At 47.4% G+C, this 65,113-nt stretch overlaps 3 protein-coding genes across 4 annotated transcripts; 2 read left to right on the forward strand and 1 right to left on the reverse strand.

The window, feature by feature from the left end:
• Positions 1-6,547: 6,547 nt before the first annotated feature.
• On the forward strand, positions 6,548-17,046 carry ERCC2 (ERCC excision repair 2, TFIIH core complex helicase subunit). The gene is made up of 23 exons (XM_075258940.1): positions 6,548-6,631; positions 7,529-7,628; positions 7,713-7,790; positions 8,187-8,249; positions 8,323-8,436; positions 8,510-8,626; positions 8,714-8,830; positions 8,905-9,028; positions 9,099-9,195; positions 9,384-9,517; positions 9,686-9,854; positions 10,651-10,769; positions 10,844-10,913; positions 11,517-11,586; positions 11,663-11,764; positions 11,848-11,911; positions 11,982-12,103; positions 12,222-12,314; positions 12,383-12,455; positions 12,536-12,606; positions 12,692-12,835; positions 13,890-14,033; positions 16,650-17,046. Exons 1-23 carry the CDS (start codon positions 6,627-6,629, stop codon positions 16,740-16,742), a joined length of 2,283 nt encoding a protein of 760 aa, XP_075115041.1. The 5' UTR covers positions 6,548-6,626; the 3' UTR covers positions 16,743-17,046.
• A 17,689-nt stretch (positions 17,047-34,735) lies between these two features.
• CKM (creatine kinase, M-type) lies at positions 34,736-40,240 on the forward strand. Its single transcript, XM_075259528.1, has 8 exons — positions 34,736-34,873; positions 36,702-36,914; positions 37,519-37,673; positions 38,228-38,360; positions 38,467-38,638; positions 39,017-39,140; positions 39,224-39,413; positions 39,795-40,240. The coding sequence occupies exons 2-8, from the start codon at positions 36,722-36,724 to the stop codon at positions 39,971-39,973; spliced, it is 1,146 nt and encodes a 381-aa protein (XP_075115629.1). The 5' UTR covers positions 34,736-34,873; positions 36,702-36,721; the 3' UTR covers positions 39,974-40,240.
• A 1,202-nt stretch (positions 40,241-41,442) lies between these two features.
• MARK4 (microtubule affinity regulating kinase 4) lies at positions 41,443-60,323 on the reverse strand. 2 transcript variants are annotated; one of them, XM_075259259.1, is made up of 18 exons: positions 59,956-60,323; positions 59,179-59,376; positions 59,037-59,090; positions 53,182-53,230; positions 53,037-53,102; positions 52,847-52,917; positions 52,519-52,575; positions 52,184-52,420; positions 49,935-50,054; positions 49,741-49,840; positions 49,364-49,473; positions 49,130-49,280; positions 48,449-48,663; positions 48,162-48,265; positions 47,851-48,087; positions 46,737-46,816; positions 44,913-44,957; positions 43,290-43,496 (listed from the first exon to the last, which is right to left on the reverse strand). In XM_075259259.1, the coding sequence occupies exons 1-18, from the start codon at positions 59,995-59,997 to the stop codon at positions 43,432-43,434; spliced, it is 2,001 nt and encodes a 666-aa protein (XP_075115360.1). In that variant the 5' UTR covers positions 59,998-60,323; the 3' UTR covers positions 43,290-43,431. The 2 variants fall into 2 exon arrangements, with proteins under 2 accessions (XP_075115359.1, XP_075115360.1); XM_075259258.1 differs by lacking the exon at positions 46,737-46,816 and having other exon boundaries at positions 41,443-43,496.
• Positions 60,324-65,113: the final 4,790 nt, after the last annotated feature.

Consider the following 65,113-nt stretch of genomic DNA (forward strand, 5'->3'; position numbering starts at 1 on the left):
CCCGTGTATAATGGAGCTGTCTCAGGCACTAGGACACCCCCTCTATCACCCTCACTAGTGACCCGTGTATAATGGAGCTGTCTCTGGCACTAGGACACCCCCTCTATCACCCTCACTAGTGACCCGTGTATAATGGAGCTGTCTCTGGCACTAGGACACCCGCTCTATCACCCTCACTAGTGACCCGTGTATAATGGCGCTGTCTCTGGCACTAGGACACCCCCTCTATCACCCTCACTAGTGACCGATCTATAATGGAGGTGTTCCAGGCACTAGGACACCCCCTCTATCACCCTCACTAGTGACCCGTGTATAATGGAGCTGTCTCTGGCACTAGGACACCCGCTCTATCACCCTCACTAGTGACCCGTGTATAATGGAGCTGTCTCTGGCACTAGGACACCCGCTCTATCACCCTCACTAGTGACACGTGTATAATGGAGCTGTCTCTGGCACTAGGACACCCCCTCTATCACCCTCACTAGTGACCCGTGTATAATGGAGCTGTCTCTGGCACTAGGACACCCCCTCTATCACCCTCACTAGTGACCGGTCTATAATGGAGCTGTCTCTGGCACTAGGACAACCGCTCTATCACCCTCACTAGTGACCCGTGTATAATGGAGCTGTCTCTGGCACTAGGACACCCCCTCTATCACCCTCACTAGTGACCCGTGTATAATGGAGCTGTCTCTGGCACTAGGACACCCGCTCTATCACCCTCACTAGTGACCCGTGTATAATGGAGCTGTCTCTGGCACTAGGACACCCGCTCTATCACCCTCACTAGTGACCCGTGTATAATATAGTGTCTCTGGCACTAGGACACCCCCTCTGTCACCCTCACTAGTGACCCGTGTATAATGGAGCTGTCTCTGGCACTAGGACACCCCCTTTATCACCCTCACTAGTGACCGGTCTATAATGGAGCTGTCTCTGGCACTAGGACACCCCCTCTATCACCCTCACTAGTGACCCGTGTATAATGGCGCTGTCTCTGGCACTAGGACACCCGCTCTATCACCCTCACTAGTGACCCGTGTATAATGGCGCTGTCTCTGGCACTAGGACACCCCCTCTATCACCCTCACTAGTGACCGATCTATAATGGAGGTGTTCCAGGCACTAGGACACCCCCTCTATCACCCTCACTAGTGACCCGTGTATAATGGAGCTGTCTCTGGCACTAGGACACCCGCTCTATCACCCTCACTAGTGACCCGTGTATAATGGAGCTGTCTCTGGCACTAGGACACCCGCTTTATCACCCTCACTAGTGACCCGTGTATAATGGAGCTGTCTCTGGCACTAGGACACCCCCTCTATCACCCTCACTAGTGACCCGTGTATAATGGAGCTGTCTCTGGCACTAGGACACCCCCTCTATCACCCTCACTAGTGACCCGTGTATAATGGAGCTGTCTCAGGCACTAGGACACCCCCTCTATCACCCTCACTAGTGACCCGTGTATAATGGAGCTGTCTCTGGCACTAGGACACCCCCTCTGTCACCCTCACTAGTAACCCGTGTATAATGGAGCTGTCTCTGGCACTAGGACACCCCCTCTATCACCCTCACTAGTGACCCGTGTATAATGGAGCTGTCTCTGGCACTAGGACACCCGCTCTATCACCCTCACTAGTGACCCGTGTATAATGGAGCTGTCTCTGGCACTAGGACACCCCCTCTATCACCCTCACTAGTGACCGATCTATAATGGAGGTGTTCCAGGCACTAGGACACCCCCTCTATCACCCTCACTAGTGACCTGTGTATAATGGAGCTGTCTCTGGCACTAGGACACCCCCTCTATCACCCTCACTAGTGACCCGTGTATAATGGAGCTGTCTCTGGCACTAGGACACCCGCTCTATCACCCTCACTAGTGACCCGTGTATAATGGAGCTGTCTCTGGCACTAGGACACCCCCTCTATCACCCTTACTAGTGACCCGTGTATAATGGAGCTGTCTCTGGCACTAGGACACCCCCTCTATCACCCTCACTAGTGACCCGTGTATAATGGAGCTGTCTCTGGCACTAGGACACCCCCTCTATCACCCTCACTAGTGACCCGTGTATAATGGAGCTGTCTCAGGCACTAGGACACCCCCTCTATCACCCTCACTAGTGACCCGTGTATAATGGAGCTGTCTCTGGCACTAGGACACCCCCTCTGTCACCCTCACTAGTAACCCGTGTATAATGGAGCTGTCTCTGGCACTAGGACACCCCCTCTATCACCCTCACTAGTGACCCGTGTATAATGGAGCTGTCTCTGGCACTAGGACACCCGCTCTATCACCCTCACTAGTGACCCGTGTATAATGGAGCTGTCTCTGGCACTAGGACACCCCCTCTATCACCCTCACTAGTGACCGATCTATAATGGAGGTGTTCCAGGCACTAGGACACCCCCTCTATCACCCTCACTAGTGACCTGTGTATAATGGAGCTGTCTCTGGCACTAGGACACCCCCTCTATCACCCTCACTAGTGACCCGTGTATAATGGAGCTGTCTCTGGCACTAGGACACCCGCTCTATCACCCTCACTAGTGACCCGTGTATAATGGAGCTGTCTCTGGCACTAGGACACCCCCTCTATCACCCTTACTAGTGACCCGTGTATAATGGAGCTGTCTCTGGCACTAGGACACCCCCTCTATCACCCTCACTAGTGACCCGTGTATAATGGAGCTGTCTCTGGCACTAGGACACCCCCTCTATCACCCTCACTAGTGACCCGTGTATAATGGAGCTGTCTCTGGCACTAGGACACCCCCTCTATCACCCTCACTAGTGACCCGTGTATAATGGAGCTGTCTCTGGCACTAGGACACCCGCTCTATCACCCTCACTAGTGACCCGTGTATAATGGAGCTGTCTCAGGCACTAGGACACCCCCTCTATCACCCTCACTAGTGACCCGTGTATAATGGAGCTGTCTCTGGCGCTAGGACACCCCCTCTGTCACCCTCACTAGTGACCCGTGTATAATGGAGCTGTCTCTGGCACTAGGACACCCCCTCTATCACCCTCACTAGTGACCGGTCTATAATGGAGCTGTCTCTGGCACTAGGACACCCCCTCTATCACCCTCACTAGTGACCCGTGTATAATGGCGCTGTCTCTGGCACTAGGACACCCCCTCTATCACCCTCACTAGTGATCGATCTATAATGGAGGTGTTCCAGGCACTAGGACACCCCCTCTATCACCCTCACTAGTGACCCGTGTATAATGGAGCTGTCTCTGGCACTAGGACACCCGCTCTATCACCCTCACTAGTGACCCGTGTATAATGGAGCTGTCTCTGGCACTAGGACACCCGCTCTATCACCCTCACTAGTGACCCGTGTATAATGGAGCTGTCTCTGGCACTAGGACACCCGCTCTATCACCCTCACTAGTGACCCGTGTATAATGGAGCTGTCTCTGGCACTAGGACACCCCCTCTATCACCCTCACTAGTGACCCGTGTATAATGGAGCTGTCTCTGGCACTAGGACACCCCCTCTATCACCCTCACTAGTGACCCGTGTATAATGGAGCTGTCTCTGGCACTAGGACACCCCCTCTATCACCCTCACTAGTGACCCGTGTATAATGGAGCTGTCTCTGGCACTAGGACACCCCCTCTATCACCCTCACTAGTGACCCGTGTATAATGGAGCTGTCTCTGGCACTAGGACACCCGCTCTATCACCCTCACTAGTGACCCGTGTATAATGGAGCTGTCTCAGGTACTAGGACACCCCCTCTATCACCCTCACTAGTGACCCGTGTATAATGGAGCTGTCTCTGGCACTAGGACACCCCCTCTGTCACCCTCACTAGTGACCCGTGTATAATGGAGCTGTCTCTGGCACTAGGACACCCCCTCTATCACCCTCACTAGTGACCCGTGTATAATATAGTGTCTCAGGCACTAGGACACCCCCTCTATCACCCTCACTAGTGACCCGTGTATAATGGAGCTGTCTCTGGCACTAGGACACCCGCTCTATCACCCTCACTAGTGACCTGTGTATAATGGAGCTGTCTCTGGCACTAGGACACCCCCTCTATCAGCCTCACTAGTGACCCGTGTATAATGGAGCTGTCTCTGGCACTAGGACACCCCCTCTATCAACCTCACTAGTGACCCGTGTATAATGGAGCTGTCTCTGGCACTAGGACACCCCCTCTATCACCCTCACTAGTGACCCGTGTATAATGGAGCTGTCTCTGGCACTAGGACACCCCCTCTATCAACCTCACTAGTGACCCGTGTATAATGGAGCTGTCTCTGGCACTAGGACACCCCCTCTATCACCCTCACTAGTGACCCGTGTATAATGGAGCTGTCTCTGGCACTAGGACACCCCCTCTATCACCCTCACTAGTGACCCGTGTATAATGGAGCTGTCTCTGGCACTAGGACACCCCCTCTATCACCCTCACTAGTGACCCGTGTATAATGGAGCTGTCTCTGGCACTAGGACACCCCCTCTATCAACCTCACTAGTGACCCGTGTATAATGGAGCTGTCTCTGGCACTAGGACACCCCCTCTGTCACCCTCACTAGTGACCCGTGTATAATGGAGCTGTCTCTGACACTAGGACACCCCCTCTATCACCCTCACTAGTGACCCGTGTATAATGGAGCTGTTTCTGGCACTAGGACACCCCCTCTATCACCCTCACTAGTGACCCGTGTATAATGGAGCTGTCTCTGGCACTAGGACACCCCCTCTATCACCCTCACTAGTGACCCGTGTATAATGGAGCTGTCTCTGGCACTAGGACACCCCCTCTATCAACCTCACTAGTGACCCGTGTATAATGGAGCTGTCTCTGGCACTAGGACACCCCCTCTATCACCCTCACTAGTGACCCGTGTATAATGGAGCTGTCTCTGGCACTAGGACACCCCCTCTATCACCCTCACTAGTGACCCGTGTATAATGGAGCTGTCTCTGGCACTAGGACACCCCCTCTATCACCCTCACTAGTGACCCGTGTATAATGGAGCTGTCTCTGGCACTAGGACACCCCCTCTATCACCCTCACTAGTGACCCGTGTATAATGGAGCTGTCTCTGACACTAGGACACCCCCTCTATCACCCTCACTAGTGACCCGTGTATAATGGAGCCGTCTCTGACACTAGGACACCCCCTCTATCACCCTCACTAGTGACCCGTGTATAATGGAGCTGTCTCTGACACTAGGACACCCCCTCTATCACTCTCACTAGTGACCCGTGTATAATGGAGCTGTCTCTGACACTAGGACACCCCCTCTATCACCCTCACTAGTGACCCGTGTATAATGGAGCTGTCTCTGACACTAGGACACCCCTTCTATCACCCTCACTAGTGACCCGTGTATAATGGAGCTGTCTCAGGCACTAGGACACCCCCTCTATCACCCTCACTAGTGACCCGTGTATAATGGAGCTGTCTCTGACACTAGGACACCCCCTCTATCACCCTCACTAGTGACCCGTGTATAATGGAGCTGTCTCTGGCACTAGGACACCCCTTCTATCACCCTCACTAGTGACCTGTGTATAATGGAGCTGTCTCTGGCACTAGGACACCCCCTCTATCACCCTCACTAGTGACCCGTGTATAATGGAGCTGTCTCTGGCACTAGGACACCCCCTCTATCACCCTCACTAGTGACCGGTCTATAATGGAGCTGTCTCTGGCACTAGGACACCCCCTCTATCACCCTCACTAGTGACCCGTGTATAATGGAGCTGTCTCTGGCACTAGGACACCCCCTCTATCACCCTCACTAGTGACCGGTCTATAATGGAGCTGTCTCTGGCACTAGGACACCCCCTCTATCACCCTCACTAGTGACCCGTGTATAATGGAGCTGTCTCTGGCACTAGGACACCCCCTCTATCACCCTCACTAGTGACCGGTCTATAATGGAGCTGTCTCTGGCACTAGGACACCCCCTCTATCACCCTCACTAGTGACCCGTGTATAATGGAGCTGTCTCTGACACTAGGACACCCCCTCTATCACCCTCACTAGTGACCCGTGTATAATGGAGCTGTCTCTGGCACTAGGACACCCCCTCTATCACCCTCACTAGTGACCCGTGTATAATGGAGCTGTCTCTGACACTAGGACACCCGCTCTATCACCCTCACTAGTGACCCGTGTATAATGGAGCTGTCTCAGGCACTAGGACACCCCCTCTATCACCCTCACTAGTGACCCGTGTATAATGGAGCTGTCTCAGGCACTAGGACACCCCCTCTATCACCCTCACTAGTGACCGTTCTATCATGGTGCCGCTAGACAGTGCAGTTGCTAGGAGACGCCTCAGACGCCACACCCCTCGGAGCGGGCGGGGCCGCTCACCATTCTATTTCCCATCATACTCCGCAGTAAAACTTCCGCCAGTCTCTCGATAAAACTTCATTCGTTTTCCACACCCGGGTCAGAGGTTGCTAGTCACATGACTGCATTCTCTTCTCCTACTGGTGCGTTTTATGTCATCAATGATGGCGACTCTTCTATGCAGCAAAGTCAACGTGAGGGAAAAGCCTGAGCAGCCAATCAGCGGCGTGAATTGTTCTAGGGCGTGGCCTGTCCGGTGGAGGCGGAGTCAGCGGCAGAAATGAAGTAAGCCATGTCTGATCATACATGTGTATATAGATATATATCTGTATCTACCTGCTGTATACAGCCTGTACATTATATACACACCTCCTGTATACAGCCTGTACATTATATACACACCTTCTGTGTACTGCCTCTATATTATATACACATTCCTGCTGTATACTGCCTGTATATTATATACACACACCACCTGTATACTGCCTGTATATTGTATATACACCTTCTGTGTACTGCCTCTATATTATATACACACAGCTCCTGTATACTGCCTCTATATTGTATATACACCTTCTGTGTACAGTCTCTATATTATATACACACCTCCTGTAGACATCCTCTATATACACACCACCTGTATACTGCCTGTATATTATATACACACACCTCCTGCATTCATCCTCTATATTATATACACACATTCTGTATACAGCGTCTATATTATATACACACCTCCTGTAGACATCCTCTATATACACACCTCCTGTAGACATCCTCTATATACACACCACCTGTATACTGCCTGTATATTATATACACACACCTCCTGCATTCTTCCTCTATATTATATACACATTTTCTGTACATAGCCTATGTTATACACAAACTTGTATACAGCATCTAAGTTATATACAAATATGTTATATACCTCTGTATACATCCTGTATATTATATATGCAGCTTCTGTATCTCTTTGATATATCCATACACCTCTTTCTCTGTATACAGCCTGTATATTATGTATGCACACCTCCTATATACAGCCTCTATAATAAATATATATATATATATATATATATATATATACACACACACACACCTTCTGTATACAGCCTCTATATTATATATACACCTTTTGTATACAGCTTTCTCTCTTTATTGCCATGTGATCTTTTCTAGGCTGAATATTGATGGGTTACTGGTCTATTTCCCCTATGAATACATCTATCCGGAGCAGTACTCCTATATGCTGGAGCTGAAGAGGACTCTGGATGCCAAGGTGGTGGAGATGATGGTGGTGTTTATGTGGGTATTGATGTCTGTGCTGGTGGTCTTTCGTCATGTGTTCTGTGTTTTCCTGCAGGGTCATGGAGTCTTGGAGATGCCATCAGGGACTGGAAAGACGGTGTCGTTGCTGTCACTGATTGTGGCCTATCAGAGGGTGAGTGTGGGTCCCTTCTACTGAGTGGCTTCCGGGCCCTTCTTTATCCCTCTGTGTATACCATAGGCTGTATTCAGACATCCAAGCTGAGGCTCGGCAGAGTAGTTCACACAGACACACAGCTGTAGTGACCTGGACACTGAGGGGAGTGATGCAACCGGGAAGCAGGAATATGGACCCTCCTGCCTGATGACACTGCTGGCAAGTCGGCCATTATTGCTTCTTCTTGTACACTGTAAACCACTATTACCACGAGCCAGTCCACACTCTAGACCCCGCACCACTTTGAAAAGCTGCTTGGCCGGCGGTCCTGGTCTCTGGGTAGTCAGTCACAGGGAATTGTCTGCATCCCCCCCCCCCTGCTCTACTTTTAATATCTATTATTGTCATTTTTAGACGTATCCTTTGGAAGTGACCAAGCTCATCTATTGCTCCCGGACTGTCCCGGAGATAGAGAAGGTAAGACTCATCAGCAGCCGCCATGGCAGGATAGTAGTGAGCGTTTCACTCTTCTCATGTTTACTGTTTGCAGGTGGTGGAGGAGCTCCGGAAGTTGACAGAGTACATTCAGACCCAAACCGGGGAGAAACTCAACTTCTTAGCATTGGCTTTGAGTTCCAGACGTAATTTGTGTGTGAACCCGGAGGTAGGTACATGCTCTTGGTGCCTCCGTCTTCTTTGCTTGCTTGTTATTTCAGGTTCTTGTCTTGTCTTATTAGGTCAGCGCACTCCGCTTTGGGAAGGAGATTGATGGGAAATGTCACAGTCTCACTGCCTCCTTTGTGAGGGCACAAAGGAATAGGGACCCCAGTGTCCCCTCCTGCCGTTTCTATGAGGTAAGATGGAGGCGGGTTAAGGCTGAAATTCAGATTGGTTGAAGAATTCATTCATGTGCACAATATTTTACCTGTCTCTTCCTGCAGGAGTTTGATGCAATCGGGAGGGAAACTCCTCTTCCGCCCGGGATTTACAATCTTGATGACCTCCGTACCTTGGGAAGGCAGCGCGGCTGGTGCCCGTACTTCTTGGCCCGCCATGCTGTGAGTATCTGTGGTTCCTGGCCGCTTATGCAGTTCCTTCATGATCTCCGCTCATTCTTTCTCTCTTCCTTTAGTTGTCTCAATGTAACGTCATCGTGTACAGTTATCATTATCTGCTGGACCCGAAGATTGCAGACCAGGTGTCTCGGGAGATGTCCAAGAAATCTGTAGTCGTTTTTGATGAGGCTCATAACATTGGTGAGTGTGAAAGAATCTCCTCCATCTGTCCTGTTAGGTCCTTCATTAAACCTTCCTGTCTCCTCTGTAGATAACGTCTGTATCGACTCCATGAGCGTGACCATAACACGCCGAACTCTGGAGCGCTGCCAGAACAACATCGACACTCTCAACACTGCCATCCAGAAGTAAGGAAGAGAGGTGGAGTGGGGGTGGCATGGTATTGGGGAAGGGGGAACAGCAGATCATTGGTGAGGTGAGGGAGACACATCAGAAAACGGGAGAGATGAGGGAATCAGAAAGTAAGTGGAGGGGGGTTTGGGAAACGTTACGGGGAATGTTAAGGGTTTTTTCTGAGTCATTGCATTATTTTCAGGATTAAGGACAGTGATGAACAGAAACTAAAACAAGAATACGCTCGATTGGTGGAAGGTCTGCGCGAGGCCACAGTCGCCCGTGAGACAGATGTTTACCTAGCAAATCCTGTGTTACCTGATGAGATCCTGAAAGGTAAGGCAGGTGGGGGAGGGGTGACTCCATATATGAGGTGACATATATAGCAGACTGAAGTTTCACTCCCTGCTGAAATATATTCATGGTGTAGCATTAGACCAGGTGGAGTCATGTAAACCTCAGGTTGTCCCAGGCCACCCTCAAATTACCTTTGTTTTCTGACAGAGGCTGTCCCTGGCTGTATCCGCAATGCTCTGCACTTCCTGGGCTTCTTGCGGCGCCTGGTTGGCTATGTCAAGTCTCGTCTGCGTTCTGGACATGTGACCCAAGAGGGTCCTGCTGCCTTTCTGCGTGACCTTTATGAGAAAGTCTGCATTGAGCGGAAGCCATTGAGGTGAGCAGGTTCCTGGCATCATGTGACCTCTGAGCAATGTCTTGGGTCACCCTTTGAGACAAGCGGAGAATTCTGCTTATGTTGACTTTCCAGCACTCATCTCTCCCCGACCATCAGGCTGTTCCTCCTGGATGGGACTTCCACTCCCATATAATGTAAAATGGTTTCTTCTGGTTGTAATCCAATTCCCAAACTCTTGTCTTCCGCTTTTCTTCCCACTTCCCATATGACACCAAATTGTTCCTTCTAGATGTGACCTCCTCCCTTGACCCTCTTCTGCTCCTTATTCTATCCTCCATATAACTTTCAACTTTGACTTCTGGACATGACCTCTTCCACAAACCCTAAATTGCCCCTTTTAATCTAACATATAACATCAGGCTGCCTCTTATGGACTTGACTTTCTTCCCTGGACCTGATCTGACCCTTATCATTTTCCAAATAACACCAGGCTGTTCCTTATGGGCCTGATCCCCCTCCTTCCCTGATTACTGTCTTCCTTAGCTGTCCTCCAAATAACATCTTCTGTACATGACCTACTCATAGGCACATACTCCCCCCGCCACATATTAAATTAGGCTGTGTCTTCTGGACTTGACCTTCTACCCTGACCCTCGCATGCTGTTATTCTTCCCCTTAAATGTGTCTTCTGGACATGATTACCCTTAGTGCCCCTTATCCTTTCCCTTAAAACATCAGGCTGTGTCTTCTGGACATGTCCTCCTCTCCTGCCTTTCACCATGTTTTTGAGGCCTCTGTCTTGTTGTCAGCTCTAACTCTGCTGCATATGCTTTAGGTTTTGTGCCGAACGGTTGCGCTCTTTGACACGGACACTGGAGATTGCAGACATCACGGACCTGTCTCCGCTCATCCTCATCACTAACTTTGCCACACTTGTCAGCACATATACCAAAGGTGAGAGTCTGGTGACTGCCCAACCCATGTCCTACCTTGTCTGTGTCACTTATGCTCTTTCTCTTTCCGCACAGGTTTCATGATCATCATTGAACCATTTGAAGATAGGACACCAACCATTAGTAACCCGGTGTTACACTTCAGGTGACCCCAAGAACTATGGTGTGAGGAGGGGGAATGCAGATACTGAAATTGTAGTGAGGATGCCAGGGCAGTTGTGGGGGAAGGGGGGGGGGCTGCAAGTACTTAAAGAGGATGTTTCATGTACTCATCAATATGCGGTATTACACACTGCTGAAAAGCTGATAGTGTGCTGAATTCAGCACACTCTCATCTTTCCCAATATGCATCTCAGTGCTTGAGATATCTGCGCCTTTAGTTTTGGTACCGATATCTCTCCACTGTCAAAAATGCGGGCTTTACAGACTAGCATCATCGCTGGGACACTTAAAAAGATTGTAGCCAGGACTAGAGGTGGTAGGGGTGATTGTAGTGAGAACTGGAGGTAGTGGGGGGACTGTAGGTACTTATAGCTTGTAATCAAGACGCCAGGGCATGGGGGCTGTGGGTTCTTGCATTGATTCTGGTCAGAACCCTGGGGCTGTAGGGGTTCAGGGGTTATGTACCTATCATTGCTACAATTCTCTTCTGACTGCCTCCATCTTCCAGACAGAAGACCTCATAGCCTTGGCAGGCATAGGGTGAACCCTGCAGATTATGTGACATTTTGCCTCTTCTCGTCCTTAGCTGCCTGGATGCGTCTCTCGCCATTAAGCCGGTGTTTCAGAGGTTTCAGTCTGTCGTCATCACATCAGGGGTATGAATCGCAAATGTTCTCATTTTGCTCGTCACCCACCATACGTATCCTCACCTATAATGTATGTTGTCCACAGACTCTCTCCCCATTGGACATCTACCCAAAAATCCTGGACTTCCGACCTGTAACAATGGCAACATTCACTATGACATTGTCGCGGGTGTGTCTGTGTCCGATGGTAAGAGGAATCTATTATGTGACACAGGGGGCCGCTTGGCATGAAAAGCTTCCAGCCCACATTCACTGTGTGTTTGACCACAGGTTGTTGCCCGAGGAAATGACCAAGTAGCAATGAGCTCCAAGTTTGAAACAAGGGAAGATCTGGGTAAGAGATTGTGTCTTGTGTGTCTTTCCATGATTTCGCTATATCATGTCACTGACCTCTGACCCCACAGCTGTCATGCGGAACTATGGGAACCTCCTCCTAGAGATGTCTGCCATTGTCCCTGACGGGATAGTGGGGTTCTTCACAAGTTACCAGTATATGGAGAACATTGTGGCTTCATGGTATGAGCAGGTAGGTGCCTCATAATATGTTGGACCTGGAGGTGTCCAAATCATGTACATTGCCCCTCTTCCTGCTGGGGTCAGTTTGAGGCCCCGAGCCATTAATACCTTTTTGTGTTTTCTCTCAGGGAATTTTGGAGAATATCCAGAGGAACAAGCTAATCTTCATAGAAACCCAGGACGGGGCGGAGACCAGTGTGGCCCTAGAGAAGTATCAGGAGGTGAGCCTGGACTGGTGGGACCGAGACTTCTATTGGGACATCTTTCTAACTATGAGCTGTCATTTCAGGCCTGTGAGAACGGACGAGGCGCCATTTTACTTTCTGTCGCTCGTGGAAAAGTGTCTGAGGGAATTGATTTTGGTGAGTGGGGGTTGGGTGTCATGTGCCAGGTGCCCCTCATTTGATATCATAGTAACCCTACATTTCCTCTTCCCCACCAGTCCACCATTATGGCCGCGCTGTCATCATGTTCGGAGTCCCCTATGTCTACACCCAGAGCCGTATACTGAAGGTACGTCCATCGGTCTTGCAGCTGGTTGCCTCTCTCCTCTCCCACTATGTAGAAAACTTTTCTCATTCTGTCTTTCGTCCGGCAGGCTCGTCTCCAGTTCCTGCGCGATCAGTTCCACTTGCGGGAGAATGATTTCCTTACTTTTGATGCAATGAGACATGCAGCACAGTGCGTTGGCCGAGCCATCCGAGGGAAGACGGACTATGGGATCATGCTGTTTGCTGACAAGGTAACCTATCTGCACCCCATAGCGCCATCTAATAGGATCTCATCTGTATGTATACACAAAGCTTGGGGCATGAGCAGTTTGACTGCTGTATCCTTGGCTAACACATCGTTACAGCGTTCTACGTATTTTCCGTTCTGTGCCTTCACACAAGACATCATTATATGTATTAGAACCCCCTCCTGTTTGTTTGTTTTTTACATATCAGTAATATCGATATGTAAACTAACCTCTCCAGGCCATTGTGCACCCCCTGTGTCATACCTTGGTAATGCCCCCTCCTTTGCTTGTGTCCATGATTGCCCTCCTCCTCTGTTGTTGTTACCGCCTCCATTCCTGCAGCCTGGATCCCTGCGCTTTGAAATCTCGGGCATGCACAGTAACGCTCCCTTCTGAGCACTACTGCACATGCCCGGGCACCATTTTCTTGTGCGCTTTCTTCCATTGTCCACAAGAAAATTGCGTCCAGGCATGTGCAGTAGTACTCAGAAGGGAGTATTGTTGTGCATGCCCGAGATTTCAAAGCGCAGGGATCGAGGCTGCAAGAATGGAGGCGGTTACAACAATGGAGGAGAACAATCATGGAGCACAAGCAAAAGAGAGGGCGTTACCAAGGTATGACACACGGGGTGCACGATGGCTTGGGGAATGCCCAGGGTGCACGGAGAGGTTCATTTACATGTTAAAAAAACCCAAAACGGTGGGTCTTTTCGAAGTCTACTAGCAGCACCTGAATAGCCTTTTTAAAGCTTATTCAGGCATATCACTATGTAAAAACACGATTTTCAAATGATAGAGCCCCTTTAATGAGCTAGCTTTGGGATAGATGAGTAATATCAGATTCACAGGGGTCGGCTCATAGACACTAAAGTATGGGCAGTATACAGCCGCTTTACAGAGTTCCCAGTTATCTGCTTCTGGCTCTGCTCTCTGTCAGTCAGTAGCTTAGATCAGCTGGGTGCTGGACCCCCAATGAGCTGATATTAGCAACATATCTTAAAGGGGGGGAGACAGTAGATGCAGTGGATATGTTTGATGATCTGAGTTTCTTTTACAGAGATACGCGCGGTCCGACAAGAAGGGAAAGTTACCACTGTGGATTCAGGAACACCTGACAGACGCTAATCTCAATCTGACAGTGGATGAATGCATTCACTTATCCCGACACTTCCTGAGGGAAATGGCGCAACCATTCCGTAGGGTGAGTTAACCTTCCGCAACACCTCCTCTTCTGTAGTCCACATTAATAGAGGTCGGTACCATACATTCTTTTAAAGAAACATCCACCAGTTTATTTGTGCTTCAGGTAAGCTTATTAGACAATCCAGAGAAAAAACCGGGACATTTCGGTCACCAATAGACCTTTTTGAAAAAAATCTGAGACTAAAGGTATAAGATATACGTATAGGCGTAGATAAAAATGTGACAAACAAATCCAGTCAATATTATGATGCAGCTACCATTACAAACTAGCAATGAGATGGCTGTAATATATGGAGAGTGATGTGACTAGATCTAAGGATAAGCAATCCCGAAATAATGACTGATGTTCAGACCCAAAATACCAATGTACAATTAGCATAGAAATAACATGTTTGAGGCTTATCCCAATTAAAACTATAGGGTTACGGGGGCCTAAAGCAGGAGGCAAAGGGATTATAAACTGTTGGATAATCACTCAAGAGAATGGACCAATGGCGTCTTATGGGGTTGCTACATCGGGCCCTAATATGGTGCCCTGTATCTATACATAGTAAGTGTCCGGAGTAAGATGTTGTTCTCCATAAGGACTATTTATAGAAGATCCATATAGTATTGTATTTCTGACAATGTATGTTCTGATGCTTGAAGCAGTTCCCGGCTGCACTAAGGCATTCCCCACAATGAAGTTAATAGGTCATGTAAGGCACTCACATAGTATCCAAGTGTCATCAAAGTGCCTTGTGTTAAAAGAAAAAACCTGAACTATCTTGGCCTGTTTACTTGGTAGTGTGCATGAGGCCTACGTCATGTAAGTTTTGCTGCAGTTATAGCTTGCAAGTGGGATTCGGTGTTTGCCATTTAATCCAGGGGCGATGTGATCCCTTATGCAGGTAATCCACTGTTAATGCCATCATGTCCAGTGTGCACTTGCTCGGGATTTACTTTTATAGGGCACAGTGTTCTCCTTCTATATACTCACCTTGTACCCGGAGATGTTTACTGAAAGTTGCACTGTGTAACTCCAGGCCCACCAGATGTCTGGATTCATCTTCAGGTTCATATGACCTGAAGGAAATCACTTGAGAGTGCGTATTCTCTTCTAGATCGTAGGAGAAGGTCTCTGTAGACTTTATCTCCCGGAGTGCACATGAAAAAAGTCATACAGCAAAGTATTATATGGCGCACTCCAGATTATTGGAGGTAGGAGCCGGGATAGGATCACATTCCATAAAGTGTTAGAAAGAATAACCGGCACCCATTGCTTCAAGTAAGTTTATTAGGCAATCCAGAGTAATAGGCCTGACTTTTTGGTCACTTTTCTTAAAGGTATATCTATAAGAGTCACTTAAAGGGTTTGTCCGGGCCTAAATCAATTCATAGAGAAGGCCTATCCACAGGAATAGGAGCAGAGCTGCACATGCTTCCCATCCACTTACAGTTGCCTAAATGGATCTGTGCAAGGTCCAGGCATCCTTGCAAGATTAGCCTGGTCCACAAAATCGTGCAGCTTTAGGAACGGGATGTCGACTGTTACTACGACCGGGACATATCATAGGGAAGGCCAGGACAGTTTATTACTATCCCTGTTATCCCGATCGCTGTGTGCACAGTTGTGGGAGCCGCCATGATTCAGCAGTCACACGATCATCTGGGAACTCCGTAAGTTGCTGGGTCCTACCCAGATCAGTATTGGAGAACACTATAAGAGGTTGTATATATCAGACTCAGTTACTGGAGAAAACCTCAAAAAGAAAGGACTCCCTGATGGTCTGTTATGACTTATGGGGGGCACAGGGTGTAAGGAAAAAAAAAAAAGAATGTACCACCCCCGCCACAAGCTCTAGCCTACCCCCAGTGACACAACAGTAAGTATCGCCACAGTAAGAATGACCATAACAGATAGTGAAAACTGCTTCGTGCTATTACCGTAAATTTAAAAAAACATGAAAAATGTGAAAAACTAGCTATTTCTCCTCCTTTTTTGTTTACATTTATTGGATATTAAAATAAATAAACTACATAAAGATAAAGCCATATTTATCACCGAAAAAAGCCGCAAAAATTAATTGAATAATCCAAAGGAAATAAATGTTATGGCCCTTAAAATCACATGTATGAAAAAAATAAAAATGTGTCCAGGTCTGAACTAGGAAAAATAGTGTCCTCTGTACTAGGACCACCAGAACTGTCTCTGCTCTTATTCTATATCTCCTCTGTACTACGGTAAGACCACCAGAACTGTCTCTGCTCCTATTCTATGTCTCCTCTGTACTAAGACCATCTGAACTCTCTCTGCTCATTTTCTCTGTCTCCTCTGTGCTAGTGCTATCTGGACTGTCTCTGCTCCTGTTCTCTGTACTAGGACCATCTGGACTGTCTCTGCTCATGTTCTCTGCCTCTTCTGTACTAGGAATACCTGGACTGTCTCTGCTCCTGTTCTCTGTACTAGGACCACTTGAACTGTCTACTCCGTTCTCTGTACTAGGACCATCTGGACTGTCTCTGTTCATGTTCTCTGTCTCCTCTGTGCTAGGGCTATCTGGACTGTGTACTCCGTTCTCTGTACTAGGACCATCTGGACTGTCTCTGCTCATGTTCTCTGTATCTTTTGTAGGAGGATCAGCTTGGCTTGTCTCTCTTGACGTTGGAGCAGCTGCAGTCTGAGGATATGCTGCAGAAGATACAAGAGATCGCTCATCAGGTCTGACGGACATTTTCAGGAGAATTGCAGAGATTGTAGCTTCCAGATAAGAGCTCAGGTTGTCCTCCTCCAGTCCTGACTTGTGTCCAGGATGTTAACCTGTGGAGTGAGGTCTCTGTGTCGGTGCCTAAGGACCTGTGGACTATGTGTTTTTATATAATAAATACATTCTTAAATTTGTTCTTTATGTGTGGCCTGAGGGTTTTGTCCGTGTACCAGCACATGAATGAAGATGTCTCCAGAGACCCATCTTGGCAGTCCGGTTTGCTGTCAGAGAGTGAGACATTGTGTAGACAAGATAGAGATGCATCAGGTAGAGTTGCAAATGACGTCTTGGCTGTTCCGCTCCCTGATCCTGCTTTGTAACTGTACTGCCCTCTGGCCATCACCTGGCTGTAGTGCGCTCTGGTACAGGTGCAGTATGTCACGTTGTATATTGCATTGTCTCATACACACGTGGACAAAATTGTTGTTCCCCCTCGTTTAATGAAAGAAAAACCCACAATGGTCCCAGAAATAACAGGAATCTGACAAAAGTAATAATGAATAAAAATTCTATGAAAATGAACAAATGAAAGTCAGACATTGCTTTTCGCTTCAACAGAATTTTAAAAAAATAAAATAAACCTCATGACAGGCCCGGACAGAAATGATGGTTCCCGTAACATAATATTTTGTTGCATAACCTTTTGAGGCAATCGCTGCAATCCGACGTCAATGAGACTTCTGTCTCAGCAGGGATAATAATAATAATAATACATTTTATTTATATAGCGCCAACATATTCCGCAGCGCTGTACAATTTATAGGGTTCAGATACAGACATACATAACAAAGAACGTCATTTCACACAATGGGACTGAGGGCCCTGCTCAAAAGAGCTTACAATCTATGAGGTAGAGAGGGTGACACAAGAGGTAGCAGGGGCGGCATTGCTTATACAGTGTTCAGACAATTTTGTGCATTAGGAATTGTGATAGGCTTGTCTGAAAAGATGCGTCTTTAGTTTGCGTTTGAAACTGTAGAAGTTGGGAGTTAATCTGATTGTCCGGGGTAGAGCATTCCAGAGAAGTGGTGCAGCTCGGGAGAAGTCTTGTATACGAGCATGGGAGGTTCTGATAATAGAGGATGTAAGTGTTAGGTCATTGAGTGAGCGGAGAACACGGGTTGGGCGGTAGACAGAGATGAGGGAAGAAATGTAGGGAGGTGCGACATTATGGAGAGCCTTGTGGATGAGAGTAATAACTTTATATTTTATTCTATAATGAATAAGCAGCCAATGTAGCGACTGGCACAGACCGGAGGCATCGCTGTAGCGTCTAGCCTGATAGATGAGCCTGGCCGCTGCATTCAGAATAGATTGTAGAGGAGAGAGTTTAGTGAGGGGAAGACCGATTAGTAAGGAATTACAGTAGTCAAGGCGAGAATGAATCAGAGAGACAATAAGTGTCTTTAGTGTATCTCTGGTAAGGAAAGGGCGTATTCTGGAGATGTTTTTGAGGTGGAGGTGACATGAACGTGCGAGTGATTCAATATGAGGGGTGAAGGAAAGGTCTGCGTCAAATATGACCCCAAGGCAGCGGGCATGCTGCCTAGGAGTTATAGGAAGGCCTGAGACTGCAATGGATATATCAGGGACAGATCTGTTAGATGGTGGAAACAGTAGTAGTTCAGTCTTAGAGAGATTTAGTTTCCGATAGAGCGAGGACATGATATTAGAGACAGCAGAGAGACAGTCACTGGTGTTCTGTATGAGTGCAGGGGTGATGTCACGGGAAGATGTGTATAATTGGGTGTCATCAGCATAAAGATGGTACCTGAAGCCAAATCTGGCGATGGTTTGTCCAATGGGGGCTGTGTAGAGAGAAAAGAGCAGGGGGCCAAGGACCGAGCCCTGAGGAACCCCAACAGCAAGGGAAAGAGGAGAGGAAACAGAGCCCGCAAATGATACACTGAAAGTGCGGCCTGAGAGATAAGAGGAGAACCAGGAGAGCGCAGTGTCATTGAGGCCAACTGAGCGGAGCATAGTGAGGAGAAGTTGATGGTCAACAGTGTCAAAAGCTGCAGAGAGGTCCAGAAGAATAAGAAGAGAGAAGTCACCATTGGATTTAGCCTTTAGTAGATCATTAGAGACTTTTGTGAGAGCTGTTTCAGTAGAGTGCAGAGCGCGGAAACCAGATTGTAAGGAGTCAAGCAGAGAGTTAGCAGAGAGATAACGGATTAACCGAGAATAAACCAGGCGTTCCAAAAGTTTAGAGATGAAGGGGAGGTTAGAGACGGGTCGATAGTTAGCAGCACAGGATGGGTCCAGGGAGGGTTTTTTCAGTAGCGGGATTATAACAGCATGCTTGAAGAAGGATGGGAAGATTCCAGAAGAGAGAGAGAGGTTAAATATTTTAGTAAGGTAAGTAGTGACAGCAGGGGACAGAGATTGGAGAAGGTGTGAGGGGAAGGGGTCACTACTGCAGGTTGTGGGGCGAGATGAAGAAAGTAGCTGGGAAACTTCCTCTTCTGTGACAGGTTCAAAAGATGAGAATGGACAGTCTAAAGTGCGGCTGGTGAGGGGATCAGTACTATCGTAGGTGTGGGAGTCAATGCCACCTGGGGCTTGGGCAGTAATTTCCTGACGGATCTTATCAATTTTATCATGGAAATACATGGCCAGGTCATCAGCACTAAGGTCTGTGAATGGCGTCTGCACCTTGGGTGTGAGTAAGGAGTGAAAGGTTTCAAAAAGCCTTTTAGGGTTGCTGGAGAGAGAAGAGATGAGGGCGGTGAAATAGTCTTGTTTGACAAGGTAAAGGGCAGAGCTATATGTTTTAAGCATAAACTTGAAGTGGAGGAAATCTGCAGGTGAGCGTGATTTTCTCCATAGACGTTCGGCACACCTAGAGCAGCGCTGAAGAAATCGTGCCTGTGGCGTGTGCCAGGGTTGCTGCCTCCTATGTGGGACTTTACGAGTGTAGGGGGGAGCAACCTCATCCAATGCATTTTTGAGGGTATCATTATAGTGACTGGTGGCCAGATTGGGACAGGAGATTGAAGAGATGGGGGACAGGGAGGACTGTAGAGTATCTGAGAGGTGCTGGGTGTCAATAGCACGCAAGTTCCTATATGTGTGATGGGTAGGGGCGTCTTGTGAAGGGGTTTTGGGCCACTCTTCATGAGCAAACTGCTTCAGTTGTCTCGGGTGTGAAGGGGGCCTTCTCCAGACGGCATGTTTCAGCTCCTTCCAAAGATGCTCAGTAGGATTTAGGTCAGGGCTCATAGAAGGCCACTTCAGAATAGCCCAATGTTTTCCTCTTAGCCATTCTTGGGTGTTTTTAGCTGTGTTTTGGGTCATTATCCTGTTATAAGACCCATGACCTGTGACTGAGTCCAAGCTTTCTGACACTGGGCAGCACATTTCTCTATAGAATCCCTTGATAGTCTTGAGATTTCATTGTACCCTGCACAGATTCAAGACACCCTGTGCCAGATGCAGCAAAGCAGCCCCAGAACATAACAGAGCCTCCTCCATGTTTCACAGTAGGGACAGTGTTCTTTTCAAGATATGCTTCATTTTTTCGTCTGTGGACATAGAGCTGATGTGCCTTGCCAAAAGTTCCATTTTTGTCTCATCTGTTCATCATGTGGCTTGTCAACATGTAGTTTGGCAAATTCCAGTCTGGCTTTTTTATGATTTGTTTTCAACGATGGTGTCCTCCTTGGTTGTCTCCCATGAAGTCCACTTTGGCTCAAACGACGACGGATGGTGCGATATGACAATGATGTTCCTTGAGCTTTAATCTGTTTAGGAGTTTTTCTGGGCTCCTTGGTTACCATTTACATTATCCATCTCTTTGATTTGTGATCAATTTTCCTCCTGCGGTCACATCCAGGGAGGTTGGCTACAGTCCCATGGATCTTAAATTACTGAATAATATGTGCAACTGTAGTCACAGGAACATCAAGCTGCTTGGAGATGTCTTATAACCTTTAACATACTTGTCTATAATTTTCTTTCTAAGCTCCTGAGACAACCCTTTCCTTCGCTTCCACTGGTCCATGTTGAGTGTGGGACACACCTAGTCACCGAACAGCACAGTGAGTATCCGTACCCTATATACAGGCCACTAAACAGCACAGTGAGTATCTGTAGCCCTATATACAGGCCACCAAACAGCACAGTGAGTATCTGTACCCTATATACAGGCCACCAAACAGCACAGTGAGTATCTGTACACTATATACAGGCCACCAAACAGCACAGTGAGTATCTGTACACTATATACAGGCCACCAAACAGCACAGTGAGTATCTGTACACTATATACAGGCCACCAAACAGCACAGTGAGTATCTGTACACTATATACAGGCCACCAAACAGCACAGTGAGTATCTGTACCCTATATACAGGCCACCAAACAGCACAGTGAGTATCTGTACACTATATACAGGCCACCAAACAGCACAGGGAGTATCTGTACCCTATATACAGGCCACCAAACAGCACAGTGAGTATCTGTAGCCCTATATACAGGCCACTAAACAGTATAGTATCTGTAGCCCTATATACAGGCCACCACACAGCACAGGGAGTATCTGTACCCTATATACAGGTCACCACACAGCACAGTCAGTATCTGTACCCTATATACAGGTCACCAAACAGCCAGTGAGTATCTTTACCCTATATACAGGTCACCAAACAGCACAGGGAGTATCTGTAGCCCTATATACAGGCCAATAACAGCACAGTGAGTATCTGTACCCTATATACAGGCCACCAAACAGCACAGTTAGTATCTGTACCCTATATACAGGCCACCAAACAGCACAGTGAGTATCTGTAGCCCTATATACAGGCCACCAAACAGCACAGTGAGTATCTGTACCCTATATACAGTTCACCAAACAGCACAGTGAGTATCTGTACCCTATATACAGGCCACCAAACAGCACAGGGAGTATCTGTAGCCCTATATACAGGCCAATAACAGCACAGTGAGTATCTGTACCCTATATACAGGCCGCCAAACAGCACAGTGAGTATCTGTAGCCCTATATACAGGCCACTAAACAGCACATTGAGTATCTGTACCCTATATACAGGCCACCAAACAGCACAGTGAGTATCTGTACCCTATATACAGGCCAATAACAGCACAGTGAGTATCTGTACCCTATATACAGTTCACCAAACAGCACAGTGAGTATCTGTAGCCCTATATACAGGCCACTAAACAGCACAGTGAGTATCTGTACCCTATATACAGGCCACCAAACAGCACAGTGAGTATCTGTACCCTATATACAGGCCACCAAACAGCACAGTGAGTATCTGTACCCTATATACAGGCCACTAAGCAGCACAGTGAGTATCTGTACCCTATATACAGGCCACCAAACAGCACAGTGAGTATCTGTACCCTATATACAGGCCAATAACAGCACAGTGAGTATCTGTACCCTATATACAGTTCACCAAACAGCACAGTGAGTATCTGTACCCTATATACAGGCCACCAAACAGCACAGTGAGTATCTGTACCCTATATACAGGCCACCAAACAGCACAGTGAGTAACTGTACCCTATATACAGGCCACTAAACAGCACAGTGAGTATCTGTACCCTATATACAGGCCACTAAGCAGCACAGTGAGTATCTGTACCCTATATACAGGCCACTAAACAGCACAGTGAGTATCTGTAGCCCTATATACAGGCCACCACACAGCACAGGGAGTATATGTACCCTATATACAGTTCACTAAACAGCACAGTGAGTATCTGTACCCTATATACAGGCCACCAAACAGCACAGTGAGTATCTGTACCCTATATACAGGCCACCACACAGCACAGGGAGTATCTGTACCCTATATACAGGCCACCAAACAGCACAGTGAGTATCTGTACCCTATATACAGGCCACCAAACAGCACAGTGAGTATCTGTACCCTATATACAGGCCACCACACAGCACAGGGAGTATCTGTACCCTATATACAGGCCAATAACAGCACAGTGAGTATCTGTACCCTATATACAGGCCACTAAACAGCACAGTGAGTATATGTAGCCCCATATACAGGCCACCACACAGCACAGTGAGTATCTGTACCCTATATACAGGCCACCAAACAGCACAGTGAGTATCTGTAGCCCTATATACAGGCCACTAAACAGCACAGTGAGTATCTGTACCCTATATACAGGCCACCAAACAGCACAGTGAGTATCTGTACCCTATATACAGGCCACCAAACAGCACAGTGAGTATCTGTACCCTATATACAGGCCACCAAACAGCACAGTGAGTATCTGTACCCTATATACAGGTCACCAAACAGCACAGTGAGTATCTGTAGCCCTATATACAGGCCACTAAACAGTATAGTATCTGTAGCCCTATATACAGGCCACCACACAGCACAGGGAGTATCTGTACCCTATATACAGTTCACCAAACAGCACAGTGAGTATCTTTACCCTATATACAGGCCACCAAACAGCACAGGGAGTATCTGTAGCCCTATATACAGGCCAATAACAGCACAGTAAGTATCTGTACCCTATATACAGTTCACCAAAGAGCACAGTGAGTATCTGTAGCCCTATATACAGGCCACTAAACAGCACAGTGAGTATCTGTACCCTATATACAGGCCACCAAACAGCACAGTGAGTATCTGTACCCTATATACAGGCCACCAAACAGCACAGTGAGTATCTGTACCCTATATACAGGCCACCAAACAGCACAGTGAGTATCTGTACCCTATATACAGGCCACTAAACAGCACAGTGAGTATCTGTACCCTATATACAGGCCACTAAACAGCACAGGGAGTATCTATACCCTATATACAGTTCACCAAACAGCACAGTGAGTATCTTTACCCTATATACAGGCCACGAAACAGCACAGGGAGTATCTGTAGCCCTATATACAGGCCAATAACAGCACAGTAAGTATCTGTACCCTATATACAGTTCACCAAACAGCACAGTGAGTATCTGTAGCCCTATATACAGGCCACTAAACAGCACAGTGAGTATCTGTACCCTATATACAGGCCACCAAACAGCACAGTGAGTATCTGTACCCTATATACAGGCCACCAAACAGCACAGTGAGTATCTGTACCCTATATACAGGCCACCAAACAGCACAGTGAGTATCTGTACCCTATATACAGGCCACTAAACAGCACAGTGAGTATCTGTACCCTATATACAGGCCACTAAACAGCACAGTGAGTATCTGTAGCCCTATATACAGGCCACCACACAGCACAGTGAGTATCTGTACCCTATATACATGCCACCAAACAGCACAGTGAGTATCTGTACCCTATATACAGGCCACCAAACTGCACAGTGAGTATCTATACCTTATATACAGGCCACTAAACAGCACAGTGAGTATCTGTACCCTATATACAGGCCACTAAACAGCACAGTGAGTATCTGTAGCCCTATATACAGGCCACCACACAGCACAGGGAGTATCTGTACCCTATATACAGGCCACCAAACAGCACAGTGAGTATCTGTACCCTATATACAGGTCACCACACAGCACAGTGAGTATCTGTACCCTATATACAGGCCACCAAACAGCACATTGAGTATCTGTACCCTATATACAGGTCACCAAACAGTACAGTGTGTATCTGTAGCCCTGTATACAGGCCACCAAACAGCACAGTGAGTATCTGTACCCTATATACAGGCCACCAAACAGCACAGTGAGTATCTGTACCCTATATACAGGCCACTAAACAGCACAGTGAGTATCTGTACCCTATATACAGGCCACTAAACAGCACAGTGAGTATTTGTAGCCCTATATACAGGCCACCACACAGCACAGGGAGTATCTGTACCCTATATACAGTTCACTAAACAGCACAGTGAGTATCTGTACCCTATATACAGGCCACCAAACAGCACAGTGAGTATCTGTACCCTATATACAGGCCACCACACAGCACAGGGAGTATCTGTACCCTATATACAGGCCACCAAACAGCACAGTGAGTATCTGTACCCTATATACAGGCCACCAAACAGCACAGTGAGTATCTGTACCCTATATACAGGCCACTAAACAGCACAGTGAGTATCTGTAGCCCTATATACAGGCCACCACACAGCACAGGGAGTATCTGTACCCTATATACAGGCCACTAAGCAGCACAGTGAGTATCTGTACCCTATATACAGGCCACCAAACAGCACAGTGAGTATCTGTACCCTATATACAGGCCACCAAACAGCACAGTGAGTATCTGTACCCTATATACAGGCCACCAAACAGCACAGTGAGTATCTGTACCCTATATACAGGCCACCAAACAGCACAGTGAGTATCTGTACCCTATATACAGGCCACTAAACAGCACAGTGAGTATCTGTAGCCCTATATACAGGCCACCACACAGCACAGTGAGCATCTGTACCCTATATACAGGCCACCAAACAGCACATTGAGTATCTGTACCCTATATACAGGCCACCAAACAGCACAGTGAGTATCTGTACCCTATATACAGGCCACCAAACAGCACAGTGAGTATCTGTACCCTATATACAGGCCACCAAACAGCACAGTGAGTATCTGTACCCTATATACAGGCCACCAAACAGCACAGTGAGTATCTGTACCCTATATACAGGCCACCAAACAGCACAGTGAGTATCTGTACCCTATATACAGGCCACTAAACAGCACAGTGAGTATCTGTAGCCCTATATACAGGCCACCACACAGCACAGGGAGTATCTGTACCCTATATACAGTTCACTAAACAGCACAGTGAGTATCTGTAGCCCTATATACAGGCCACCAAACAGCACAGTGAGTATCTGTACCCTATATACAGGCCACCAAACAGCACAGTGAGTATCTGTACCCTATATACAGGCCACTAAACAGCACAGTGAGTATCTGTACCCTATATACAGGCCACTAAACAGCACAGTGAGTATCTGTAGCCCTATATACAGGCCACCACACAGCACAGGGAGTATCTGTACCCTATATACAGTTCACTAAACAGCACAGTGAGTATCTGTAGCCCTATATACAGGCCACCAAACAGCACAGTGAGTATCTGTACCCTATATACAGGCCACCAAACAGCACAGTGAGTATCTGTACCCTATATACAGGCCACTAAACAGCACAGTGAGTATCTGTACCCTATATACAGGCCACTAAACAGCACAGTGAGTATCTGTAGCCCTATATACAGGCCACCACACAGCACAGGGAGTATCTGTACCCTATATACAGTTCACTAAACAGCACAGGGAGTATCTGTACCCTATATACAGGCCACCAAACAGCACAGTGAGTATCTGTACCCTATATACAGGCCACCAAACAGCACAGTGAGTATCTGTACCCTATATACAGGCCACTAAACAGCACAGTGAGTATCTGTACCCTATATACAGGCCACTAAACAGCACAGTGAGTATCTGTAGCCCTATATACAGGCCACCACACAGCACAGGGAGTATCTGTACCCTATATACAGGCCACCAAACAGCACAGTGAGTATCTGTACCCTATATACAGGTCACCACACAGCACAGTGAGTATCTGTACCCTATATACAGGTCACCACACAGCACAGTGAGCATCTGTACCCTATATACAGGCCACCAAACAGCACAGTGAGTATCTGTACCCTATATACAGGCCACCAAACAGCACATTGAGTATCTATACCCTATATACAGGTCACCAAACAGCACAGTGAGTATCTGTAGCCCTATATACAGGCCACTAAACAGTATAGTATCTGTAGCCCTATATACAGGCCACCACACAGCACAGGGAGTATCTGTACCCTATATACAGGCCACTAAACAGCACAGTGAGTATCTGTAGCCCTATATACAGGCCACTAAACAGTATAGTATCTGTAGCCCTATATACAGGCCACCACACAGCACAGGGAGTATCTGTACCCTATATACAGGCCACCACACAGCACAGGGAGTATCTGTAGCCCTATATACAGTTCACTAAACAGCACAGTGAGTATCTGTACCCTATATACAGGCCACCAAACAGCACAGTGAGTATCTGTACCCTATATACAGGCCACTAAACAGCACAGGGAGTATCTGTACCCTATATACAGGCCACCACACAGCACAGTGAGGATCTGTACCCTATATACAGGCCACCACACAGCACAGTGAGGATCTGTACCCTATATACAGGCCACCAAACAGCACAGTGAGTATCTGTACCCTATATACAGGCCACCAAACAGCACAGTGAGTATCTGTACCCTATATACAGGCCACCAAACTGCACAGTGAGTATCTGTACCCTATATACAGGCCACTAAACAGCACAGTGAGTATCTGTACCCTATATACAGGCCACTAAACAGCACAGTGAGTATCTGTACCCTATATACAGGCCACCACACAGCACAGTGAGGATCTGTACCCTATATATAGGCCACCAAACAGCACAGTGAGTATCTGTAGCCCTATATACAGGCCACTGCCTGATTACAAGATTGTAGACACCCGTGATGCTAGTTAGTGGACACATCGAGATATAACATGTCCCTTTGGTCACGTTATTTTCAGGGGAACCATCATTTCTGTCCAGGCCAGTTTCATGAGTTTTTTTTTTTTTTATTATTATTATGTTGAAGCAAATTATTACTTTTGTAATTTCTGTGACCATTGTGGGTTTTTCTTTCATTAAACGAGGGGTACCAATAATTTTGTCCACATGTGTATATTCATTTTCCGCAGTCTATGGATAGTGGGTGCTCATAAATATATTGTACCTCAGTGATCCTGAGAACGTTCCTGCTGTGTGTGGTGTCGTTGCCTGGCTCCCACTGGACACCCAATACTTGGCAGAGTCAGGAATCTAAAATAAGCCGCAAGCAGACAGATAAAGATTGCTTACAGTGGACTTAGAAGGAGGATCACAGCTGGAGGCTCATGTAGAGGCTCATGGCCCCCCACATGACCAGACTGTGAGCCCCAGGGCCATCAACATACAGCTTTGGGTGTATTTACAAGACAGATTTGCACCATAGCTATAAAACTATCCATGTGCGGCCCCTAATCCACCATGTGCAGCCCCCAATCTGTGTGTATTATTCAGTCCACCATGTGCAGCCCCCAATCTGTGTGCATTCTCCAGTCCACCATGTGCAGCCCCCTGTGCACTGTGTGTGTCCCTCATGTACAGCTTCTTGTCCACAGTGTTCAGCCCCCAGTCTACTGTGTGCATCCACCATGTGCATTATGGGACCCCTGACCACCGTGTACATCACTCATGTGCAGCCCCCAGTCTACTGTGTGCATCCACCATGTGCAGCCCCCTGACCACAGTGTGCTTCCCTCATGTGCAGCTCCCTGACCACAGTGTACATCCCTCATGTGCAGCCTCCTGTCCACCATGTGTGTCCACCATACTTGTCCACCATATGCACTATGGGCCCTTGACCACCGTGTGTCCCTCATGTGCAGCCTCCTGACCACCGTGTGTGTCCAGCATGTGTGTCCACCATATGCACTATGGGCCCTTGACCACCGTGTGTGTCCTTCATATGCAGCCCCCTGACCACAGTGTGCATTCCTCATATGCAGCCCCCTGACCACAGTGTGCGTCCCTCATGTACAGCCCCTTGTCCACCGTGTGTGTCCACCATGTGCACTATGGGTCCCTAACCACCGTGTGTGTCCCTCATGTGCAGCACCCTGTACACCATGTGCAGCACCCTGTACACCATGTGCAGCTGGCATTCCACTGTGTGCGTCCACCATGTGTAGCCCCCTGACCACAGTGTGCATCCCTCTATGGGTCCCCGACCACCGTGTGTGTCCCTCATGTGCAGCCCGCATTCCACTGTGCGTGTCCACCAAGTGCAGACCCCTGACCACTGTCTGCATCCCTCATGTGCAATCTTTGAACCACCATGTGCGGCCCCCCAGTCCACTATGTGCATCCATCATTTGCATTATGGGCCCCTGACCACTGTGTGTTTCCCTCATGTGCAGCCTCCTGTCCACCATGTTGCCCCAAGTCTGCCATGTGCAGCCCCCTGACCACCATATGCGTCCCTCATGTGCAGCCTCCTGTCCACCGTGTGCATCCCTCATGTGCAGCCTCCTGTCCACCATGTTGCCCCAAGTCTGCCATGTGCAGCCCCCTGTCCACCGTGTGCGGCCCCCAGTCTGCTATGTGTTAACTTGTAAGCTGTGTAATTGAATACAGTCTATGGGAGAACTTTTTAATTTACAAGCTGACGAGACGCAGGGAAAGTCCTTAGTGAAGACGGAGTGCAGTCTAGTGTAGGATCACAGACCAAATACCAGCAAAGTCGCTGCCAGAAGGACAGTCACATAATATTACTGCTTTATAAAGGCACTGCGGACTCCTCATCTCACTATCCCACTGAACATTTTGGAAAATTGATAGAAATTCCCTGGAAAACCTGTACAACTGCAAAAAATGGCTGCTCTATGAAATCTAGTAGAAATCTCTGCAATGTGTAAGCCCTTCAAGAAAACAAGGAGGTATAGCAGCGATGGATTAGTCTTTAGAAGTGAGCAGGATTCTTTACTGTAAGGGCAGTGAACTCGCCTCAGGAGCCGTGAACACTCAGTGATGTGAATGTACAGTATAGAAGAGCGCCCCCTCCGGCCGGAGGAATGAAGGCTCTATTGTTGGAGGTGACCAGGATTCTTTACTGTAAAAGCAGTGAACTGTGGAGGAGTCGCCTCAGGAGCTGAAATCTACAGAAGAGGACAAGATGATTTATTAATAAGCATTGATTTGAATGTAGAGAATCCATCATTGGGGTCTGACCGTGTGAGGACAGCAGGGAAGATTCCTCTTAGGAAAGGTTATTCCTGGCTAATAGGGACTTTATTTTCTGTGCTCCATATGGGCAACCAGAGATCTACGACTTACTCTTCCTTGACTTATCTGTCCCCTCTCTTCATGACACCCCTTCCCCACCTCCTTTACCCCATCTATACCCAATTCCTTCTCCTTGAAGTTTTCTTTCTGCTTTATTTTCCTCCTGTCACAATCCTGCCATGTCCTTCATAGTATCATAAATATGGACCAACTCTCTGACCATCGACACAACAGCCCCCACCAAAAATATCTTGAGTAAACAAACTTAGTCGTACCATTCCTTGCTCCTGCTATATATACACAGTATATATAGGCTCTCTTGTGTCAATGTCAGTGTTAGGTTCTGATCTTTCACCCTTTGGATTCTGCTGTGTGTGTGACACAAGGAGTACGGGGGGCTCCGAGCATCCCAATATAAACACCTGTACTCCATATTTACCAGATGGCTCCTTGAATACTGAGCAGAATATTGCATTAGAGATGGGTGAACTGGTTTGTAAAGATGAATTCTTCCCAGTTTTCTCAAAAGTTGTGGTTTCTATTTACATAGAATGGTTAAAAAAGACAACTGTCCGTCAAGTTCAACCAAGGAATTGTAACCTACTCCCATCCTCCATAAACTGCACTGCATAACATAGCTTGTATCATCTGTATATATACAGTACTACTTCTGTATGTTCTTATGGTCCGTAGAGTCCTCTCTCCTATAAAGTGTAAGCTCTTATGGTCAGCAGGTCCTCTCTCTAACTCAATCCCACTCGCACTCTGTCTCCTATGTACACGATATTATGGCCCATTTTTCCTGCACTCATTTTAATGGCCTTTTTGTTCCCATAAGGCATAATGTTCTTGTGGCTCCATATGCCTGGGGAATATGTGGTAGTTATGTTTTAGAGATATATAGCCCTAGGAGCCTTGACAGTGTCATACACTATGTATTATACATATATAGTCCTAGGAGTCCTGACAGTGTCATACACTATGTATTATAGATATACACTGTATAATCCTAGGAGCCCTGACAGTGTCATACACTATGTATTATAGATATGTAGCCCTAGGAGCCTTGACAGTGTCATACACTATGTATTATACATATATAGTCCTAGGAGTCCTGACAGTGTCATACACTATGTATTATAGATATATAGTCCTAGGAGCCCTGACAGTGTCATACACTATGTTTTATAGAGATATAGCCCTAGGAGCCCTGACAGTGTCATACACTATGTATTATAGATATATAGTCCTAGGAGCCCTGACAGTGTCATACACTATGTTTTATAGATATATAGCCCTAGGAGCCCTGACAGTGTCATACACTATGTTTTATAGATATATAGTCCTAGGAGCACTGACAGTGTCATACACTATGATTTATAGATGTATAGTCCTAGGAGCCCTGACAGTGTCATACACTATGTATTATAGATATATAGCCCTAGGAGTCCTGACAGTGTCATACACTATGTATTATAGATATATAGTCCTAGGAGCCCTGACAGTGTCATAGACTATGTTTTATAGATATAGTCCTAGGAGCCCTGACAGTGTCATAGACTATGTTGTATAGATATATAGTCCTAGGAGCCCTGACAGTGTCATACACTATGTGTATTATAGATATATAGCCCTAGGAGTCCTGACAGTGTCATACGCTATGCTTTATAGATATATAGTCCTAGGAGTCCTGACAGTGTTATACACTATGTATTATAGATATATAGTCCTAGGAGCCCTGACAGTGTCATACACTATGTTTTATAGATATAGAGTCCTAGGAGCCCTAACAGTGTCATACGCTAGGTTTTATACATATATAGTGCTAGGAGCCCTGACAGTGTCATACACTATGTATTATAGATATATAGTCCTAGGAGCCCTGACAGTGTCATACACTATGATTTATAGATATAGTCCTAGGAGCCCTGACAGTGTCATACACTATGTATTATAGATATATAGTCCTGACAGTGTCATACACTATGTTTTATAGATATATAGTCCTAGGAGCCCTGACAGTGTCATACACTATGTATTATAGATATATAGTCCTAGGAGCCCTAACAGTGTCATACGCTAGGTTTTATACATATATAGTCCTAGGAGCCCTGACAGTGTCATACACTATGTATTATAGATATATAGTCCTAGGAGCCCTGACAGTGTCATACACTATGTATTATAGATATATAGTCCTAGGAGCCCTGACAGTGTTATACACTATGTTTTATAGATATATAGTCCTAGGAGCAGTAACAGTGTCAAACCCTATGCTTTTTAGTTATTTAACTATCTAACCTTTTAGGGTCTGATTCCTCTACTCTTGACTTCTCTACACCTTCCTTTGACCATGAAGAACATGTCCCTTTGTCCTCTATGGCAGCAGGTGACAGAGCAGGAGGATTGAAGCAAATTATACTCAATGTCCTATCTATAGACAGCAGGTTGTAGAATAGGTGGAGCAGAGCAGATTGCACATGGTGTCCAGGAGTCCAATGGATGGTTCCTGTATGACACACATATCCGTATGCACACTCACTCAGGGAAAGCAGTTAATTGGTAATAGGACCACCCACTGGACTCACCTACCCGCAGTGGTGACATGTTGTATACTGGTGATGTCACTGGTAATACTTCACTAGCCAGTGATTGGCTTTAGAGATGAGTGAACACTGTTCTGATCAGCCGATCCGAATAGCACGCTCCCATAGAATTGAATGGAAGCACCTGTGACGCTGACTTTGCCGGCGGCGGCCGGTCTGCGTGCCAGGTGCTTCCATTCATTTCTATGGGAGCGTGCTGTTCGGATCGGCTGATCCAAACAGTGTTCGCTCATCTCTAATTGGCTTCAGTAGTCACCTGAGCCTCTTTGCTTCTGGTCTGACCAGTGTGGGGATGGACCCAGTGCAATAATGGAAGTCCCGGGGTATGCAAGTATTGTCTGGGAAAGCCCCTTTAATCTAACTACATTGATAGGACATAGAACAGGTTCCTGGATCGACCCCTCATCTGTAAAAATCTGTTTGGAAAACTTGGAGTTGGGAAGGAATTTCCAGTAATGTAATGTGATCGACATCTCCCTTATTGGAGGTATATGGCTGCAGCGAGGTCAGATTATATGACACTGGCTTTATTACTCCCCTGACCCCATAAATTTACATGAACTTCAAACTCTGCTCAGGTCTGGGATTGGCCATGTTGGGTGTGACACAGAGTCCTCCTTACCCCCGCCCCGGGGTCTCCTCAGGGCCATCAGCAGCTGCCAGGATATAATGGATTACAGAAGACCTAGAAACACGACAGTCCAGTGGGGGGCGAGATGAGTCCAGGAAGACTGACAGGTCCATGTCTCGGTGTCAGTATAAAATATGTGCTCACAAGTGCTGTGGGTGTCAGCATTACACACCGTGACCTTAACCCCACACTGCCTGGACTGGAGAGAGCACGATGAGGGCATCCAGGGCAATCTATCCTGTAGAGTGTAAGCTCTTTTAGTCAGCAGGATCCTCTCTCTGTATAAAGTATAAGTCTTATGATCAGCAGGGTCCTCTATGTCCCCTATAGAGTGTAAGCTCTTATGATCAGCAGTGTCCTCTCTCTCTCCTATAGAGTACAAGCCTCATGATCAGCGGGATCCTCTCTCCCCTATAAAGTGTAAGCTCTTAGGCTCGGTTCACGTCTGTGTTTGGTATTCTTGTTTGGGAAGCCCGCTTGGGGACCCTCCCTGAACGGAAACCTATTCGCATTAAAAAGCGGTTAGCTAAGAAACTAGATGGACACCATAGACTATAATGGGGTTCGTGTGGTTTCCACTCGGTTTCCGCACAAAAGATGCAGAGAAAAAAATGGTGCTTGCAGTACTTTCCTATAAAGCATAATATACCCCTGGCTATATACGCCCAGCAGTATATGGTGCTTACAGAGCAGCTCCCTGACTCCCTGCTTCTTGCTCAAGTACTTGCAAAGAGTGAGAAGTCCAAGCGGTAAGTAGCCCATGTCATTAGCACCGTGTCACCTGGCCCATTAAAATACAATGAGAGTTTCCATCTTTGATAGAAGAGCTCACTGCTGACCCTCATTGTCAAAGGCTCTCCTAGGCACTCTGTGCTCCGACACCTTTAGGAGGCCTCACTTCACACGAGCTATAAGATTCTGCCTGCCATTGCCACCACTAGGGGGAGCTCCCTGCATACCCTCCATATACAGCTCTCTTGTTAAGTTAGCTCCCCTAGTGGCAGTTACAGGAAAATGCTGTGTTTGGTATAGAAACTACCAGTGCATGAACATATTGTAAGCCAGGGATTTCCATTCTTCCCGTAGGTATCTGCCATGCCATCACATGTTACCCTACAGGTATCAGCCATCAGATCACATCAGCCCGCAGTTATCAGTCATCAGATCACGTTATCCCGCAGTTATCAGCCACAAAATCACGTCATCCCGACAGTTATCAGTCGCCAAACCACATGTAATTCTGCAGTTATCAGCTACAAGGTCACGTCACCCCACAGGTATCAGCCACCAGATCATAATAGCCCACAGGTATCAGTTACACCATCACGACACCCCGTGATATGTCATCTTATAGGTATCAGCCACTAATCACGTCACCCTGTAGGTATCAGCTGCACCATAACATGTCACCCTGTAGGTATAAACTTGCAGGTATCTGTTTTATGCACCTCACATCTATAGTTATGCCCCTATAGATGTGGGGTGCATAAAACAGATACCTGCAAGCTATAGGGGGTGCAATGGCACTGGGCCCTGGATCCTAAAGAGGCCCTAAAGGTCTCTTTGCCACACAAAATATACCACTATTTTAAATAGTGCAAAGTAGGTAGGGGCCCCAGATTGTGCATTGGGGCCCTGGAAGTTCCAATGATGCTACTGCACATGTGTACTATTGTCCATAGCTGCTCTCTACTCCTGCAAGGTGACATAGATTGTTCATCCTCTGTGGTGACTCTCGCCCTGCAGGGGGGGTCTCCCCACCCCCCCATTATTCTATATATAACTCCTTGTAAACTGAGCTCTTCTCCTCCTGATAAAGGCATCTTCACAGACATAGCAGGGTCCAATCAGCAGGTGCCCGGCCTGATGATATCACTGTGACATATTTCACACCTCTCAGCCGTGGCCAATAGGACGAGTCCTGCCATTATATATTGGACATTTGTGGACAGAAAGACGGGTCACCCTGAAGTTTGCTCCGTCTCTACAGCAGGTAATGCATCTTACCCCCTTTTCTGACAGGGACGTCCATCACTTAACCCTTCATGGACCAGAAGAACACAGGGACCTGCAGAACACTTAACTAGTTTATTACATAACCCCCAAGGGCTGCCCCTGCAGAACTATTGACAAAAAAAGGGTCCTGGGGACTGCCCTCAAAGTACTACAAACCTTTCACATAGTGCACAGAGCACCAATGACTGCACAGACCCCTAGACTGACACCAACCCCAACACTGACTGCACAGACCCCTGGACCAGAGTCTGACTGAACAGATCCCTACCTGACACCAACCAACCCCTGCCTGACAACAACCCCAAAAATGACACCGCCTGCACAGACCCCTGCCTGACACCAAGCCCAACACCGCCACTGACTGCCCGGACCCTTAGCCTGACACCAGCTTCAACACTGACTGCATGGATCCCTGGCCTAACACTAACCCAAACAGCGAAAGCACAAACCCCTGGACTGACAATAATCCTAACACCCTCTGTTTGGACCCCGGGACCAATGCCAACATTGACTACATAAACCTCTGGACAGACTTAAACCCCAGCATGGACTCCTGGACGGACAGCAGCCCCAACACCTACTGCACAAACCGCTGGACCGTCAGCAACCCCAATATAAACTGCAGAACTATCTCTGCACTACCCCAACAAGCAGGGAGCATTAACCCTAACTATGTGCACTGACATTCAGCTGCTGCACATCATAGGACAGGTAAAAGCAGAACATTTTAGAGCTTTTGAAAGAGCTGAATAACAACATACAACATTATAGTGGGGGAGTCTGTGAGGCAGTGGGCCAACTTGGCTATAAGAGCTGTGCTCCCACCCCATATACCCCAATGCAATACAGGAATCACATTATAGGATTAGCAATAATGCAAAGCACATCACCCGTGGTGCAGAGCATAACACCCTCATTGCAGAGCACATCACCCCTGCTGCAGAGCATAACACCCTCATTGCAGAGCACATCACCCCTGCTGCAGAGCACATCGCCCCTGCTGCAGAGCATAACACCCTCATTGCAGAGCACATCACCCCTGCTGCAGAGCATAACACCCTCATTGCAGAGCACATCACCCCTGCTGCAGAGCACATCGCCCCTGCTGCAGAGCATAACACCCTCATTGCAGAGCACATCACCCCTGCTGCAGAGCACATCACCCCTGCTGCAGAGCATAACACCCTCATTGCAGAGCACATCACCCCTGCTGCAGAGCATAACACCCTCATTGCAGAGCACTTCTCTTCTACTGCAGAGCAAATCACCCCCAATTATCCCCTGCTCGAGAGCACTTCACCTCCAGTGTAGAGCAGTTCACTTCCAGTGTAGAGCACTTCACCCCATTTTTGGGGTACTAGATGTTAATAGATATCCCCTCTTGCTGTTTACAATCATATGAGTGCCCCTCCCCCCCAAGACGCCCTTCCCAGGACTAGCATCTCCTGCCCATATCATGTCAACAGCTGCCACCACCTGTCAGCCGGCTGTGTGATCTATATATACTCAGAATGTGCTGTCACTGCATTGACACATTGTCACTTGTGGGGTCATTCACATGCTACTGACACTCTACACTGTGACGCGATATGACACCCCGGCTACTACGAAGAGTTAAGGGTCTCATATACACGACATGTGCAGCTGCCAGGAGGGGGACATTACTTGCCCAAGGTGCACTAATAGGTTTCAGAGGGGAGGGGGTCTAGAACAGTTAGAATCCTGGGGACCCCATAAGACAATTCACCCTCATCACCCCCATCCAGCCCCAGGGCTTTGCTTACCCTCACTTCTCTGTTCCACAGGTCCAGCCCGAACTTTCATCATGCCTTTCGGAAACACCCACAACAACTACAAGTTGAACTTCTCATGCGAGGATGAATTTCCCGACCTCAGCAAACACAACAACCACATGGCCAAAGTCTTGACCGTTGACATTTACAAGAAGCTCAGAGACAAGCAGACACCCAGTGGCTTCACCCTGGATGATTGCATCCAGACCGGTGTGGACAACCCTGGTAAGTTTTGTGCACCAGACTGGTGGGGTACAGGGCATCATAGTCTTTTCTCTGGCTTGTCTCTGCAGAGTGAACAATGGGAAGGACTGATAACATTCCAAATAATTGTCCCACCCCATGAGGGTCTGAGAGCACTCATGAGGGCTCTACTGCCACCTAGAGTCAGGGCCTGCTTAAAACTTACAAATACCCTTTGCTGCCCTTGAGTTACACCAGGTCTTATACTCCAAGAGCTGCCGTCATAGTATTGATGGTTTGCTTTGCTGAAGTTCATTATGGGAAAGTTTATGTCAAACAGTGCAGTACGGGCTTGGGGGAGCCATGGTGGTCAGCATTCAATGTGCAAGGCGAGGGGTAACTCAGGAACAAAGGCGGAATTGGAGATTAGATGTAGTGTCCTTCTACAGCCCTGTTCACATATAAGTGAAATCTCTTCTAGGACATTAATAGGAAACAGTTTTACAGGGTAAAGGTGAAATTTCCCTCCTGGACAAATCCCAAATTCAGCAACTCCGATATTCTCCGGATGGTCCCCACGGGTGCTGTCTCTTTGGGCCTCTCTTTTATAGTGTGCAGCTTTCACATCTGACTCCTCTCACTTTAGGACATCCTTTCATCATGACTGTCGGCTGTGTTGCTGGAGATGAGGAGTCTTATGAGGTGTTCAAGGAGCTGTTTGACCCAGTCATTCAGGACCGTCACAATGGCTACAAGCCCACAGACAAGCACAAGACTGACCTCAACCATACCAACCTGAAGGTGAGAGATGGAAACACCAAAAAGTGACAGAGATGAAGCCGGCGCCACTCAATGTCCATGTTTATTGACATAAATCCATATGAAGCAGCCGCCGCAGGCTCCTTCCACAGACATGGCCACTCTGTCTCACATGTGACACTTCATCCTGGTGCCGCCTGTGATAGGAAATGGTCGTTGTATTGGGTTTTGCTGGAAGGAGCCTGCAGTATCTTGTCATCTGTGTGGCCATATGGATATATGAATAGACAAGGAGGGCAGGTGAGTGGCGTCAACTTCATTGCTTCTTTCTTGATTGATTCTTATGGACCTTGGATTGAAGGTACACGGTGCACCACCCCAAGAGGTGATACATGGTAACGTACTCCTGTGAATGTGACCTATGGGAGGATACAAAGTTTCCTTGTATTTTCACCATATCACATGTCCTATTGCCCATCGTGATTGCCTTATAATAGGTCAGCACAGACCTGACCCCCTCCTGGGGTATGGCGCCAATAATGTGATCACCCCTGTACATATGTCCATGTGGTTAACATAGCCCTATGTTTCTGCAGGGAGGTGATGATCTGGACCCAAACTATGTCCTGAGCAGCCGTGTGAGGACTGGTCGTAGCATCAAGGGATACACCCTGCCACCCCACTGCAGCCGTGGAGAGCGTCGTGCCATTGAGAAGCTGTCCATTCAGGGTAAGTGGCAGGAATTCTGGCATATCATGTGCAGGACCAGGTACTGTATGTGCAGATGGCTGCCGCGTCGCCACTGCTTCTATAAATCACCCGTCTGTTTTTACAGCTCTCACCAGCCTGACAGGAGAATTCAAGGGCAAATACTACCCCCTGAAGGACATGACTGATGCCGAGCAGCAGCAGCTCATCGATGACCACTTCCTGTTTGACAAGCCTGTGTCTCCCTTGCTCCTGGCTGCTGGCATGGCTCGTGACTGGCCCGATGCCCGTGGTATCTGGTACGTGACTGCAGACCCTGACTGGGCTGGGAGACAATCCAGGGCACAGAGTCAGACAGAGCAAGGTGACATGACATGCTCATACTGATATAGCCCCATCAGAAATCTGCCCCACCCCAATAACATTGTATGAGAATTGCAGTAGATGAGACCGTGCTTCAGAATTCAGTCCAAGATGCTTACCCCTTCCAGACGTATGTGCCCCGGTGATGTGGGCAGTTGTCTCCCATACATAATAAAAAACCAAGCACTGTCCTCTTAGTTCTTTATGGGCAGCTTCACCTTCGAACTTCACTCCTGCTGACCTCTACATTATTAGTCACCTTGTTGGGGAGAAGGTTTGTCCACCATGACTGATGCCTTTGTCTTCTGTTCTAGGCACAATGACAACAAGACTTTCCTGGTCTGGGTAAATGAAGAGGACCACTTGAGAGTCATTTCCATGCAGAAGGGCGGTAACATGAAGGAGGTCTTCCAGCGCTTCTGTGTCGGTCTGCAAAAGGTAAGAGTTGTTTGGACCTCTACTCCCATTCTCCTTCACACACATCTATGGCTTCTGTTCTCACCTCTGTTCATCCCACATAGATTGAAGAAATCTTCAAGAATGCTGGCCATCCCTTCTCCTGGAACGAACATCTTGGTTACGTCCTGACTTGCCCATCTAACTTGGGTACAGGTCTGAGAGGTGGTGTCCACGTCAAACTCCCCAACCTCAGCAAACACGCCAAATTTGAAGAGATCTTGACCAGACTCCGTCTACAGAAGAGAGGCACTGGTGAGTATGGTCCAATCAGCCACTGCACAGTGATCCCAAAGCAGGTCCATACACAGAGAAGATGGGGCCCCATACAATACTTCATAGACGGGAGAAGATCCTTCACAACACTTTACCTGGGGCAGGACATCCCATATAGCTGAGAAGTGAGGTGCAGATCAGTTGGTGCCATGTTGTAGAGCAGGGGGATATGGTCTTGTTATATCTGGGGAATCCCTAATGACCCCTTTACAAATTTTGTTCTAAAGATGCACCACTTCTACACCAGGTTTATGTCTTGAACAAGTTGATAGATTACCTTCCCCCCCCCCCCCCTTTGTGTCTGATGATGGCTTTGCTCAGGGTATGTCCACTGTTCTCACTCTCGGGGGTCTTCCACAGGTGGTGTCGACACCGCTGCAGTTGGAGGCACCTTTGACATTTCCAATGCTGATAGACTGGGCTTCTCTGAGGTGGAACAGGTCCAGATGGTGGTTGATGGTGTGAAGCTGATGATTGAGATGGAGAAGAAACTTGAGAAGAACCAGACCATTGATGACTTGATACCAGCACAGAAGTAAACCATGCAGCAGAGACAGAGCCTTTCAGGGGCCCCTCATAGCCACCACCAGAGGGCAGCCCAGAAGACCCCATTGAGATCCTAAGAGGTTGGAAGAGACATCTTCATGGGAAGGCATTAGAAATGGGGAAGAGAAGGTAACAAGAGGAGGAGTGCCTGCTCACATCCTGATGGCTTCATTGTATATATTGTAAAACACCAGGTCCCCCCACTTACTATGTGCCCCCAAATATCAGCTGAAGATAATAAAGCAGAATTTCACCTCTGACTTTTGTGTGTGTGATGATGGAGTGTACCCGGGTGGAGGCAAAAAGGGGAGAGTACAAGGATGGAGGAAGAAGGTGGACAGTACAATGGTGGAGGCAGGAAGGGGAGAGTACAAGGATGAAGTCAGGAGGTGGAGGAAGGAGGGAGTATTTGGGGTATAATAGTCCTTGGGGTCTCATCTTCCCTCCATTTGGTGGGGGTGGAGCCATATTGGGCAGCAATCTCCACAGTGGACTCCTCTACGCAGGTACAGAGCTGCTCCATACTATGGTAATGGGCACTATACAGGTAGAGGTCCACTCTATACCAGGATAATGGTGCACGATACAGGTAGAGAGCCGCTCTATACTATGGTAATAATGCACTATGTAAGTAGAGGGCCGCTCTATAGCAGGGTAATGGTGCACTATACAGACACAGAGCTGCTCTATACTATGGTAATGGTGCACGATACAGGTAGAGGGCTGCTCTATACTATGGTAATGGGCACTATACAGGTAGAGGGCTGCTCTATACTATGGTAATGGGCACTATACAGGTAGAGGGCTGCTCTATACTATGGTAATGGGCACTATACAGGTAGAGAGCCGCTCTATACTATGGTAATGGTGCACAATACAGGTAGAGGGCTGCTCTATACTATGGTAATGGGCACTATACAGGTAGAGAGCCGCTCTATACTATGGTAAAGGTGGACGATACAGGTAGAGGGCTGCTCTATACTATGTTAATGGTGCACTATGTAGGTGGAGGGCCTCTCTATAGCAGGGTAATGGTGCACTACACAGACACAGAGCTGCTCTATACCAGTATCACGGTACAATAAGGGTTTAGGAATACACTCTCAGGATATATTCGCATAGTGGAAATGGAAGAGAATTTTAAGCGGACTTCCATATCAAATTCCTATTCAGTTTCCACCCCTCTGCTTTGGCTTTCCGCTGAATTTTTTCCACCACATAAATGAGGATAATGAGAGGAGGGGGCTCATGTCCCAGGTCTTGTGGCTGAATGAGCTGCGGAATCCGGGGCAGGATTGTGCGGGACGGTTATTTTTTACAGCGATGCGTTTTGTTCTCAGCCTCCCATTGAATACACAGCTGCAGTGTGAACACGCCTTACACTCAGCCCTTTAACCCTCTCCTGTCCTTACACCACACAATGTCCATGCTTATTCCTGTAAAATAAAGAGACACAACAGGATCAGGTTTCATAGGGTGATTTTAATAAATAGTTTTGGGGTACATTGTTGGGGAGGGGGTTCACTGCTGACATTCTACACTACTAGCGTGTGTGCTGGGTACATGACACCGCCTGCGCTCTGGGCTCGGCACTGTGAAGAGAACGGGCTGAATTTCAGGAACCCAACTGTGAATACTGGAGTAATGGAGGATTACTACCCTCATCATTGTAAGGTCTCTGGATGGGTGTGTAGTGGTCAGATCATCTCCCCAAGAAAGGAAGGAAAGGATACAAACTCTGTAGAGCAGATCCCCAATGAAATATTTACAGCGGCTCCAAGGCTGCACTTTACTGCACTCAGTGACACATTACAGCGGGTGGAAATAGTTCGGTACAGCTGTCAGGCTTGGATAGGGATGGGGCTCTTGTTGCAGGGATGATGAATGGAGTGCAACAAAGTTTGGGTAGAGTGCAGGGGGGGAGCTTGCAATGATAAAGAGGTTACAGGGCATCAGTATTGAGAGTGGGCTTTATATGGTTGAAGTGATGATGCAGAACTATTGAGTGAAGGTGCAGGTGGTGCTGCAGTGTAGCGGTATTAAGTGATGTCGGGGTGTTGCTGCAGTGATGTTGCAGTGCAGCAGTACTGAGTGATGCCAGGATTGTTGCTGCAGTAATAATGTTGTGGGTGCAGTGCAGCAGTAGTGAGTGATGCCAGGGATGTTGCTGTAGTGATGATTTAGTGGGAGATGCTATGGTTGTTGATGCAGCGCAGCAGTAATGGGGGATGTCAGGGGTGTTGCTGCTATGGGAGCAGGGATACACTGTTGGGTGATGCCAGTAGTGTTGCTGCATTGATGATACAGTGAGTCAATTGCAGCACTATTGGGTGATCTCAGGAGTATTGCTGCAGTGGGTGCAGTGCAGCAGTACTGGATGATGCCAGGGGGTCTTGTTGCAGTAATGATTTAGTGGGTGACGCCTGACGTCAGGGCTGTCGATACAGGGATGATGCAGTGGGTGCAGTGCAGCAGTACTGGGTGATGCCAGGGGTCTTGTTGCAGTAATGATGTAGTGGGTGATGCCTGATGCCAGAAAAGTTGACAAAAGATGATGCAATGGGTGCAGCGCAAACAGGTGATCATTTTCATGCTGGGTTTGGAAAGAGGTGCACAACGCTGGGCGATATGATGATTGAGGGGTTAATAAAGTAGGAATAGCCGTCCTATCTGAGTCCAGGAATCGGCGTGACCTGCACATATCCATCCTTCCCGATGACTGAGAGCAGCAGCGCAGGGGCAGGTGAGGGAGCGCTAGAAGATACACACCTGAAGGAAGCCGACTGGTTAATACATGGGGTGTATGGCATGACGGAGTGCGGGGCCTGGGACCTGTCATTAACATAGCACATATGTGGGGGGGAGGAGCTAATATATTGTCCTTTATCAGAATGGGCAGAGCCAGAGATGGGGAAGAATTGAGGGGCATGACCCAGTCAGGAAGGACACTGGTAATATCATAAAGTCTCATCCACACTGCGCAGAACCCCAAGTAAAAATAACGCCCCTCCCAATGTCATGTCACAGCTCTCCCTCTCAAAGTACACAAGTGGGTGTGGCACATCCAAAAGGGGCGTGTCTTATGGGTGGGATGGACAGGATCCTCCCTTTTCTACCACAGCTCCTCAGACAAGGAGACGTCCATCTAAAAGGCACAGCATCCCAGCAGTGAAGGAGGGGGCGGCTGCCCAACAGTGAAGGAGGGGGCGACTGCCCAACAAGAGGCATGGTGGACCCCCAACGGGGCTTGTCCCAGCTTTAGAAAGCTACAGCAGCATCCTAATGGATTTCCACAGAATGTATAGATCCCCTTCTTAAAGTCCCAGCGTCCCAACGGTGACAAGTGGGCGGAGCTTGCCTGGTAAGGGCCGAGGTCTTCCCACTGGGTAAGATTCACTGGGAGCAGTCAAGGGGGCTGGCGATTTCAAGGGGAGGCGCCGGATGGAGTTCGTCACATCCCCGGAAGGTCCGAGCAGGCCGGAGTGGGTCGACGCTTTATACCAAGGTATATAGCTACTGCAAAAAGAAAAATAGAGAGACGTGAGAGACCAAGTGGGATGGATGAAACACATCTGCCAACCCTTCTCAATACCGGATACCAACGATCATCTCCTGGCCTCACTGCCCTACTCAATGGAGGATGCCACAGGTCATCTGCTACCTTTACTACCCAGGTCAATGATGGAGGCTGAAAGTCATTTCTACCTGTATCGTTAAGAAAGGTAGTGAAGTAAGAAGGTCATCTACTGACGTCACAACCCTGCTCAATGATGGAGGGCAAAGGTCATCTCCTTACTGTGCTACCCTGAACAATGATGAAGGCCACTGGCAGTGGCGTAACAAGTTTCTTGCGGGTCCAGGAGCAAACTTTTGTCCGGGGCCTCCACCAGCGCCACCCTCCCCCCACAGCACCCCCCTCCCCCCAGCAGTGGCCCCCACACATTATTATATTCCCAGCAGTGCCTCCCCCCACAGTATTACATGCCCAGCAGTGCCCACCCCACAGTGTTATATCCAACAGCCTCCCATCTGCTCCATCTGCAATTACTATACTCTGGAGTCTCCTCAGCCCCCAGAGTACAATAATTGGAGGCCCAGGGAAGGTGGATAAAAATAACAAACACTAATACTCACCTTGCCTCATCTTTCCTGATCATCCTGGCTCCGGCTGTCTTCAGCATCTTCGACTATCTTCCCAACGTCTCTGCTGAGGCCTGTGATTGGTCCTTAGCGGTCACGTGGGGTGCACTGACATCATTACGCCGCTGTACCCCATGTGACCGCTGGGGCCTGATCACAGGCCTCAGTCACATGACGGAAAATGCCGGAGAGGACGCTGAGCCCAGGGGAGGTGAGTATATCTATTTATTATTTTATGTCACTTTCCCTGGGCTAGTATCTATTGAAAAGGGACCCAGCAACATGCCTGGGCCCCTTTTCATTTACAATATGAATAGTGGTCGGGTAACCATGCTTTCCCCGACTGAACCCTGGTCATCTCCCAACCCTATTCATTGATGGAGACTGAAGGTCATCTCCTGACCTCACTACCTCAATGATGGAGGCTAATGGTCATCTTTTGACCAACTGCCTGGAGCCATCAAATGCAACACGCGATCTATTAATCACCACAATGTTATAGGAGAAGGGTCCAAGTCTCCATATAAACTGCTGGTTATGAAAACAAGATCAGACTTCAAGTTTGTATGCTCTGGAACAATGGGAATGATACATTGTGTTTGATATAGAGATCAGATTGTGAACTCCTAGGATCAGGGATGACAGGAGTGACATAATGTGTGTGATACAGGGACATTAGATTTTGGGAAAAAGACAGATGAAAACAGGGAGAGAAAAGGGAACATGGAGCTTTAAGGGTCAGAAATGATGAGAGTGATAGACAGTATAGAAACTACTGAGCACAATACTGACCTTGTGACCTCAGGTCTCCGGACTCTCTCAGATTCGTCTGTGACCCTGAAAATAATATATAGAGCTGTTACCATGAAGTACACATATACATATTTTTATGGTTATTACATGGACAATGCTGAGGACACCTTAGGAGGAGGAGAGATCAGGGCACAATGCTGAGAGGTCAGCAGCGCAATTTGGGTGTAATGGCTATCACCCACCAGACATGTCTGTCTGCACGCCACCATACAGCATCTCTGTCCAGTCTGCACGCCACCATACAGCATCTCTGTCCAGTCTGCACTCCACCATCTACCAAACCCGTCTTGTCTACCGACCACCATCTATTACAGCCTGTCATCAGGGCTACCTGTGCATAAATCATTTACTCTAATATTACATAATACATGCATATGTCTAACACTATAAAACATGAAGACGGGGAGGACGTGGTTTCCCAAATTGACCTGACGGGTACCCTTTAAAGATCAGTAAGTAAAGGTTAACAAAAACTGAAGAAGATTGTGATGTCCAGCCTTGTTCTCAGCGCTCTGGTACTGACAGGTTTATTGTTGTCTGGTATTGGTGCCTAATACCTGCATGTGTCAGAGTCCTGAGCATAAGACCAGGTAGCAATAGCACAGCTACCAGAGAACCCAGGACAAGACTAATACCTGACAGTATCAGAGCTATGAGCATAAGATCGGACATCACTAATAAGTTACCTTTGAGTATCAGAACACCGAGCACAAGGCCGGACATCACTAATATCACTAGTATCAGAACACTGAGCACAAGATCGGACCTCACTAATACCTTTAAGTACTAGAGCACTGAGCATAAGATTGGCCATCGCTAATACTTGTAAGTTCTAGAGCACAACACCGGACATCAACAGTACCTGCTAGTACTAGAGCACTGAGCACAAGTCCTGACTTCATTAGCACCTGTAATACCTGTAAGTTCTAGAGCACAAGGCCAGACATCTGCAGTACCTGTAAGCACCAGAGAACTGAGCAGAAGACCAGATATCACAAATACCTGTAAGTCCTAGAGCACAAGACCGGAACTTACAAGTACCTATAAGTACTAGCACACCAAGCGCAAGATCAGACATCATCTAGTCACGCTCTTTGCCCACTGTCTTTGGAGATGAAAGGGAGCCAATTTGTTCTGTACATAGGGCTCAGTCCAAGCACAGGGTCACAGCAGACACAGAGCATCCTCATCATCCAGTACAAAACACTACAATCCTCAGCAGTTTGCACCAAATTGATGGGCCGGACAAGACAGAAGACTCCAGCAGTGTTGGATATTAGAGACAGGGAGACACTTACTAATCTTACTGTCCTGAGAGAGTGACACTCCAGACACACAGCAGTGAGACGCCTGCCTCTTAGACGGGGCAAGCACTGAGCACAAGGACAACACCAGTACCTGTAAGTACTAGAGCACTGAACACATGTCCTGACTCCATTAGTACCTGTAATACCTGTAAGTTCTAGAGCACAAGGCCAGACATCTGCAGTATCTGTAAGTACCAAAGGACTGAGCAAAAGACCAGACATCACTAATACCTGTAAGTACTAGAGCACCGAGCACAAGACCAGATATCACTTAGTCATGCTCTTTGCCCTCTGTCTCTCTGCCTTTGGAGATTAAAGGGAGCCGATCTGTTCTGTACATAGGGCTCAGTCTAAACACAGAGTCACAGCAGACACCGAGCATCCTCATCATCCAGTACAAAACACTACAATCCACAGCAGTTTGCACTTTATGGATGGGGCGGACATGACAGAAGACTCCAGCAGTGTTGGACATTAGAGACAGGGAGACACTTACTGATCTTGCTGTCCTGAGGGAGTGACACTCCAGACACACAGCGGTGAGACGCCTGTCTCTTAGAGGGGTCAAGAGCGACCCTGGAGAGGAAGCCAGAAAGAAAAAGGGAGAAAGACAGAGGGGGAGAAAACCATGAGAAGAAAAGAAAGGAAGAAGGCAGAAAGGGGAGCAATGAGCGTTACAGTCCTGTCATGTCCACTGACTCTGTCACCCGCCCACAGTTATGGAAGGATGATACTGTACCGTGGACACTGTAATCCGTGATCATAGTATATACAATGTAAGTGACCGCCATGGATACTGTAATCAGAGACCACAGTGGATACAATGTACATGCCCACCATGGATACTGTTATTAGTGACTGCAATGTGTGTGACTGGATACAGTGTACCATTGTGTTGATAAGCTTACACACCAAATGAAGTATTTTTTATTTTATTATTTTTTTAAATTAATGTAGATTGTGAGCCCCCAATGTACATCAGTATGTCTTTGGAGTTTGGGAGGAAAACCACAGAAACACGGGGAAAACATACAAACCCCTTGCAGATGTTTGTCCTTGGCAGGATTCGAACCCAGGACTCCAGTGCTGCAAGGCTGCAGTGCTATCCCCTGAGCTACCGTGTTGCCCCCAAATGAAGAATTTTTACCTTTGACTAATTTCAGATTTTTGGGAAGATGAAGCGTTACGAATTGTAATGACAAGTAAAATCCCACCGATTCCAGCTTATAGGTGAGTGTAAGGAGGGTCTCTATAATAGACATATGGCATAATGCGGGCATGTCCTGCTGCCTAGTGAGATTGTGAGAAAAGGCCTGTCCCGCTACCTACTGTCACTGATGAGAGCAGAGGGGGTGTAAACTAACATAGAAGAGGAAAATATGCTATATGAAGAACTGAAGGGTGCTATGATATCTTTAGGGGCCCGAGTTTCACCACAATTGAGCTGGGGGGTTATGACACCAACATTTTGGCTGGTAGGGCTAGGGTCATTAATGATATTCCCAATCTGCTGTGGTCTCTCGGTTGGATGGACATCACCTATCTTGGTCTCACCGATCCACAGGGTCAGTCTGTCACAGTGTCCAAGGCCCCTCCATATTCTCACTTACCTGCGGGTCAGTTTGGAGGTCAGCTTGCTGAACAGGTTAGAGGTTGCTCGGGATCTGCTCTGGTTTAATCCCTCGTGAGGATGTGTGGGAGAGCTGGGAGGTGGATTCTGACCCCTCCGATCGCGGACATGGCCGCCATGGAAAGTGCTGCGGACATTGGATCCTCGGGATAGGCAGCTGCGCTCTGCGATGCTCTGCGTTGAGGGCGAAGGTGCCGGTGGGCGAGATGGAGTCGAGCTGAGTGAGAGGGAGAGAAACAGTGGTCAAGAGGAGATGGGTCACTGATCATGTCCCCACTAGCCACCACCTACCTGTTCTCCTTTCCATTATGGAGCAGGGAATGGCGCTCTGAAGTGTGGCGGTCGGTGCACACATACGTGTTCCTGCGGCCCATCACACCTGGAGGAGTGTTCATCTGTCAGAAAGAGATTGTGACATAAGGGTAGTGATGAGCACAGCGACTCTGACATTAGGGTGGAGACAAGCGGAGTGACTGTCACCATATATATGTTAGTCCTAGTCGTAAGTGTGTGGAATTTAGGATGCCACCAAATGAAATCAAAGACTCCCATCACCCACCCGTCAGTCACGTGCTTACAGTTGTGGGTGGGGCCTCCTTGCGTGGCTCTGGAATTTCTGCCTTGTTCGGGTTGTGGGCATGGCTAACCATAGGGCTGGAGGGAGGGGGAGGCCGGCTACCCCCACCCACAGATCCACTGCCCCTCCTGGGGGCAAGACGCTCCCCAACTGTCCCGTCATCAACTGCCCCTGGAGGACTGCGCTTGGCTTGAGAGGGAGTGGGTGCAGGACCACCTGTGGAGAAGAGATGATACTATCAGAGGAAGTTCCCCCAAAATAACATGGCACCTGCCATCTGAATTGTCACTATGTACAACATCCCAGATTGCATAGAGAGAATGTCCCCAAAGCATCAAGAGGCAAAAACAATGAAACACAGATGGCCCCCAACAACTGTGACCTGGGGTCCCAAGTGTCAGTATGTGGTCAAATTGCAGCCCAAGTGTCAGTGTGTTGTAATGATGTACCCCAAGTGTCAGTGTATCATCAACCTGTACCACAAGTTTCATTACACTGTACCCAAAGTATCAGCGTATTATCATCATGCACTTCAAGTGTGACTGTGTCACGCTTGACCTTTTCTTCTAGACAGGGTGCTAACTCCTATAACATCACTGGTGGTCCTACGAAGGTGCAGTCAGGAGCCGCAGGTTTCTAGATCATGGTGGCTGCAGCTTGTCTTAGCCATGTGGGTACTTACAGAAGTCGCTGTGCCTCCTCTGCCTCTGGTACCCTCGCTGGTTCTTACTGTGGGTTGATGATGACTTAGTGGCACCATTGGTGACATCTGAGGTGACTCTGCTCCGAGAGAGAGAGAGGGTGCTGTCCGAGCGAGACTCCCCTCCTTCATTCTGCAGAACACAGAGACTTATCAGCACAGTGTGACCACATCAGGTACATGGGAGCATTACTGTATAGCTGTGCCTGAACTCACCTCAGCTTTCCGCCCCAGCAGCAGGTAGGTGGCCATAACTTCATTGTACTTATTGGAGTTTAGAGCGTCTTTTATCTCCTCCCGGGAATATCCCATTTCCAGCATGATCTCTGAGGAAGACAAGAGACTGTGAAGACTACAACCATACACTATCATGGAGAGTTCTAGCTCTAAGCTCAGAGTTATGGGGATCACCCATGGCCAGAAATGGATTGTAACCCTTTATATTCCTTCCCTGTGACAACAGCAACATGTATTTGATCAATGTAGACACTGACAAGATAATGGAAGCAGTGGTTCAGTGCCGTCATAGACAATTCTCAGGGGCCATATTCTTGGGAGGGAGTTTTGGGGTGTTAAGGTGTATCAGTCCTCACCAATTCGCTTGGGATCAGCGTGGTCTTCTTCTGGCTCCTTGTATGGCTTCAGATCATCACTGTCATACCCAATATTCATCCATTTATCATTCATTATTTGCTAACAGAAAAAAGGAGAAAAGGAGAAGTCACTCAGGACATTGGTGTTAAAACAGGGACAGGATTGAGACGAAAAGAGGCAGCTCTGTGGTCACCTCTAGGGTGCAGCGTTTGGTGGGGTTCAGCACCAGGAATCTGCGCAGGACACTCTCACAGTCTGTGCTCATGTAGAATGGGACTCTGTATTTACCACGAAGGACGCGCTCCCTCAGCTCCTGCCAAAGAGAAGAAAATCACAGAATCTGGTCAGCTCCACATCATTGACACTAGAGATGAGCGAGTAGTACTCGATCGAGTAGGTATTCGATCGAATACTACGGTATTCGAAATACTCGTACTCGATCGACTACTAGCTGTTCGAAGTTAGGATTCGATGCAGAACCAGCGTTGATTGGCAGAATGCTATACATTGCCAATCAACGCTGGTTCTTCTCTTACCTTTAGAAGTCTTCTCCCTGGGCAGCGTCCCCATGTCCTCTTCCGGCTCTGCATTCACTCTGCTTAGGCATCGGGCCTGGGCAGAGCTGACTGCGCATGTCCGCGCGGGCATGCGCAGTCGGCTCTGCCTAGGCCCGATGCCTAGCAGAGTGAATTCAAGGCCGGAAGAGGACGCGGGGACGCTGCGCAGGGAGAAGAATCTAGCCCGACCCTCAATCACGGACTTGGTAAGTAGAATTTGATCGAATGTTGTGTACCCCTGAAACGAGCATTTCCCCCCATAGACTATAATGGGGTTCGAAACCCGTTCGAACAGTCGAACAGTGTGCGGCTGTTCGAATCGGATTTCGAACCTCGAACATTTTAGTGTTCGCTCATCTCTAATAGACACCATTATCTCATGAACTGCACCCTGGACACCAATGAGGAGCAACACCAGAGGCCTAAACTAGGAGAAAAATAACAACCAGATCCCTAACCCAGGAAACCAATGAGAAGTGCAACAGATCCCTGGCCTAGGAGAACATGGAAAAGAGCCACCAAAGCTGCAACCCAAGAAACCAATAAAGAGCAATCCAGGAAAGAGTAGCAGCAAAGGAACTCTAACCCAGGAAACCAAAGAGGAGTGCCACCAGATCTCAGGCCTAGGAGAACAATGAGCTGTGCCACCAAACCCCCAACCCAGAAAACCAATGAGGAATGCCACTGGAACCTCAAATGAGGAGACAAATAAGGAGCACCGCTGAAAACCTCAACCCAGGAAGTGCTGCAGGAGCCCCAACCCACAGTGGCATAATTAAGGTCCTGTGGGCCTTGGTGCAAACTTTGAACTGGGCCCCCTGCCCTATGGAACATTCTTGCCATGGTTATGGATGCTGCAGCAGTAGCCCATAAACTTGAAAGGGATAAAGCCATAGTACAACCACTGCTGTATGGCTGGCATATGTTATATGCTATGGCTGTATAAAACATGATGGGGTCACCAGGCTCACAAATGCACCCTGGTCCCTTCAAACAGCTGATCTTTAGAGCTCCCAGCTGTTGGGCTCCTCAATCTCTTATTGATGATCTTTCCTGAGAAACTGGAATCCACTGAGGGGTCCGCACTTTAGTCTCCTGATCTCCTGACCGCTCTCTTTTGTAAAGTCAATACAGTATCACCAGAAGTTTGGCACTCATCTTTGCTGCCTGGAAAGTTCAGTACAGTGACCTCTCTACACAGACAGCAGCGATGGATGCCAATCTCTGCTGCCGGTGGTATATTGTCTTTACAATGGAGACAGCACTCAGGGTATCAGCCTTTTCCCGACTGCTGTTAAGATGCTACTGGGTCTTAGCCGACCGCTGGCCGCTACTCCCTACCCTTCCAGGCCTGGTTGCACCCTCTGCGACTGAGAATATTATGCCCCTGCCAACCTGAGACCAATAAAGAGCACCACCAGAGCCTTGACCCAATAGACCAATGAGGAGTGTCACCTAATCCTCAACCTAGGAGAACAATGAGAAGCCCCAAACTAAGAAACTAATGAAGAGCACCAATGCAGTACCAACTCAGTAGACCATTGAGAAGCCATAAGGAAACCCCAACCCAGGAGACCAATGAGAAGCAGCACCCAAACTTCAAATGAGGAGGGCCACCAGAACTCCAATTTAGGAGACCAATGAGGAGCGCCATTCGAGACCTAACCCAGAAAAGCAATGAGAGTTGCCAATGGAGCGCCAAAGGAGCCCCAACCCAGAAAACCAAGGAGGAGAACATTGAGAAGCAGTACCAAAGTACCAACCGAGAATATTAATAGCTACTGGAATACTACAGACAGTCCTACAAATGACGTGTCCACACTTCTATAGTCCTCCTCGCTCTCTACCCACATTAAACGTCATGATCACTATTACACAGCCTTACCTTGAGGTTCTGTCCATCAAATGGCAAGGACCCGCTGACTAGTGTGTACAGGATGACTCCCAGGCTCCACACATCCACCTCTGGACCATTGTATCTCTTGCCCTGGAATAATTCAGGTGCAGCATATGGGGGGCTCCCACAGAATGTGTCCAGTTTTCCCCCAGGAGTAAATTCATTACTGAACCCAAAGTCTGCAATCTTAATATTGGCTTCAGAGTCAAGCAAGAGGTTCTCAGCCTAAAAGAACAAGCAGGATGGAGTCAGAGGAACATCATATAACAAAGGAGGAGAGTGTCAGTGTAGGGGCAGACCTGAGGCCCTGGAAACCTTCTCACCTTGAGATCTCGGTGGACGATGTTCTTCTGATGACAGTAGTGGACAGCAGACACAATCTGTGGTGAGAAGTGATACATGGTCGCTAATGTGAACTCTTAATAGAAGCCACAACTGCTCTCATGGTATTCTGCCACCTGAGCAGGGTGACATATGACAAAAGGGTTCTACGTAAGACAGCTGAGCACTCCTCTGGCACTAGGTCCAGAGAGGAGGCTGTAAGTCCAACTTTGGCCAGCTAGTTCACTCCTCAGTGTCAGTATTTAGGAACCTTATTGACTGCAATGCTGCCAAAGCAAGCCTCAGTGATGGAAGGAGACATCTACCTACCTGACGAAATTTGGCACGCGCTTCCTTCTCCTTCATCCGCCCATGAGACACCAAGTAATCAAACACTTCACCTGGGGAAGGAGGAAGAGGATTACACATTCTATTGGGGGACTGGTAGTGGGAGGGGTAATAGTATTGGATGAGGGGCCTGGTAATGGGAAACGAAGAGGGGGCGAAGGGGGGGTCATACCTCCACTGGCATACTCCATGACCAGGTAAAGTGTCTTTTCAGTCTCAATCACCTCAAAGAGCTTCACTGTAATGAAGAGACAGGACAGTCAGTAGTGGCAATGAGGGCAGGGTGGAGGACACGTCTCATGGGTTTCATCACTCACCAATATTTGGGTGGTTCAGTCCCTTCATAATTCGAACTTCACGGAAAAGCTGAAAAGGAGAGAAAATGAAATAACATACATGATCCCAAATAATAAACCAGACTCTCCTAAAATGTTTGCCACATTGCCCCAAAAGTTCTGCTCCATGTATCTGTAGGCGTCACCAGTTACTATCTGATATGACTAAACAGGGATCGAAGAAGGGGGAAGATATAATGAGGCAAATTGGCTAAGCTAAATGCACCAGAAGTCTATCAGAAGTCAGAGAAATGCAATTAAAAACCAATGTGAAAACGCATTGCGTTTTTTCCCGCAGCATTTCTCATCGCGTTTTTTCGTCTATTATTATATATATGAAAACGCTCGCGATTCCACGGCTACAATTATATATCACATACACAGGCACACGTTTTTGAAAATACAGCTTTTCCACAGCTCTTTTTTTCCGCAATGTGTGGATGGGATTAACCAAATTCTCATTCATTTTGCTGGTAATGTAAAACTCTGCATTTTTTCCACTATGTTTCACCGTGGGTCCTTATTCTCCTGCTGCAAATCTTGCTTGCAAAGTAAGTCCACTAATAGGTGGTAAACACCTAGACCACACATTGTAAACCTGCAGTAAGTTTGTCATCCAAAATCTGCCGCAATGGTAGACCGTATGCCTAGAAAATAGATAGGTTTAGGAAATTTGCCCCAATGTGTGGTCCACACCATAAAAAACACAAGGCCTGACACTCCTCTGATCACTGGAACAGCACAAAAGACCTTGACCTAAATCTCCCCTCTGACTAAAGATCCCACATCACGTCCCAGATATTTACAACTGATGTTCAATAAAGCACATGGCGTCAGTGCTGGAAACAAACTGCACAGATGCACAAAGGGATGGAGCAGGCCTATATGCCACCAGCCACACAACCAACCAACCTGCACCACCTATGTACCACCAGACAAACAACCAACCAACCTGCACCACCTATGTACCACCAGACAAACAACCAACCAACCTGCACCACCTACGTACCACTAGCTGCACAACCAACCAACCAGCACCACCTACTCACCCAACCTGCATCACCTCCGTCACCAGACACACACCCAACCAACCTGCGCCATCTGTGCAAACAACCTGTACTGTCTACACAACATAAGCTACATGACCGACCAACCTGCATCATCTACCTTCCACCAGACAAACAACCAACTGCATCACCTCCGTGCCAACAACTACATAACCAACCAACCCGCACAATTTACCTACCAACGGGTACACAATCAACCTTCACCACGTACTCAACCAGCAGCTCGAACTTCTTCCTACCATCTGTTACACAAATATTCACACGCCATCATATACTCTGTCTACCGCCCAACCCATGCTGTCCGCTCACTCAATGACCTAACACTTACATCCTCTATTATCAGAACCTCCCACGCTCGTATACAAGACTTCTCCCGAGCTGCACCACTTCTCTGGAATGCTCTACCCCGGACAATCAGATTAACTCCCAATTTCTACAGTTTCAAACGCAAACTAAAGACACATCTTTTCAGACAGGCCTATCACAATTCCTAATGTAAACCCTTCCGTACTATAATTAGAATCCCCAAAATGTAACCCTCCTCTGTCCCCGCTCCCACATTTCCCCACATGATATGATGCCATTTCAGGCTAATTTTATATGTCCAGGCTCCATCCACATGTTAAAGGACACGACTAGTGACGGCTCATAAAGTCTTATGTTTATGTAATGACAGTCACCTCTATTACAAAAGTGTCTGACCTCTGTATAAGCAATGCCACCCCTGCTACCTCTTGTGTCACCCCCTCTGCCTCATAGATTGTAAGCTCTTGCGAGCAGGGCCCTCAGTCCCATTGTGTGAAATGACTTTCATTGTAATGTATCTTTCTGTCTGTATTTGAACCCTACAAATTGTACAGCGCTGCGGAATACGTTGGCGCTATATAAATAAAATGTATTATTATTATTATTATAATATATTTGCAAAAACTACAGACATTGAAAGAAAGCATGGTGGCTCAGTGGTTAAGCACTGTTGGTAGCTCATCTCAGTGGTTAATACTGCCAGTGGCTCAGTGGTTAGCATTGTTTATGGCTCAGTGGTTAGCACTGTTCTCTTGCAGCACTGGGGTGCTGGGTCTGAATCCAGCCACGTAGTATGTTATCCCTGTCTTTGCATGGGGTTTCCAAAGGTGCATTGATAGGGAATTTAGAATGGGGACAGTGAGTGATGAGACACCACCGCTACAGAATATGTTGGACGTGAATAAATATGAGAAGTGAAGCAGCCGACCATCACAACAAGAATGTGGCCATGTTAGGGGATGAGATGACCGCAGAATGTTCTTTAGATGGTCTGATCTCTGGACATATATCCTGTCACCTTGCTGGGGATTCACACTATTGACACGGAATATAATCACCTCAAGCTGCCAAGGGGGACTATAGGTCCAAGCATAACACAGAGGGGAGTAGGCTAGACGCCACGTGCCATTAAAGACGGGACAGTCAGATTTATGACACCATCTTGCCTTTGTTACCTGTAACAACCAATCACAGCACAGCTTTCACTTTCATATTTTGCACTGTGCTTGGTTGCTAGAGGCAACAAAGTTTATATTTGGGGTGGCTTATAACTCTATAGACCTCTATGGGGTCTGGGTGGCTGTGAAAACATACACATATAGGACCGTCAGTTTTTTTGATGGTCTGTTTTCACATATATGTGAAATTTTGTGTTTTTTTTTTTTTTTTTTTTAAATGGCCGCGTGATGACCAATCGAATGTTGTGTGAATAAGGCCTTACTGTGCCCAGTACCCGCTTTGGTCCATATGTCACAACCAAAGTCTTCTCTACTGTCAGACACCTCTCATGGCCAGTACAAGGTTAGGAAACAGGGATTACCTGATATAACATAGGAACCCGCTGACTACCTTCTGACCAATGAGTCACCAAATAAGAGGAAGATGAGACTCCACGGACTGTTATATTTATCCCAATACACCCGCCCCGCCCCACCCCTACCTCCCCATATAGCGGTCACCAACTAAGAAGAAGATGAGACTCCATGGACTGTTGTACCCCAAACCACCCCCCCCATACCCACCACTCACCCACCCGAATCCAACCCCCCCCCCCCCACACACACACACACTCTACTAGCTTTGGCAATGCCAAATATCTATTCAGACGTGCCAATAAAGCTTTTTTGATTTGATTTGTATGTAGTCACCTGGATACAAGTTGTGTAATCTGTGACCTCCCTGGTGCCACCGATGACCCAGCTGCCCCACATATTGCCATATGCAGGGTCTGAAAGGCACATCTGGCATCCACAGGGCAAATGTATTCTGTATTGTATCTATAGGCTACTATGAGGAAGCTATACTCTGTACAGGGTCTATAGTCATCTATCGGGCAGACGTCTCTTGTACAGTTTTTATAGGTGTCTATGGGGCAGATGTATCCTGTATGGTATCTGCAGGCTTCTATGGGTAGACTTATCCTGTATAGTATCTATAGGCATCAATGGAGCAGATGTATCCTATTTGGAATCTATAGGCTTTCACCGAACAGATATATTTAAGGTATCTGTAAGGATTCTACGGGGCAGACATTTCATGTCCTGTATCTATAAACTTCTAGGAAGCAGTCATATCCAGTACAATATATAACGCCTTCTACAGGGCACGCATATCATGTACAGCATCTATAGGCTTCTACGTGGCAGATGTATCATGTGTTCTGTCTATAGGCTGTCCTGTACAGTATCCATAAACTTCTATGGGTAGACTTATTCTGTACAGTATCTATAGATGTATCTTGTACAGTATTTTTAGGCTCCCACAGAGCAAATATTTCCTGTACGGTAACTATAGGCTTCTAGGGATAGACTCATCCTGTATGGTATCTATAGGCTTCTAGGGATAGACTCATCCTGTATGGTATCTATAGGCTTCTAGGGATAGACTCATCCTGTATGGTATCTATAGGATACTAAGGGTAGTCTTATCCCATACAGTTTTTGTAGGCGTCTATAGAGCAGATGTGTCCTGTACGGTTTCTATAGGCTTCTATGGGGCAAACATTTCCTGTACGGTATCTATAGACTTCTACGGTGCAGAAGAATCTTGTATTGTATATACAGAATTCTAGGGGTAGACTTATCCTGACAGTATCTATAGGCATCTAAGGGGCAGGTGTATCCTATTTGGTATCTATGAGCTTTCATGGGGCAGACGTCTCCTGTAAGGTATCTATTGGATTCTACGGGGCAGACATTTCCTGTACTGTATCTATAGGCTACTAGGGGACAGACATATCCTGTATTGTGTCTATAGGCTTCTGGGGGATATACATATCCTGTACTGTGTCTATAGGCTTCTATGGAGCAGGCATATCCAGTATGATATATAAAGGCTTGTATAGGGTAGATGTATACAGTCTTCTCTGAAGTCTATGTATGTTAACGTACACGTTTCTCCAAGCAATATCAATAGCATACAGGACTGCACATACAACATTTCCACATTATATGTTCGGATCTAGCAGTATACCACCTGTGCCACCGCCTGGTCAGCTGCATACAATAACATATAGTGTGGTGCCCACAGCTGCAAGAATCCTGCTCACCACATAGGGGAGAGACTCACAGCCGCAGAAACCCGAGCCCTGCTGAGATGTGAGGGGTCTGAAAAATTTGCACTATAATGGGCAGCATAAGGGGGAAGACACTGACTGGTGCACACCAGACTATCGAATAAATGTTATAAGTACTCAGGGAACATATGTCTCCCAAGGGATAGTGGAGCTGTAACCCAGGTGTGCCATATATTCACTTCAACGTGCTCAGCTGCTCAACTACAACTCCCAGCATGCACTGCAGGATATAATCCTCTGCATCACAGGTGGTGATCAGCAAACAATCTCATAGGCCAGGTCTCAGGAGGGGTCAATAACAGCAGCCAATCAAACCCTGCCATAAAAACAACAAAGCCCTGGTCCCCGCAGAGGTGTAACCTTAAACTCTTGGGCCCCTATGCAAAATATGTCACGTGACCCTTTGATCATGGGCTTCCTAGAGTTTTTTATGTTGTAGAGAGGCGTCTGGGACCCTGAGGCCCTAGGGCCTGGTAGCAATTACTACCTTGGCACCCCCTATAGCTATGCCCCCAGCTGCCCGTACTGAAGATCCCCCCACCCCCCAGAATGGAAGAGGGTGAACCACTACCACAGATTCCTACACCCCACTACAAAGAATGAACCTCGCTCCCCATACCGCAGTTACTCCCATCCTGATACTCAGAACTATAAAGGATAAATCCCACTCCCTTTTTCTGCAGATCCCCCCAACCCCACCACACAGAACTACAAAGGATGAGTCCCACTCCCCATAATGCAGATCCTCTCACACCAACATGCAGAACAAGAGGACGAGTCCTACTCCTGGTACAGAAGACTCAGTCACCCTACCATACAAAACTAGAGGGCAAGTTCTGCTTTTTGTGCCGCAGATCCCCTAACCCTTCCATACAAAACTACAGAGGACGAGACCCTCTCCCGATACAGCAGATCCTGTCACCCTACTATAGAAAACTAGAGGACGGGCCCTGCTCCCCGCATCGCAGATCCCCCTCACCACAAAGTACTTACAAAGGATGAACCCCACTCCCTGTAGCAGTAATCCTGCAACCCAACACATAGAACTACAGAGGATGAGTCCAATTCCCTGTACAGCAGATCCCCTCGCCCCAACTGAGGGCTATTCCCACTCCCCATCATGTCGGGGCCCCTTCTACAGTACACGCTCCAGGTTACCCTCATCTCACCTTTTGAAGGCTACTTGGGTTCAGCTGAGTTTTATCAATGATCTTTATAGCGACCTGAAAGTGAGAGAAAGAAGATGGAAGAATTGTGATTGTGTGACGTGCTAAACGTGCAAATAGATTGTGGGGCCGGTCGCCGCCTCACCTCTCTTCCGGTCAGGACATGTCTCCCCAGCTTCACTTTAGCAAAGTTGCCCTTGCCAATAGTCCTTAGGAGCCTATAATTGCCGACATGAGGCTCATCAGGGGCAGAGCTCCGGGATCGGGCTCCTGGGGGGCGGGCTGGCCAAGACGAGGAGGAGGAAGAGGTGGTCGAGCCTTTCTCGGAGCGGGCAGAACCAGTCTGGAATAGACAGAAGAAAGCAGACGATTACGTATCAGCTGTGAATGGAGCTCTATAAATAAGATGCTGAATTAAAACTTCCGTTCACAAATTATCCTCCCCCGACTGCTCTGACAATGGCGCCAGCCCAAGCGAGATCTTCCTTTGCCACTTATTAATTACCAACTTATCCTCCCCCTCGCTAAATGCTCATTGAACTTCTGATAAACAAGACCTCGTATAATGGAGGTGCCGCGGCGGTCTGTCCTTTAATACAAGGGCCCCCTCCATAGTGATGTGACCAGGGGATGACAGGGCCTCCATCCTCCTGTCAGGTCCTTATGGATAATTCCTACCATACAATACGGTATAATGCACATAGGTCCCCCACATGAGGAATGAGCCCCCCGCCCTAATTAAAGACACAGGCACCTATATCACCTGCATTGGAAAACACGGATTCACATCCTGAGCACAAAACGCCAGCTGGGCCAACCGGCATCATCTATGGATCACACCCACCGCACCGCTCCATACGGAAAAGGCTGGACACCCTCAAATGTGACACCCCAGAAGACATGAAGGGGCGAGACCACTCACCGTGTCATTTATCCTCTCGCTGCCCGTGGAAGCACGAGACATGTTCAGGCCACAAGAGACGGCTCCAGCCCAGGGTCAATGAGACATCCTGCCCAGGGCTGTGAGGAGGATGAGGGTGAGGAGGAGAAGGATGGGGGTGAGGGTAAAATGAAGGAGGATGAGGAGGATGGGGGTGGCCTCCTCTCAGCAGCAGCCGCAGGGCGCTCTCCCCATCATCCGCCCTCTCCCTGGCTCCGGCCTGCAGTCTTTCCCACTCGGATGTCTCTGAGGCCTGAGCTCTCCCAGCTGGACCTTCAGTCCCTGGCTGTCTCTAGCTGTCTCTCCATGGTGCCCTGGCAGTTGTCTCTCTAGGCGGGGTCAGCTCTGTGACTTCCCCCTCCCCCTCCTGCCTCTTAAACAGACAGTGGAACACATCACTGACAATGAATGGGAGGCGGTGTCAATGGAGGGTGGGAGGAAGCTGTATGGGAAGGAAAGAGTCAAATCCTGCTGATAGGCAGAAGGTGAGAGGAAGTGGATCCTGGCACAGAAGGGGTTAACATGTCTAAACATAGATGCTGGCACAGGAGGGGTGATCTGCTGAAAAACACAGCCTGGTACAGGTAAAGTTCATCTGGGAACACAACTCCTGGCAAAGAAGAGGTTAATCTGTATACTTACATACATATACACACAGAACCGTGCACAGGAGAGGTTAATCTGTCTACAGAGAGTCTGGGACAGAAAGGATACATTTGTCTACAGACACAGAGCTTGGCACAGGAGAGGTTAATCTATCTATCTATCTATCTATCTCCTATCTATCTATCTATCTATCTATCTATCTATCTATCTATCTCCTATCTATCTATCTATCTATCTATCTATCTATCTATCTATCTATCTCCTATCTATCTATCTATCTATCTATCTATCTATCTATCTATCTCCTATCCATCTATCTATTTCCTATCTATCTATCTATCTATCTATCTATCTATCTATCTATCTATCTATCTATCTATCTATCTATCTATCTATCATCTAGCTTTACACACACTACATACACAAAGCCGGGCACAGAAGAGGTTAAACAGTCTACATACACTGAGTTTGGCACATGAGAAGTTAATCTGTTTATATGCATACAATCTGGCAGGGGTTTGGAGGGGTTAATCTATCTATCCATCTATATAAATACACACACAGTGCCCGGAACAGTAGGGGTTAATCTGCCCATCTATATAGATATATACCTGGCACAGGAGGGGTTAATCTGTCCATCTAGATACATACACAGACACTGCCCAGGACAGGAGAGGTAAAACTGTCCATCTATACAGATACACACAGTGCCCGGCACAGAAGGGGTTAATCAGTCCATCTAGATAAATACATACAACGCACCTGGCACAGGAGGGGTTAATTTATCTATCTATATAGATACACCACACCCAGCACAGGAGAGGTTAATCTGTCCATACATATATATTCATGGCACCCAGCATAGGAGGGGTTAATCTGTCCATCTATATAGATATGTACATGGCACCCAGTACGTTTATTGAACACCACTTGTGGAAATGGTAGAGCAGAGTACTGCTCTACCATTTACACAAGTGGTGTTCAATAAACGTACAAGTGTGACGTCTGCCTTCATAATATTGATCAAGGATTGGGACCCTACGTCTACACTACGCCGTTTACAACTGTATCCCTCCATGCTATACCTGGCACCTGACACAGGAGGGGCTATTCAGTCCATCTATATAGATACATACAGTGCCCAGCACAGGAGGGGTTAATCAGTCCATCTACATAGATACATACACACTGTGCCTGGCACAGGAGGGGTTAATCTGTCCATCTATATAGATACATACACAGTGCCTGGCACAGGAGGGGTTAATCAGTCCATTTATATAGATACATACACAAGTGCCTGGCACAGGAGGGGTTAATCTGTCCATCTATATAGATATATACACAGTGCCTGGCACAGGAGGGGTTAATCTGTCCATCTATATAGATATATACACAGTGCCTGGCACAGGAGGGGTTAATCAGTCCATTTATATAGATACATACACAAGTGCCTGGCACAGGAGGGGTTAATCTGTCCATCTATATAGATATATACACAGTGCCTGGCACAGGAGGGGTTAATCAGTCCATCTATATAGATACATACACAAGTGCCTGGCACAGGAGGGGTTAATCTGTCAATCTATATAGATATATACACAGTGCCTGGCACAGGAGGGGTTAATCAGTCCATCTATATAGATACATACACAAGTGCCTGGCACAGGAGGGGTTAATCTGTCAATCTATATAGATATATACACAGTGCCTGGCACAGGAGGGGTTAATCTGTCTCTCTATAATATAGAGTCTATATAGATACATACACAGTGCCTGGCACAGGAGGGGTTAATCTGTCCATCTATATAGATATATACACAGTGCCTGGCACAGGAGGGGTTAATCAGTCCATCTATATAGATACATACACAAGTGCCTGGCACAGGAGGGGTTAATCTGTCAATCTATATAGATATATACACAGTGCCTGGCACAGGAGGGGTTAATCTGTCTCTCTATAATATAGAGTCTATATAGATACATACACAGTGCCTGGCACAGGAGGGGTTAATCTGTCCATCTATATAGATACATACACTGTACATGGCACAGGAGGGGTTAATAACTCTCCTGAATCCACTCAGCTTCAGGTTGTGGCAGTGAAGGGGTTATCGCAGCCTCGGGTCCAGGCTAGTTATTACCATGTGGGAGGGGCCAGAGACAGCGGCAGCCTGTGATTGGTTAAAGTGTGGTCCTAGCGACAACCCTTCACCCAATCAACAAGAGCAGGCGGGACAATGTCATTCTGAACCATCAAGTGAGTGACAGCTGGTAATCCCGCCCACGGAAGACGAGTCATGTTTGCGCATACGTAAAAGCAAAGGGTAATTTATGCATATAGGACAGAGCCACCCCCTCATTTATTTCCATTGGAATGACCCTAGAAAATCTGAGAATGGAAAAAGTGCAGGAAGGTGGAAGATACCATAATAGAGGAAGGGGACGTACAGAAACACCTCAGTGTGGCAGCTTCAGCACCTTACCTTGATCTTGGCCCTGTACGAATATAACAAGTATTGAACGAATGCGGTTACCTATAGTGTGATACTGACTGCTGAGCTGTGTATCTAATCCTATCATATGTGATACTGTCTGCTGAGCTGTGTATCTAATCCTATCCTGTGTGATACTGTCTGCTGAGCTGTGTATCTAATCCTATAATGTGTGATACTGTCTGCTGAGCTGTGTATCTAATCCTATAATGTGTGATACTGTCTGCTGAGCTGTGTATCTAATCCTATAATGTGTGATACTGTCTGCTGAGCTGTGTATCTAATCCTATAATGTGTGATACTGTCTGCTGAGCTGTGTATCTAATCCTATCCTGTGTGATACTGTCTGCAGAGCTGTGTATCTAATCCTATCCTGTGTGATACTGATTCCTGAGCTGTGTATCTAATCCTATCATGTGTGATACTGTCTGCTGAGCTGTGTATCTAATCCTATCCTGTGTGATACTGATTCCTGAGCTGTGTATCTAATCCTATCCTGTGTGATACTGCCTGCTGAGCTGTGTATCTAATCCTATCCTGTGTGATAATGTCTGCTGAACTGTGTATCTAATCCCATCATGTGTGATACTGTCTACTGAGCTATGTATCTAATCCTATCATGTGTGATACTGTCTACTGAGCTATGTATCTAATCCTATCGTGTGTGATACTGTCTGCTGAGCTGTATCTAATCCTATCCTGTGTGATACTGTCTGCTGAGCTGTGTATCTAATCCTATCCTGTGTGATACTGTCTGCTGAGCTGTGTATCTAATCCTATCCTGTGTGATACTGTCTGCTGAGCTGTGTATCTAATCCTATCATATGTGATACTGTCTGCAGAGCTGTGTATCTAATCCTATCCTGTGTGATACTGATTCCTGAGCTGTGTATCTAATCCTATCCTGTGTGATACTTTCTGCTGAGCTGTGTATCTAATCCTATCCTGTGTGATACTATCTGCTGAGCTGTGTATCTAATCCTATCCTGTGTGATACTGTCTGCTGAGCTGTGTATCTAATCCTATCCTGTGTGATACTGTCTGCTGAGCTATGTATCTAATCCTATCCTGTGTGATACTGTCTGCTGAGCTATGTATCTAATCCTATCATATGTGATACTGTCTGCAGAGCTGTGTATCTAATCCTATCCTGTGTGATACTGATTCCTGAGCTGTGTATCTAATCCTATCATGTGTGATACTGCCTGCTGAGCTGTGTATCTAATCCTATCCTGTGTGATACTGTCTGCTGAGCTGTGTATCTAATCCTATCCTGTGTGATACTGTCTGCTGAGCTGTGTATCTAATCCTATAATGTGTGATACTGTCTGCTGAGCTGTGTATCTAATCCTATCCTGTGTGATACTGTCTGCTGAGCTGTGTATCTAATCCTATCCTGTGTGATACTGTCTGCTGAGCTGTGTATCTAATCCTATAATGTGTGATACTGTCTGCTGAGCTGTGTATCTAATCCTATAATGTGTGATACTGTCTGCTGAGCTGTGTATCTAATCCTATAATGTGTGATACTGTCTGCTGAGCTGTGTATCTAATCCTATAATGTGTGATACTGTCTGCTGAGCTGTGTATCTAATCCTATCCTGTGTGATACTGTCTGCAGAGCTGTGTATCTAATCCTATCCTGTGTGATACTGATTCCTGAGCTGTGTATCTAATCCTATCATGTGTGATACTGTCTGCTGAGCTGTGTATCTAATCCTATCCTGTGTGATACTGATTCCTGAGCTGTGTATCTAATCCTATCCTGTGTGATACTTTCTGCTGAGCTGTGTATCTAATCCTATCCTGTGTGATACTATCTGCTGAGCTGTGTATCTAATCCTATCCTGTGTGATACTGTCTGCTGAGCTGTGTATCTAATCCTATCCTGTGTGATACTGTCTGCAGAGCTGTGTATCTAATCCTATCCTGTGTGATACTGATTCCTGAGCTGTGTATCTAATCCTATCATGTGTGATACTGTCTGCTGAGCTGTGTATCTAATCCTATCCTGTGTGATACTGATTCCTGAGCTGTGTATC

The sequence above is a fragment of the Leptodactylus fuscus genome, chromosome 11 (genome assembly GCF_031893055.1).
Source record: "Leptodactylus fuscus isolate aLepFus1 chromosome 11, aLepFus1.hap2, whole genome shotgun sequence".
Lineage (NCBI taxonomy): Eukaryota > Metazoa > Chordata > Amphibia > Anura > Leptodactylidae > Leptodactylus > Leptodactylus fuscus.

What these genes read in the sequence shown, in the direction of transcription:
- ERCC2 (XM_075258940.1), top strand. An exon ending in CTGTCCCGGAGATAGAGAAG is followed by an intron (nt 8,250 to 8,322) that starts GTAAGACTCATC and finishes TACTGTTTGCAG; the next exon opens with GTGGTGGAGGAGCTCCGGAA. An exon ending in ACCTGATGAGATCCTGAAAG is followed by an intron (nt 9,518 to 9,685) that starts GTAAGGCAGGTG and finishes GTTTTCTGACAG; the next exon opens with AGGCTGTCCCTGGCTGTATC.
- CKM (XM_075259528.1), top strand. Translation starts at nt 36,722, where the DNA reads ATGCCTTTCGGAAACACCCACAACAACTACAAGTTGAACTTCTCATGC. An exon ending in CCCGATGCCCGTGGTATCTG is followed by an intron (nt 38,639 to 39,016) that starts GTACGTGACTGC and finishes CTTCTGTTCTAG; the next exon opens with GCACAATGACAACAAGACTT. An exon ending in TCTACAGAAGAGAGGCACTG is followed by an intron (nt 39,414 to 39,794) that starts GTGAGTATGGTC and finishes GGTCTTCCACAG; the next exon opens with GTGGTGTCGACACCGCTGCA.
- MARK4 (XM_075259258.1), bottom strand. Translation starts at nt 59,997, where the DNA reads ATGTCTCGTGCTTCCACGGGCAGCGAGAGGATAAATGACACG. An exon ending in GCGAGAGGATAAATGACACG is followed by an intron (nt 59,377 to 59,955) that starts GTGAGTGGTCTC and finishes TGTCTATTCCAG; the next exon opens with ACTGGTTCTGCCCGCTCCGA. An exon ending in TCGTCCACCGAGATCTCAAG is followed by an intron (nt 52,421 to 52,518) that starts GTGAGAAGGTTT and finishes TTGTTCTTTTAG; the next exon opens with GCTGAGAACCTCTTGCTTGA.